Here is a 72,089-nt window from a genome sequence, read left to right as displayed (position 1 = left end):
AATTTGCTAGTGTTTTTTTGTCTCTTACTGTTTTCATGTCTTAAAGTCTGCCTTTCTGGTTGAAGTATAGCTATTCAGGTTTGCTGTGGTTTTAGTTTTCTTGGAAATTTTACTTCTTCGAATTTATGTGTTCTGATTTGTGAAATGACTTTCTTTTGTTTGTTTCTGGATTTGAAATGCACCATCCCATTCTCTTCTGGCATTTATCATTTATGAGTGTAGTCTGCATGTGGTTTAGAGGTTGACACTTAAATAAGACTTAGTTCGTGTCTCTGAAGGCTGTGAAGAGTCTTTGACCAGTGCTTTTGACAACTTTTAGAGAATGCACCATTTTAAAGATCTCTTCTAGTCATGTGTGTTTGCTGTCCTGTAAACCTCCTGCATATGGACAGATGCCCATTGCTTTCTCAAGGTAACACTTCTGCTAGATTTTTATTGACTACTTTCCTATGCCATCAGCTTTGGTTGCCTTCCCTTGCCCTTGTGTGTTACTGCAATACAGATGTTTACTCAGTGATGACACAGGATTTTGATTGCTCCCTTCTTTCTTAAGGTGATGCTTTAAAAGACAAATATGCGTGGTCTAACATCATTTCTCCTCCTTGACCCAGTGAGATTTTCAAGTAAATTTTTTTTTTCTGAGACAGGGTCTCTCTGTGAAGTCTTGGCTGACATGGAACTTGCTCTGTAGACCAGGCTGTTCTCAAACTCACAGAGATTTACCTGCCTCTGCCTCCTGAGTACTGGGATTAAAGGCATACTCCACCAATGCCTGGCTCAAGTGATTTTTAATAGTGTGACTTACTGAACTATTTATTCTCAAGATTTCTACTTGCTTCTTTTTTTAAAAATTTTTTTTGGAATTTATCTTATATATTCTGTTTTTCTAATCTTGTTGAATTATTTTTCTGCATTCTTTCAGAGCATTTTAAAGAGATTGAGCTAGTTAGAAATTGGTCCTTAAATTTTATTTGTTTTGTTATTGTTTGGCATTTTTTGGGTGGGGGGCAGGGTCTTTGCATGTAGCCCTGGCAGAAACTTGTTATGTAGACCAAGTTGACCTGCTGACCTGGCCACAAACTCACAAGAGCTCTACCTTTCTCTGCCTTCTTGTATAGTCTGTCTAGTGCTAAGATTCAAGGCAGTATCACCATGCCCAGCCCTAGAATTCTTAACCAGACAATTCATCCATTTCTCTTTGGAATCTACTAGGACATATTATTTGTTTATAGTTCATGTACATATTCACTTGTGTTTCTATATCTAGTACATCAAATAACTATTGCTATATTGGGTTGGCCTTCTTAGTGAGTGGCATTTTTTTAAAGATACATCTTGGGGTATCAGTTTGTTGGAATGTTTTTATTTTCATTTAGGTACCATGTTGTATTCCCCCCTGCAGCTCTTTTGGCTACAGGTAATGAGTCTGAGCTCAGTTTCTCCATGCAAGATTAAAAATAAACCATTGCTTCTGTTGTTTATGCTGGAGTGGGGGCACTCTGAGAAGTGTGTTATAGACAGTAGAATGTACATGGGGGTGTGCCTCATGTGCTTATTCCCACAGTGAGAGTGGTGGTCCATACTGCTCCTGCTGACATTAGTACTGTTACTTACAGGGCTTTTACAAGCCACCATTAGTATTAAGTAGTGAGGAAGCAGAAACAAATGGTCCTTGACCAGACAGTGGTGCTGGCTCAGATACTTCTCTAGGAAAAGTATACACGGAAATCCCAACACTCCCTCTGGGCACTCAATCTTGTCAGCAATGCATGGTCAGACAAAATGTGGGAGAGGCAGATGGTAGGAGTCATATAACTATGATGGCAGAGCTGTGGTGGGAAATGTGGGTGGGCTTGCCCTGGAATATGACTTAGTCATCCCCTAGCCATGTGTGCCTGGAGGTGGGCATTTCCTGGGGTTTTCTCTCCCATATTCATTTAGTCATAGTGTCTGCCAGGGAGAGAACTGGAGTGGGTTATGTCTTAAAACAGACACATTTCCTCCTGGGTGCTCTTTTGAATGAGTGCACCCGGGGATAAAGCTGTAGAGACATATTTTCTACCCCAGACTCTTCCAGATGTAGTTCCTGCTTGGAAACGCATAGAGTTGATTGAATTGAGAGCTTGGAAAATTCCTTCTCTAGGGTATTCAGAATGCACTAGGCACTATTCAGTTTATTTTCAGACCACTCTAGGTTGTGTGCTGTAAGGGTGAGGCGATATTTGGATGCTTGGCAACATTGCAGAGTTGCATAAGACCACATAAGCATACTCATGTATATAGGGCAACAATGGATCCGCAGGTACTTCCTCTGCTCTGCTAGTGCCAGGTTTCTCTGTACACACAAGAGCAAGAGGTGGCTGGAACAGTGTGAATAACAGCTTTCAGTACTGGCACCATTATGATTTTCCATGAGACTGGCTGTGTCCTTGATCTAGGAGGATGAACTCTGCAATCCTTTAATCCTTGAATGTATCATCTTGAAGTTTTGTCTGTGCCACATTACCTCTTCTTATACAGTGAAGAGCACCCAGTAAGTTTGAGGGAGACTTACTCTGTAGGGCCAGCTTTGGTTTACAGGAGAGCCACCTGCTATGAGGCATTGCTGTTTAATGTCTTCGGGACTCCACATATAGGACTATTTAAGGGTTTGTGACTCTCTAGAGTAGAGGGAATTCAGACAGTAGGTCCTATCCAAAGTGGCTTCCGGCTCCTGGCTTCTACATTCTATGACATCCTTTTTTGAGACAGTGCTCCTGTACAGATTTCAGTTACTTACCTAGTTAGGCTACAAGTCTGTGAGGACAGTGAAACACATTGATAGCTAGGAATCCTGCTATCCATGCTGATTAAGTTTACTGGGACTGTATCCTTCACCCTTATCATACAGAAGGGGACTAACCCTCTCCTGGCTGTGGTGTGATGATGACAAATACTGAGACATTTGATTTCTCTACGTTACTCTTCCAGTTTCTGACTCTTACAAGTGTTCTGTTTTTCTACTATTGACTCCCAGTGTTCTCCCACAATGCCTCACTTCAGAATACAGCCATACAGCTGTCGCTTTTGGTCCTTTGTGTAGAGAGCAGGTGCGTGCTGGGCACCTCTCAGCCATTTTCCTTCACCTCTTCTTGGTGTTTTCTGACTCAGTGATTATCATCACAGTTATTTAGCCCAGTCTGATTAAGATTGTTAGCCAGGGTACAATTTTGTGCTAAATGCATCAGGGCTGTAAGGAAACAGCTACGATTCACAAGTGCTCTTACTGCAGGTGAACTTTAGACACACCAGTCACCCTGTTCCCAGCTAAGTGGGACGCTCTGCTACCTTCAGATCCTCCCAGAGCAGATATTTCCTCATGGGAGCATTCTGTGAAATCCTCCACTTGCCCTCTAATTAAACCCATCTTGCCTCTCCAAATTGTTTTGGTCACTTTGGCTGTGGACCTGATTGATTGCCTACAACCTGCAAAGAATTTCTAATAATGTAGGCTCTTTTCTGAGTTGCTCTTGTGGGACTCAGATGTCAAATTCCTCATGTGACTTTCCTTACCAGAAGGAGGTGTCACACCTACTAGAGATGTATTCTTACACCCTCTTGTTAAATGCCTCCTTTCCTTAATAATGTCCTGTGTTCTTAAATCTTGATTTTTCTGGGAGGCATAAATGTATTTTCTCTAACACCAATAAAGCTGACTGGAAAAGACAAATCTTTCTTATTTGCCTTTAATCTTATTTGCACTGGTCCCTAGATTTTAGTCTTGAAGAAATTATCAAATTAAGGTTGATGTTCAATATTTAGGGGAAAATTCTGTTTGCTTTTCTTCTATTCACCTTAAGTCTGCTTTGAGACATAATCTAGGTACAGAATTTAAAACTACACACACACACACACACAGGAGACTTTGAATTTCTTAGTTTTGTTAACATCTTTGCTTCTTCCTCAGTGTTCCTGGTTTCCTGGGTCAGAGTTGAATTTGTTGTCTCATTATTGTGAGAAATGACAAGGGAGGGCAGTGTAAGATGGGCAGGTTGGCAGAGTTCCTTGAGAAGGGAAGGAAACAGCTTTCTGTATCTAGAAAGGAACTTGAAAATCAGTTGCCGAGTAATGTTTTGGAGTGGAGTTATATGTACTGGAAAGAAGCCAATTTGGGTCTATACATATGTAAATTATGCCTGGAGCAAGGATGAATCTGGCTGGTTAATCTGAGTGTATGTGGGGAATTCTGATTGGTTGGTGATTTGGGCAGAATAACACAGGCTCAGGAAAATCCTCCAGTGGGAAAACAGTTACCCAAAGGTTCTGGATGTGAGTGTGGGGTCCTGCAGGTAAAGGTGGGCAGAGAACCAGGAAGTTGAAAGGGCAAAGGCTGGTGGTAAAATTAGTGAGATCTTGATGAGTTGGGGCTTTAGGCTTTGAGTTCCTGAGTGTACCCATTGTATAAAGTTCATTATAAAATCTCCATGTCCTAGGATCAGACTACCAATTCTTCCAGGGCATGTGGACATTGGTGTTTTCCTTGGGCCTGTAACACTAATTGCCTATAGGACAGGGCTGCCTTGCTCCTAATTCTGATTCATACAGATTTGATTTCCCTTGGTTGACTAATGAACTGATACAATGCCTATTGTACAGTAAAATTAGTTATTCAGCAAAAATTATTTTTTAAGGATAAACTGACACGATTTATCAGGTATATGCCAGTCACTGAGCTTCCTTCTGGAAAACTCAAAAGGTGGATATCTTGCCTTTGTTGAGTAGACCCCTGAGGCTTACAGTAGTTAGAATTTGAAACTAGGCAACACTGTCTTTCAAGCTCATACTCTTTAGTTCATGTTATACTATGTTGCTTACTTGGTGTTCTATCTATAAGAGACTGCACATTTTAATTTAGCTGTCTAATTCTGGAAGCTAAACTGAGGGTAGGTAAGAACTGAAAACCCTGCTGGTCTCAGTTACAATAGAACAAGCTGGGGAGGAAGTCACCATTCCCATCTCTACAAGAGAGAAAAACCCAGGCTTCCTGAAAATAAAGTCACCATCTTTCCGTAGATGATTCAGAACAGTGAGATTGCAAAGCAGAGCATGGCTGTGAAATCCAGAGAGACAGGTGAGTATGAGTGAGAACTGAGCTCTGCTGATCTGGAGCAAAGGAAGCTGGGACAACAAACTGGCAAAAATGCTTACATGGTGATTTTGGCAAGCTGCTGGAGGCTGAGTGTGGATGAGCAAGAGAGTGAGGCAATCCTGGGGACCAAGGTCTTGAGTCTCTATGCTGTGATCAGACTTGGTCTCAGCATCCTCAGTAGACTCTTGCAATGAAGATCCTTTGAAGCAATTGCAGAGCAGGGGAGGGAGGGTCTTCTGAGTAACCAAAGACTAGAAGCTTTTCCACTCCAGGCAGTTCTGGTCTTCCAGTGTCTTCAAGGGGCCAGAGAGGGAAAACCAGAGTACCGTAGCTAGAAAAGGCATTATGGGTATGGATGGAGAAAGAAGCCAAAGGTTGTACTGCTCTGCTGTGAAACTGGTGATGCAGAAACAGGGGCTCAGTGGAAGAGTGTGATTTAGCTGATTACAAAATGCTGCACTCAGCCAGCATGTTGCTAGGTCTCTAGTCCAAAGAGGGCGGGTGTCTTTTGAAAGAGCTGTAAAATGCAGATAATCCAAGGACCAATACTTAAAGAAGCTCTAAATTTAATGTAGAGAAAAATGTATCCTGACACCTGTAGCCACAACAAACTAAAGTTATGGCTCTAGTTCTAGCAGATTAACATAAATTCTCACATTCAAGGCCTGTGTATCTCAGTCCTTGTTATATAATGTCACATATCCAGACTTCAACAAAACATGATTATGCCAAAAACTAGGAAAAAACTCAGTTTGAGGACAGCAATCAGGCATCAGAATCAGATGCAGAAGACTTGTGGAGAATAATAAGATAAGGATTTGAGAACAGTTGATGCATAGAGGGTAACAGAGCAGAGAAATCAAAAGTCAGGTAACCAAGGGGAATACTAGAAATTGGAAATGAAGAACTGTTTTGATTGGCTCATTAGTAGTCTTAACTTGGATTGGTGAAAGACTCCATGAGCATAAAATGGGTTAGCAGATTGTCCAAGACAGTATCAAAATGTATAAAATGTTTGTTTAATATGGAGACCAAAAGAGAGAGATGGAGAGAGAGAGAGAGGGACACACATGCACACACACATATACACACACACACATACACACACACACACACACACACACACACACACACACACACACACACACAGACACACACACGGGGGCGGGGGAGAGGGAAAGAAGCAGAAAAGCAGTATTGAGAGATTGAGAGGAATGGTTAGATAATAATGTCCCCGAACTAATAACAGACACTGTCTTAGTTTTCCACTGCTATAAAAAGACTCCATGACCAACTTACAGGACAAAGAGTTTGTTGGGGCTTTATTACAGTTCAGAGGTGGGTCTATGCCCATCATGGCAGAGAGCACGATAGCAAATAGCCAGGCATGGCACTGGAGAGATAGCAAAGAGCTTATCCACAAACACAAGGCAGAAAGAACTACCAGGGAATTTCATTGGCATTTGAAACCACAAACTCCAGTGAAGGACCTCCTCCAAGACAACCACATCTCTTCCAACAAGGCCATACCTTTTATTCCTTCTCAAACAGTTCCACCAACTGAGGACCAAGCATTCAACTGTATGAGCCTATGTGGGCCTGTCTTAGTCATTGCTCTATTGCTATGAAGAGATACTCTGACCAAGGCAACACTATTAAAAGAAAGCATTTAATTGGGGCTTGCTTACAGTTTCAGAGTTTTAGTCCCATGGTGTGGAGCATGGTGGCACACAGGCAAACATAGTACTGAAAAAATGATGAGAGTTCTACCTTCAGATAGGCAGGCAGCAGAAAAGAGAGCCACTGAGCCTGGATTGGGCTTTTGAAACCTCAAAGCCCACCCCAGTGACTCATTTCCTTTAACACAGCCACACCTCCTCCAACAAGGACACAACTTTTACTCCTTCCCAAATAGTTCCACTGACTGAGGACCCAAGTATTCAACTATATGAGCTTGTGGAGTTTACATAAGTCATCCTTATTCAAGCAACCATACACACTAAACCATGGATTAAGTGTTCAACTATCTGAGATTATGGAGTTTACATAAGTCATTCTTATTCAAACAACTATATACACTAAACCGTGGATTAAGTATTCAACTATATGAGCTTATGGAGTTTACATAAGTCATTCCTACTCAAACAACCATACACACTAAACCATGGATTAAGAAGCTCAGAAAAGATCTTAAACACCACGGCATTCTGTGTGAAACTAAAGAAAACCAAAGACAGGAACATCTTGGAAGAAAACCAAAGTGGGAAAACACTTTGCACCGGAGGAGCAAGGACTGGGATCAGAGAACTCCTGACTATTGCCAACTCTTCAAGTAGAAAGTGCAGAGAAATAGCTGCAAATTTATATAAATATTTAATTTATGCTAAACCTAGACTGCTATAACCAGGAAAATGATGCTTTAAAGTCACAGGAGAAAGGAAGCCTTATTTTCTTCTTCAGAGGAACAAAAATGGAGGGAGCTCCAGAAACATTCCCCACAAGAAGTGTTTAAAGACACTCTTCAGTCAGATGCAAATGATACAGACCATATTCTTGAATCAATGTAAAGAAAGAGAGGGCATACAAGAAATAATAAACTAAGGGAAAGGTTTGCCATTTTATTCACTTTCTTTAAAACTGATCTAAGTTATAACTGTTGGAGCAGTAATGATAATAGTTGACACAAGAACCCAGCCTTTACCTTAAAGGAAATAGAAAATAGTTTTGAGTGACCATGGCCCATTTTGAGTGACCATGGCCCAGAAACACAGATTGGGGCTATCTCAAAGTTCATTTCCAACTTGAAAGCTCTTTCATGAAGTTTTATAGTTTTAAGTGTGAACAGAACAAAGAAAGTCATAAATTAGTGCAAATTTAAAATACATTGGCAGGTACGTCAGATAGGTGGTTAAAAGATTGAGGAAGCTTTTCTGTAGGCCTCACATGCTATTGATAACATTCTTAACTTTTGGGTGAGTGGAAGCTAGTGGTCTGCCAAGTTAGTAGATTTCAGAAAGGTTTTTATCTACTAGTGTTCTTGCACAGAGGTGGGCAAGAAATAAAATTATTACATTAAATGAGGAGGCAGAATGGAATCTTGTGTTGAAGGCAGAGAATTCATGAAAAGAAGAAGGGAGACAAAGGATGCACATGGAAAGGAGTTACAAATGTGGCAGATGCCCATCTTATTAACCATATTAAATGCAAATGGCCTAAACACATCCACAAAAATAGCAATGCTTCATTCTCACACTATTTATTTTTATATTTATTTATTATTTTTAATTCATTCTTCACTCATATATTATATTTTGACTTCAGTTCCCTCTCTCTCCTCTCTTCCAAGTCCCTCCTCACCACCTCTTCTCTCCCCCAGATCTACTCCTCCTTCATTTCCCTTCAGAAAAGGGCAGGCCTCCCACAGATATCAATCAGATATGGCATATCAAGTTGCAATAAGACTAGGCACCTTCTCGCCTATTAAGGCTGGATGAGGCTACCCAGTAAGAGGAAAAGGGTCTCAAAAGCAGGCAAAAGAGTCAGAGGAAGCCCCACTCTCACTGTTAGGTGTCCCACAAGAGGACCAAGCTACACAATTGTCACATATATACAGAGGACCTAGGTCAGACCCATATAAGCTCCCTGATTGTCGGTTTAGTCTCTGTGAGCCTCTATGAGCCTTGGTTAGTTGATTCTGTGGGCTGTTTCTTATGGTGTCCTTGACTCCTCTGTTTCCTACAATCTTTCTTCCCCTCTTCTGCAGGGTTCCCTGAGCTCCACCTATGTTTGGCTATCAGTCTCTGTATCTGCTCCCATCAGTTGCTGGATGGAGCCTCTCTGATGTCGATTATGATAGGTTCCTGTCTACAAGTATAGCATGTCATTGGGAATAATTTTATTTACTTTTTTTTCCAGTCGTGTTGGTTCTATCCTAGATCTCTGGGCTAGCCAGCCCCTGACTCCTGACCCTCTAGGTAGTGTCTGTGGTGGGCTCCCTCTTGTGGCTTGGGTCTCAAGTTGGGGCTGTCATTGGTTGGTCACTCTCACAAGTTCTGCACCACCTTTATCCTAGTACATCTTGCAGGCAGGAAAAATTGTAGGTCAAAGGTTTTGTGGCTGGATTGGTGTCCTAATACCTCTGCTGGAAGCCTTGCCTGGTTATAGAAGAGGGCTGGTTCAGGCTCTGGGTCCCCCATTACTAGGAGTCTTCACTAGGGTTACCCTCATAAATTCCTGGGAGTTTCCATTGCACTAGGTTTCTACCTCACCCAAATATGTCTCCCAATTCCAGTTGTCCCTCCAAGTATTCTCTCCCTCCATCCTCCTACCTGATCCCTTCTGTTTCCATCCCCATCCCATTCCCCAGTCTACCCTTGAAATATCTTCTATTTCCTCTTCCCAAAGAGATCCACATGTTTCCCCTTGATCTCTCCTTGTTACTTAGCCTTTCTGTGTCTGTGAATTGTAGCATGATTATCTTTTACTTACAGATAATTTTTTAAAAAAAAAATTCAAAGATAACTTATAAGTGAGTGCATTTCGTGTTTGTCTTTCTGGGTCTTGGTTACCTAACCCAGGATGATTTTTTTCTAGTCACATCCATTTTCCTTTAAATTTCATGATGTCATTTTTTAACAGTGAGTAATACTCCATTGTGTAAATACATTATATATATTTTTAATCCATTCGTCAGTTGAGGGATGTCTAGGTTGTTTCCAGTTTCTGGTTATTATGAATAAAGCTGCTATTAGCATAGGTGAGCAGGTGTATTTGTGTTAGGATGGAGTGTCCTTTGGGTATATGCCCAAGGGTGCTATAGCTGAGGCTTGAAGTAGATTGATTTCCAATTTTCTGAAAATTGCCATATTGATTTCCAAAGTAGCTGTACAAGTTTGCACTCCCACCAACAATGGAGGAGTGTTACCCTTGCTCCATATCCTTGCCAGCATGAACTGTTATTGTGTTTTTAATCTTAGCCATTCTGACAGGTGTAAGATGGAATCTTAGAGACATTTTGGTTTGCATTTTCCTGATGGCTAAGGATGCTGAACATTTCTTTCTTTTTTTTTAAATTTAAATTTTTTTATTTTACATCCCAATCACAGTTTCCCATTCCTCCTCTCCTGCCAGTTCTTCCCCTCCACCTCCCTGCTGTCCACCTCCATCCATTTATCTTTCCTTTCTGTTTAGGAAAGGGCACATCTCCCATGAGTATCAAGAAAACATGGCATATCAAGTTGCAGTAAGTCAAAGCACCCCCCGCGTTTGTTTTAAGACTGGACAACCCAGTATGAGGAATAGGGTCCCAAAAGGCAATGAAAGAGTCAGAGACAGTCCCTGCTCTCACTGTTGTGAGTCGCACAAGAAGACCAAGCTACATAACTGTCACATATATGCAGAGGGCCTAGGTCCCATGCAGGCTCCCTGGTTGTTGGTTCCGACTCTGTGAGTGCCCATGAAGCTAGGTTAATTGATTCTGTGGGTTTTCTTGTGATGTTCTTGAACTCCCTGTCTCCTATAATCCTTCCTCCCCCTTTCAACAGGATTCCTCAAGCTCAGCCTGATGTTTGGCTGTGGGTCTCTGCATCTGTTTCCATCAGTCCCTGGATGAAGCCTCTCTGATAACTATTGGGCTAGGCACCAATCTATGAGTATAGTAGAATATTGTTAGGAATTATTACATCGCCTTTTTTTGTTTCTTCAGTCTTGTTTGGTTCTAATCTTGGTCTCTGAGCCATCCAGCCTTTGGATCCTAACACTCGCACCACTACCACTCAAATTTCTAAAAATGTTTCTCAGCCATCTGAGGTTCCTCTGTTGAGAATTCTGTTTAGATCTGTGCCCCATTTTCAATTGGATTATTTGGTTTATTGATGTGTAGTTTCTTGAGTTCTTTATATATTTTGGATATTAACCTTTTGTCAGATGTGGAGTTGGTGAAAGTCTTTTGTCCTTTTGATGGCATTCTTTGCCTTACAGCAGCCTTTCAGTTTCATGAGGTCCCATTTATTAATTGTTGATCTTTGTGCCTGCACTGTTGGTGTTCTGTTGAGGAAGTTGTATCCTGTGCCAATGCATTCAAGGCTATTCCCCACTTTCTCTTCTATTAGGTTCAGTGTATCTGATTTTATTCCAAGGTCTTTGATCCACTTGGACTTGAGTTTTGTGCAGGGCAATAAATACGGATCCATTTGCATTCTTCTACATATTCACATCCAGTTATACCAGCTCCATTTGTTGAAAATGTCTTTTTCCCCATTTCTGGCTTCTTTATCAAAAATCAGGTGTCCATAGGTGTATGGATCTTTGATTCATTTCCATCCATCAGCCTATCTATATGTCAATATTTCCCTTACTTGGTTTATGTCAAAACCATGCAGTTTTTATTACTATAGACCTGTAGCACAGCTTGAAATCAGGGATGGTGATACCCCTAGAAGTTTTTTTGTTGTTCAGGATTGTTTCAGCTATCCTGTACTTTTTGTTTTTCCATATGAAGTTTAGTATTGTTCTTTCGAGGTCTGTAAAGAATTGTGTTGGAATTTTGGTGGGGATTGCATTGACTTTGTAGATATCTTTTGATAGGATGGCCATCTTACTATGTTAATCCTGCTGACCCATGAACATGGGAGATACTTCCATCTCCTGATATATTCTTCAATTTCTTTCTTTAAAGACTTGCATTTTTTTTAATCATGCAAGTCTTTCACTTAGTTGATTAGAGTTATCCCAAGATATTTTATATGATATGTGGCTATTGTTATGGATGTTGTTTCCCTGATTTCTTTTTCAGCCTGTTTGTTGTTTATACATAGAAGGGCTACTGATATTTGTGTGTTAATTTTGTATTCTGCCACCTTGCTGAAGGTGTTTATGAGCTGTAGGAGTCCTCTGGTAGATTTTTTTGGGGTCACTTATTTATATTATCATATTATATGCAAATAATGATACTTTGAATTCTTTCTAATTTGTATCCCTTTGATCTTTGTTTCATTGCTATAGCTAGAATTCAAGTAGTATATTGAATAGATATGGAGAAAGTGAACAGCCTTGTCTTGTTCCTGATTTTAGTGGAATTCATTTGAGTATCTTTCTATTTAATTTGCTATTGGCTATAGGCTTGCTGTAAATTACCTTTATTAAGTTTAGGTATGTCCCTGTATCCCTGATTTCCCTAAGACTTTTATCGTAAAAGGGTGTTGGATTCTGTCAAAGGCTTTTTCAGCATCTAATGAGATAATCATGTAGTTGTTTTCTTTCAGTTTGGTTATATGGGGGATTACGTTGACAGATTTTGTATGTTCAACTATCCCTGCATCTCTGGGATAAAGCCTACTTGATCATGTGGACAATCTTTTTGATCAGTTCTTAGATTCAGTTTGCAAGTATTTTAACACCAATGTTCATGAGGAAATTGATGTATAATTTTCTTTTTTTTGTTTAATCTTTGTGTGGTTTGCATATCAGGGTGACTCTGGCCCCATAAAATGAATTTTGCAATGTTTCTTCATTTGTATTTAGTGGAATAATTTGGTGAGTATTGGTATTAGCTCTTATTTGAAAGTCTGATAGAATTCCACACTAAAATCATCTGGTCCTGGGCTTTGTTGGTTGGGACACTTTTAATAACTACTTCTTTTCATTATGGGTTATAGGTTTATTTAAATTGTTTGTCTGATCTTGATTTAATTTTGGTAAGTGGCATTTATCAAGAAAATTGTCTATTTCTTTTTTTTTTTTTTTTTTTGGTTTTTTGAGACAGCGTTTCTCTGTGTAACTTTGTGCCTTTCCTCAAACTCACTCTGTAGCCCAGGCTGGCCTTGAACTCACAGATATCCGCCTACCTGTGCCTCCCAAGTGCTGGGATTAAAGGCGTGCACCACCACTGCCCCGCCTTCATTTCTTTTAGATTTCCAATTTTGTGGAGTACAGGTTTTTGAAATATGATGTAATAATTCTCTGGGTTTTCTCAGTGCTTGCTGTATGTCCCCCTTTTCATTTATGGTTTTGTTGATTTGGATACTCTCTGCTTTTAGTTAGTTTGGATAAGAATTTGTCTATCTTACTGATTTTCTCAAAGAACCAACTCTTTGTTTCATTGATTCTTTGTATTGTTCTCTTTGTTTCTATTTTATTGATGTCAGTCATCAGTTTGATTATTTCCTCCCATCTACTCCTCTTTTGTGTGTTTGCTTTTTTTTTTGTTCTAGAGTTTTCAGGTGTTTTGTTCAGTCACTAGTAAGAGATTCTTCTAATTTCTTTATGTAAGTACTTAGTGCTATGAAATTTCCTATTAGCACTGCTTTCATAGTGTCCCATAAGTTTATGTATGTTATACATTCATTTTCATTGAATTCTAGGAAGCCTTTAATTTCTATTTTTTTCCTTGACCCAGTAGTAATTCAGTAGAGAGTTATTCAGTTTCCATGAGGTTTTTGGCTTTCTGTTGTTACTGATGTTGTTGATATACAGTTTTAATCTATGGTGGTCTGATAGGATGCAGAGAGTTATTTCAATTTTCTTGTATCTGTTGAAACTTGATTCATAACTGAGTATATGGTCAATTTTGGAGAAGGTTTCATGAGGTGCTGAGAAGAAGGTATATTCTTTTGTGTTTGGGTAAAATGTTCTGTCGATATCTGTTAGGTCCATGTGATTCATAACATTTGTTAGTTTCATTATTTCTCTGTTTAGTTTTGTCTGTATTATCTGTCCATTGGTAAGAATGGGATACTGAAGTCTTCCACTATTGATGTGTAAGGTGTGATAATAAATAATATGATAAATAATGCGATTTAAGGTTAAGTAATGTTTCTTTTACAAATGTGGGTACCCTTGAGTTTGCAGTACAAATGTTAAGAATTGCAATGTCCTCTTGGTAGACATTTTATTTGAGTACTAAGTGTCCTATTTCCCACCTATTTTGACTAATTTTGGTTGAAAGTCTGTTTTGTTAGGTATTAGAATGGCTACATCAGCTTGCTTAAGTCCATTTGCTTGGAAAATATTTTTCCGACCCTTTACTCTGAGGTAATGTCTATCTTTGATGTTGAGGTGTGTTTCTTATATGCAACAGAACCATGTGTCCTGTTTTCACATCCATTCTGTTAGTCTATGACTTTTTATTGGGGAAGGGAGTCCATTGGTATTGAGAGATAGCAATGACCAATGATTGTTACTTCCTGTTATTTTGTTGCTGCTGCTAGTGTGTGCATGCATGTGTGTGGTATGGAGCACTCATGCTTCCTTCTTTTGATTTTGCTGATATGAGATTATTTATTACCTGTGTTTTCATTGGTGTATTTAACCTTCTTGGGTTGGAGTTTTTCTTTTAGTATTTTCTGTAGTGCTGGATTTGTGGATAGATACTGTTTAAATTTGACTTTGTTGGGAAATATCTTGTTTTCTCCATTTGTGTGATTGAAAGTTTTGCTGGGTATAATAGTCTGGGTTGGCGTCTGTGGTCTCTTGGAATTTGCAAGACATCAGTCTAGGCCCTTCTGGATTTTAGGCTCTCCACTGAGGTCAGGTGTAATTCTAATAGGCCTACCTTTATATGTTACTTGGCCTTTTCCTCTTGCAGCTTTTAATATTCTTTCTTTGTTCTATATGTTTAGTGTTTTGATTATTATGTGGCAGAGGGATTTTCTTTTCTGGTCCAATCTATTTGATAGTCTGTAAAGTTCTTTAACTTCTATAGGCATGTCCTTCTTAAAGTTAAGAAAATTTTCTTCTGTGATTTTGTTAAAAATATTTCTGGGCCTTTGAGCTGGGATTCTTCTCCTTCTATTCCTATTATTCTTAGGTTTGATCTTTTCATATTGTCCAATATTTTCTGGATGTTTTATGTCAGGAATTTTTTAGATTTAGTATTTTCTTTGATGAATGTATTAAATTCTTCTATCAATCCTCTATGCCTAAGATTCTCTCTTCCATCTCTTGTATTCTGTTGATGATGCTTGTGTCTGTAGTTCCTATTTGCTTTCCTAGATTTTTCCATCACCAGGATTCCCTCAGTTTGTTTTCTTCATTGCTTGGATTTCCATTTTCAGGTTTTGAACAGTTTTATTCACTTTCTTTACCTGTTTGTTTGCTTTTATTCTTGGCTTTCTTTTAGGGATTTATTCATTTGCTCCCATTGCTTATTTGTGTTTTCCTGAGTATCTTTAAGAAACTTATTCATTTCCCAAAATTGTTTGTGTTTTCCTGGATTTTTTAAGGGGTTTATTCATTTCCTCTTTAAGGATCTCTTCTATCATCTTTATAAAGTTTGTTTTAAAGTCATTTTCTTGTGCTTCAGCTGTGTTGGAAAAGTCAAGGGTTGCTATAGTAAGACAGCTGGGCTCTGGTGGTGCCATATTGTCTTTCCTATTGCTGATTATGTTCTTTCACTGCAGTATAGGCATCTGGGTTTAGGATGAATATAGGTCTAGCTGCCAATTTCTGAGTTTTTTTTTGTTGTTAGATGGGTGTTTTGTTCCTTGGTTCCTGTTTCTTCTTTGGTCTTCTGGTCTTTGTGGTCTTTATTTCTGGCTATGGGCACAGCCTCTGGTCCAGCAGGGACTCTCAGAGTTGGGGTCTGGACTTCTTGAAGCAAGCATGACCTTTCGTTCAGCAGGGGGTCTCTGTTCTTCTGACTGGTGCAGCCTGTACCTAAGCAGCTGATATCTGCCTGAGGTGGGGGTGAGGTGGGTCAGGAAGGGGTGTCAGTGTCTTTGGGCTCCAAACAGAGGGTGTGCAAGGACTCTGAGGGTAGGTTGGGTTGTTACCTGTTCTGACAGTCCTGGCCTGCATCTGAGTCCCTCACACTAATATTTAAATATATCAAAATGTAAGAAGTAAAATTGATAAAGCAGAAAGAAGAGTAGAGAAATCCTCTATTAAAATAGACCAGTTCCTGTCTCTAAGTGATAAATCAAGGAGAAAGAAATAAAGGATATACATGCCTCAAATAGAAGTATTAACAAAAGTTAGTATGGCAGCAATGTAGAATGTACTTTTTTTTTCCCTCAAGCTCCCCATGGAGTATCTACCTTTACCAAGACCCCATGCTGGTCACTAAAATGTGTGTTAGGAAATGACAATGAGGCTGTGAGGTAACTTAGGTAATGGCACATTCTGCCAAGCCTGATGACTCAACCCCTGGAAAGAGCATAGTGGAAAGAGAGGACTGACTTCTGCAAGTTGGTCTCTGAATTTTCCATGTGCCCATGGCCTATGCATCCCACCCCCACCCCCTGATAAAATAAATATGATGTAAAAAATGTTGTAGGTTTTCATACTAGAAAATCAAACTAGCAGTTAATAACAGAATCATAACTGGAAAACCTTAAGAATTTGGAAATTAGCACACCTATAAGACCACAAATAAAGCGGGAAGTATAAAAGAAACATATTTTGAACCCAATGTAAACACAAATTATTGAAAGTTGTGGAGTGTAGCAAAAGTATTGTTTAAAGGAAGTAGTTTCAAATGTGAATATATATATATATATATATATATATATATATATATATATATATGTTTTAGATCATTCTTTTTATCTACTTGGGTAAAGAAATGTAGGATAACAAAGTAAATTAGGGACCATAAAAATGAAAGAAGATAAAAAACCTTCAATAAGGAAGCAATAAAATTGAAAACTAGAAAGCTGGATAGATCAATAGGTTGAAATCTTGATTTTATAGAAATTTCAATAATATTGATAAAATTTTGGCCAGATTAACCAAATAAAGAAAACACAAATAACCAATATCGGAAATTAAGACACTGATACTATTGATCTTCTGGAACTTAAAAAGCACAACAACAACAAAAAAATACCTTGAGCAAGTCTGTCCTCACAAATCTGATAGACTAGGTTAAATGGACTGAGCCTGTGAAAGACATGATGTGTCAAAACTTACATAAGAAAGACACAGTTTGAACAGGCCAATATCGATTGAAAGAAAATTGAGTCAAGAAATTGAATCAGTTGTTAAAAACCTTTGAGAAGAGAAAGCACTAGGCCCAGATGTTTGGCAAATTGTAGCTCTTGAGAATTAATAGAATTTTCTTTCCACATAGCAAAGGAATGGTTCTGATTCATGTGTCAGCACAGCTCTGCTGCAGTGCTCAAATGAGATAGATCTTACTGGACAGGAGAAGAAAACTAAACTGCGAAGGCTGACATTCACCAGCAGTGAGTGGTGAGGAAGCCAGAGCATGAAGAGATTCCATGATTAACTTGGTATCCCGATAACATCTCGAAACAGCAAAAGAAAGTTACAACAAATCAGGAAATCTGAATGAAGTCTGGGCTGAGTTGTGACCCACTGATGACAACAGAAATGGAGCAGGTGGATGTGGAGTGTTGATGCCCCTATCTTCAAAACTTCTGTGTAATTTAGGCTATAAAAAGTAAAAACAAAACAAAACAAATCAACAATAACAAGAAACCTACAAATCTTTCAGATTTATGGAAATACAGGTTATACACATACCAAACCATTTTAATTATCTTAATTATGATGTTATTTAAATATCCACATTGAGTTGAAATGTTATTACATTGTTATAACATTGTGTTACATGTATTTACGATTTATTTAATCTCAGAAATGAGGGAGAACAGCAATCAGCCATGGTCTTTGAGAAAAATTTTTCCCTTAATGTTGTATTTTAGGCTTTTCCAGTTCTCATGGGTTTTTCTAGAGACCCTTTAATTACATAGAGTTTGATGCTACTATCTGTAATCCACTGTCACTACACAGAAGCCTTACTGATTTGGCAGTGGTGTGGGGAAGTGCTAATAAATGGGTAGAAGCCTTTGGTGGGCTTGAGTTTTGCCCTGCCCCCTGCCCCCGCAACTGAAGTTGATGGAGGAGTTGAGGGAGATACTTGTTGTGCCAGTGGAAAGGAAGAAAGGGGACTCGGGTTTCCCCCTCTCCTGGGTTAGTTGAGCTCTGGTAAAATAGTCTCCCTTGAGGGCAGGCCCTGTGAAGAAGAGAAAGCTGTTGTATTGTGAAATTGTGGGTTTTCCCCCCTTTTCTGGTAGATGGACGATAGGAATTTTATCTTTACAGTGTGACTATGAGAGACTATGGACAACACAGGGAACCCTGTCTCATGTGTCTCTGTTGGTTCTGGGTAGTCCTCTGCTCTACACTGTTGTTTGTGTAAGCGCAGTTTTCTGTTCTTCCAGTCTTTTGAAAAATAGTTGGCCCTTGCCATGAGTTTTCTGTTGTATCTCAGAATAGCACTGATTTTTCAGGCTTTTTTTATCCTTCAGTTTTCCCTTGTGAGGAATAGTGATGGTGATGTCTAACCTTTCTATATTTTAGATGAGAAGCCATAAATCTTATTTCTTTTATGTAGTCATAGGCTTTCTTTTCTAACTATGCTTAAAACTAAGTTCTCAGGACTAAAACGTAACATGTGAAAAATGTATGTGAAAATTTGAGCATTTCTGATTCACCCTAGTTTTCAGTCCAATGGGATGGAATTTTTATGATGGTTGCCATAGTATCTTCTGGTCTTTATGAATGTGAAATGAAAGAACTCAACATGAGGAAGGTCACTCACCTAAGCAAAATACTTGACTTTTTAAGTAGGCTTTAAATATTAAATGAACTGCTATATATAGCAGCCATACCTGAATAACATCTAAAGTAATTGCCATCTTACCAAGAAAGTAAATTTGCAATTGTTTAATGAATTCAGTAACAAAATATAACAGCAGTTGTCAGATAGTTTGAGCCATGAATTAATAGGAAAATTTTAATTTGCATCAGACATCTTTTGCCCCACAGTTTGCATTTGACAGATTAGGCTTGGGAAACAGAATGGCCAGCATCCTATGCAATTTAGGATATTCTGCCTACAAAGGAGGCATGAACGAACCTTGCTAACCCACATGGAACATAGACAAAAGGACTGAGATTTGCTATAATATATATATCATGTGAGTGTTAAACCAAGGGAGTACTTCATGGTAATTTAAAAATGCATGATGAGAATTTTACTTGTCAATTATATAATTGTAGCAAATTACTTTGTCTCTGAGGGAATCATAAGGTTTTGTGCCTTCGACTCTGCGCATCTCCCAGAGTCAATGACGCAGATGTGACTCTGGGCTATCTTTCTTTCTGATGTTACTAATTCAGGGCACAATTATTCCTGTCTTGAAATAGAAATTATCTTTTAATGAATTCCATTTAAATTTCCTCCTGTGTTTTTTTTCTAATGTTCATCTCCTTGAATAACATAATATGAGAGAAGATTAACTTGTATTATTTTACCGCGGCATCTCCAAAAACGATCTTAATGTAATCTCTCCATATTTTCCTGCTATTCATTGTTTTGCTGTATTATTCTTTTGAAGCCCTCTTGTGCAGGTGTGATGAAAAGACTCTATTTACTTGCTTTTCCAGATCATTAATAAAATGTTAAGAATTGGCTGAACACCAGTCCCTGGGCACTGCACCGGATACCTTCCTCATTGTGTGACAAGCTGTCATTTGTCATTCACAGCCCACTGTTTGTTCCTCCTGACAGTTTGCAGTCCTCTCAGGAGTCATCCCATCAAAGTCATTTTGCATGAATTTTTAAATGAAGGTTTTGGGAGGTACTGCATCAAGTACCTTGCTGAAATCTGACACCTGTGATATCTGTTTCATAAATGATCATCATTAATTTTTAAAAAGTGGTAACTAATCACATCTGTCCAAAATGACTTAACATTGCTCTTGCTTTTTTGAATATTGGTGGGAGGTAACACTTTGGTATATATTAAGGTTGTTTGTTATAAATGATGCTACAAGATAACAAATATTGTTGATGTGGAAACTCTTGGGTGATTAGTTATAGTAAAGATAGTAAATGTTAAGAAAAATATTTTCTTTACCGTCTGGTGAGTTTTGAGAAATGTGGGTGTTTGGTTCTTTCAGCTTTGTATTTTTGAGTTTGTCCATGTTATAATATACATATACAATAAAATATGATTTGAGAAATTAATGAATTTAAATATTTCATGTTAAATATTACCATACCCAATATATTTATGTATCTATTTTAATCATTCTTTTGTAATTTCTTTTATGAAAACATTACTGTAGCCATTCTATTTTTATAGCCATCAGTTAATATCTACTATCAGGCTGCTACACCTAAGGGTTTCTTTGTCACAGGCCAGATTGCACTTTTTCTTTGGCAAAACTAATAATCTTAGACTTACTCCTACATTTATTGACAAGATAGGCTCTAACCACATTACCCATAAAAAAAAAAAAGGAAACCAGTGCAATTCAAGGAATAACTAATGGGACTTAGTCAATGAAAAAGTCTTTGGAGGACAGAGCAAAAATTCTAGAATCAATGCTAAAACAAAACAAACAAACCAAACTGAAACACACAGACAAGCAAACAAAAACAACACATGTGCATTAGCTATCTCTCTCATTGCTATGACCAAATATATGAACAAATAATGAAACAACAACAACACAGTAAACGATATAAGGAAGAAAGTTTCATTTAGCTCACAGTTTGAGGGACAGAGGCAGGAGAAATTACTGAGTGATGAGTGCTTGGGCATAATTGTTTTCTTTTTTTTTTTTTTTGTTTTGATTTTAGGTAATTAAAAAGCCAGCCCATGGAATGGTGGCATCCACATTTGAGATAAGACTTTACATTTTAATTAACATAGCATAAGCAATATCTTACAGACATACCCAGAATTTTATCTCCAAGGTGATTCCAGATCCTAACAAGCCAACAATCACTATAGTGTCATACAACGGGTTTCAATCTGGGCCATATTGTAGACTTGTAAGATTTAAATCTTAAGAAGAGGGAACTGCATTTTGCTTGAAGATTAGCCATAGGGATGGTTCAGGGACTAGGAAAATGGGTGGGGGCCAAGTCCATGGTTTATTGTGTTTATCTCCTCCACTGGAAATGGTGACTTGGCAGGAGGTGGAAGATGATGGTTAAGATTGGGCATGAGGATTCTGAGAGTATTTCTGTTTTAATGCTTGATGAGACTGTTTATCCAATAAGTGTTTTGTTGTGGTTCGTTTGGAATTATATACCCATGTCTGTTGCTTTATCTTTGCTGTGACCAGTGTCTGAGAGGAACGCGTTACAGGAAGAAAGACTTATTTTGGTGTAAGAGTTTGAAGTTTCACTTGGCCCTGTGTCTCTGGGCCTGTGGGGAGGCAGAGCACTGTGGTGGAATGTAACAGGAGAGCTGCTACTTCCTGGTAGCCACAAAACAGAGACAAGTGCAAGGAACTAGCAACAAGATAACACCTTCCAAGTTTTGCCCTTAATAACCCACTTCCTTGAGTTGGGCCCCACCTCACAAAGTTCCTAGCACCTTCTAAAACAGGTCTACCAGTGAGGGAACACGCCTTCAACATGTGAGCTTGGGAGGTACATTTCAGAGTGAAGGCATAATAATAGCTATCTGAGTGTATTTTCAAGAACAAATGACTACAGAATTTACTCTAGGTAAGTCAGAAAGAGTCAGACTTCAGGAAGAGAAAGGATTGTCACTAAGGCAGAAAATACAATGGCAGACAGAGAACATAATGTTAAAAAAATTTAGTATATTTGTCAAATAAAAAGGTAGTTTTATTAGTGTATATGTGACATTTCAGTAGATACAGGTTTCACCTGAGATTCAATGTGTTACTTACTGTTTGCATGAGTTTCATGACTTGATTAATCTGTAGTTTTTCAGTATGCAAGGGTAAAGCTATCTTTACAAGTAAGAACATGGTCATTGACAATAATCTGTGAAACTGGAGTTTTATAAAGAGGGTTACACAATTACTGAAATTATTTTCTTTTGCTTTTATCCAAAAATAATTACCATTTTCATGTATATTTTAAGTAAATCTTGTATGATGGAAACTTTTTTTTTTTTTGCCAAGAAGGTTGCAATTCTATGAGGTTTTTTTACATTTTAATTTGTTTTATTTTCTTTTACAGAAAAAGTTTTTTTTTCATACAATATATTCTGATTAAGTTTCTTTTCCCTCACTCCTCCCAGTTTCTCCTAATCTCCCCTGACATCTGGATCCACACCCCTTCTGTCTCATTAGAAAACTGTTGTGTAATAATCTTTTTGAACACTGTGAAGATTTGTCACTCTGATTGGTTTAATATAAAGCTGAATGGCCAATAGCTAGGCAGGATTTCTAGGCACAGAGGACACTGGGATGAAGAAGTGGGAGAGGCCAGGACCAGAGAAAGCAGCATGGACATTAAAAAGTAAAGGTAACCAAGCTACATAAAAGAATGTAGATTAAAAGATATGGGCTAATTTAAGTTAGAGCTAGTTGGAAACAAGCCTAAGTTACTGGCCAAGGTTTCATAATTAATGATAAGTCTCCACGTCACTTTTTGACAGCCCAAAGAAAAATCTCTCTACAGAAAACAAACAGGAATCTAATGAATAATAATAAAATAAAATGGGATAAAACAAAAACAAACAAATCAGATAGAGCACAAGAAATACATATAGACACAGATACACACACATTTGCACACACAAGAATCCCATAAAAACATGGAACAGAAAGCCGCAATCTATATGCAAAGAGACATGTAAAACAAAAACAAAAACAAAACCTCTGACTTTATGAGAAAAATGAACTGCCAAAGATGCCATTGAGTTCATCTTCTGTTGGTCGTTTACTGCTGGGCATGCAGCCTGCTCTGTTTTTTTTCAGTGTTGTTTTTCCAGTGAGACTCCTTGAAAAAAAAAACAAAAAACAGCCAAAACAACAACTAGCTTTTCATTTGAAAGTGGCTATTAATTGAAGTTTGCTTCTTAATTAATAGACTTGAATTAGGGATGGGGGCATGTGTCCACTTCTCTCTTTAGCTCTCAAATCCTATCTGCTCTAGACCCAAGTAGGCCTTGAGTATGCTGTCACCATCTCTGTGAGGTCACATGTGCATTGGTCCTGCTGTAGGTAGAAGGCCTGATTCCTTGGTGTCCTCTATACCCCCTGCCTCTTATACTCTTTCTGCCTCCTCTTCTGCAGGGCTTTCTGAGACCTGAGAGGAGGCATTTGATTGAAACTTCCAATTTAGGACTGAAAATTTTGCATATATATTTGTAAGGGAAATTGGTCTGTAAGTTTCTTTTCTGTGTCTTTATGTGGTTTATATATTGGAGTAACTATGGCCTCATAAAAAGAATTTGTTAATGTTTCTTCTCTTTCTATTTTGTAGAATAATTTGAGGAGTATTGGGGTTAACTCTTCTTTAAAAATTCTTTAAAAAGTGTGGTAGAATTCTCCAGTAAAACCATCTGGCCCTGAGCTTTTCTTTTTTCTTTTCTTTTTTTCCCCGGTTGGTAGACTTTTAATGACTGCTTCTGTTTCACTAGGGGCTATACGTCTGTCTAAATTGCTTATCTGGTACTTATTTAACTTTGGTAGGTGGTATATATTGAGAAAATTATCTTTTTCTTTTAGGTTTTCCAATTTAGTTAAATAGAGATTTTTAAAGTATGTCCTTATGATGCGCTGGGTTTCCTCGTTATTTGTTGCTATATTCCCTGTTTCATCTTTAATTTTGTTAATTTGGATCTCCTTTCTAACTTTTAGACAATTTGAATAAGGGCTTTTCAATCTTACTAATGTTTCTCAAAGAGTCAACTCTTTCTTTCACTTATTCTTTATATTGTTTTTCTTTGTTTCTATTTTGTTAATTGCAGCTCTGGGTTTATGTCTTATCATCTACTCATTTTGGGTTTCCCTTCTTCCTTCCTTCCTCCCTCCCTCCCTCCCTCCCTCCCTTCCTTCCTTCCTTCTTTCCTTCCCTCCTTCCTTCCTCCCTTTCTTGTTCTAGAACTTTCAGCTGTTCTGTTAAGTTACTAATACAAGATTGCTTCAAACTTTTTATGTTGGCACTTAGTTCTATTAATTTACCTCTTACAACTGCATTCATTGTATCTCATACACTTGGGTATGTTGTGGGTTTTATTTTCATTCAATTCTAAAACGTCTTGAATTTCTTTCTTGAAACATTTTTTGTTCAGTGGAAAGTTGTTCAGTTTCCATGAGTTTGTGAGCTTTCTGTTGTTTCTGTTGTTGATATACAGCTTTAGTTTGTGGTGGTCAGATAGTATGCAGGGTACTATTTCATTTTTTTTATATTTGTTGAGACTTGCTTTGTGTTTGAATATATTGGTTAGTTTTGGAGAAAGTTCCATGAGATGCTGAAAAGAAGGTATATTCTTTTATGTCTGAGTGACATGTTTTAAAGATATCTCTTAGGTTCATTTGTTTTATGATGTCATTTAGCTCCAGCATTTCTCTGTTTAGTTTTTGTCTGGATGGCCTGTTTAATGGTGAGAGTTTGGTATTAAAGTCTCCTACTATCAATGTGCGAAGATCAATGTGTAATTTAAGCTGTAGTAGTGTTTCTCTTATGAATTTGGGTGCCATAGTGTTTGGGGCATAGTGTTAAAAATCAAAAAATCCTCTTGTAGGATTTTTCCTTTGAATTTGTAATATCTTTCCCTATCTCATCTGATTAATTTCATTTGAAGTCTATTTTGTGAAATCTTAAAATGGCTATACCTGCTTGCTTCTTAGATCTATTTGTTTAGAAAATCTTTTTCCATACTTTACCCTGAGGGGATATCTATCTTTGATGTTAAAGTGTGTTTCTTGGATGAAGCAGAAGTATTGATCCTGTTTTGGAATTCATCCTGTTAATCTGTGACTTTTTATTTGGGAATTCAAGACACTATGTAGAGTTATTAATGAGTAGTATTTGTTGATTCCCATTTTTTTTTGTTGTTGTTGCTATAATGTGGAAAGATTTCTCCCAGAGTCCTGGGAAAGACTCAACAGCTGGCAATGGGGGCAATCTGAAGGAAAAGAATCTAAGTACACCAGGCTCTTTTGTCTGTCCGCTTTATTTCTCTGAGACAGAATTCTATCTACATAGCTTCAGTTTTGTTCTGAACTCAGTTCCTCTTGTTCCCTTCTTTTTCCATCCTCTCATAGCCCTAGTAATAACTAAGCTCTTTTGCTCTAGACCTCATCCTCATTCTCCATTCCTCTGTCCTCCATTTTTCCTTCCTTTTCTCCTGAGCTGACCCAATCCCTACTAATCCAAAAGCGTTGCCCTATTCTCCCTCTCTGGCCACATGACTCTGCCTGGATTAGGACTTCTGCCCCAGCCTTCATTCCACCTGGATATGCAAAATAATCTTTTGTTCTGAGTCAATTGCTTTGGAATGCCATTTTTCCTGTCTGGGGAAGGAAGATATGAGCTTCATTTGTGCAAGAAACAAAGCTATGCATCTACAATCCACCTGTCTCCTAGGCTCTGTAGGGGTGTTACCTAGTTTGGATCAGCAGTAGGTCTGAGAAACTTATACTGCTTGCTGTTAAGGCCTTGTAGTGTATGAACACACAAGACAGCTAATATATTAAAAGCCAAATAACATCAAATATTCCTTGATATTGACTTTCCTCTAGAAGAATTCCTTGACTCTTCTAGGTATGGCTTTATTATATAATAAAGCTGAATCTCTATTTCATATATACTTGTGGCCCACAGCAATAATGTGTGATTTCCTCCCCCCTTCTTTTGATTTACTGTGTTGATATTTATTCCTTGTATTTTCTTGCATGTGGTTAAACTTTTTAGGTTAAAGTTTTCCATCTAGTGCCTTCTAGGGGCTAGGTTTTTAGATATTTACTGCTTAAATTTATTTTTATCATGGAATGTCTTGATTTTTCCATGTGTTGGATCAAAAGTTTTTCTGGGTATAGTAGTCTGGGCTTGCCTCTATGGTCTTTCATAGTTTGTAGACTATCTATACAGATCCTTCTGACTTTTAGAGTATCCATTGAAATGTCAGGTGTTACTCTGCCTTTATATGCTATTTTGGTCTTTTTCCCTTGCAGCTTTTAATATTTTTTCTTGTTCTGTGCTTTTAGTCTTTTGATTATTATGTGCTTCTGGGTCTTTCTTATCTGGTCCAGTCTATTTGGTGTTCTCTATGCTTGATACACATTTTATACTCTAGGTTAAGGAAATTTTTTTTTTCTGATTGTGCTGAAAGTATTTTCTTTGCCTTTAGTTTGGGTTTCTTCTCCTTTTTCTAATTCTATTATTCATTGATTTGGTCTTTTCATAGTGTCCCAGATATCCTGGATGTTTTTTGCTTGGATTTATTATTATTTTTTTTGATTTAACAGTTTAATTCATTGAAGTGTTCATTTCTTCTACTGTGTCTTCAAAGCTTGAGATTCTCTCTTTGTCTCTTGTATTTTATTAGTGAGGCTTGCCTCTGAGGTTTCAGTTCCTAAATTTTTAATTTCCAGATTCTTTCATTTTGTGTTTTGTTTATTGATTGTATTTCCACTTGCAATTCTTTTTTTTAAAAATTATTTTATTTAATTAACTTTTTTTATTTATTTTACATACTGACCACAGTTTCCTCTCCCTCCTCTCCTCCAGTTCCCTCCTTCCTCTTCCTGCCCACTCCCATCTACCCACTTCCGCATACACTCCTCCTCCATTCAGAAAGGGGCAGGCCTTCCACGGGCTTGAACAAAGCATGGCTCATCAAGTTTAAGAAGGACCAAGCTCCTCCTCCTGTATCAAGACTGGGCTAGGTAATCTAGCATGGGGAACAGGTTCCCAAAAGCCAGATAAGTGCCAGGAACAGGTCATGATCTCACTGCTAGGAACCTGATAAACAAACCAAGCTGCACAACTGTCACACACATGCAGAGGGCCTAGGTTGGTCCCATATAGACTCTCTGTTGGTCCAGAGTCCATGTGCTCCCACAAGCTCAGGTCAGTTGCCACTTGTAACTCTTAACTGTTTTCTTCATTTCATTCCATGGATTGTGTTTTCATAGATTTCTTTAATGGATTTATTCATTTATGCTTTAAGGACCTCTATCATATCCATTATGGCTATTTTGAAGTACTTGTCTTGTGCTTCAGCTATATTGCATTTCTCAGAGTCTGTTGTTGTAGGTTTGCTGGGCTTTGCTGGAGCCATACTATACTAGTGGATATTTATTGGGTTTTTATACTGGCATCTGTGTATCTGTATTTGTGATGACTGAAAGTCTAGGTGCTGATATCTGGTCTTGTTGTTGTTGGGTAGATGTTCTATTCCTTGGTTTCTGTTGCCTGTGTGTTGCTTGGTAGGAAATACTTTTGGGATCCTGCCAGGTATGGACACTGGGGGTTCTGGATAGATTGTGTTTCTTGTTGTTTAGAGATGAAGATGGGCTAAAGGGGAAGGGCCACATGTGACCCAGAACAGAGAGGAAAGCATACTCCTGGGAATGGTGGTAGAGAGGGAGGAGAGGCTATACCACAGGTGATCTTCCACAGAGCTGGGGATGAGATTAGGGAATTGTTTTTGGAGGCAAGGAAGGAAAATAAAGATCTGAAGATAGCCTACCTGCTTTGCTGTCTATCTGCTTCCCTGGACATATGGGCTTGTAGGTCAATATGAGAATATTTGGGAGTATTGATGACTGAGACAAAGGAATGGGGTGATGAGGGAGGCTGGGGGAGGATATCTGCATGATCTCCTGGACATGGGGATAGAGAGGAAGGAGATGTCATAGCAGGTGATCTGCCACAGAGCTTGGGATGTGTGCCATTTTTAATTAAAGTTTAATTTACACCACTTCTCTTTCCAGTCCTCTCCTCAGGCTCTCCTCTCACGTCTCCCCACTTTGCTGTTAGTCGGTGATGTCATGTTAGCATCCCTTCACCTTTGTTTCCCCATCCTTAATCAGAGTGTGAGTTTTAGTAAGGGCCCAGCTTACATTACTGCTAATATACCTCCCGACTTCAGTGCCTATACCATCGACATGGTTTCTCCTGTTTAAACTGCATAACAAAGGAGTACAAACTGGATGGCCTATGCTCAGAAACTTACTTTGAGTAGTTGTAGAGTTATGGAGGTCCAAAATCAAGGTGTGAATTTGGTATCTAGTGAAAATCCTTTCCATTGCTCTTACCGATGGGCATCTTTGCTGTTTCTTCACATTGTGAAAGACTGTTAGCTCTCTAGCATCTCTTACACAAGTCACCGAATTACAGTTGTTGAAGGTATGGCCTTTAGGATTTGTTATCTTTCAAAGATTCCTCCTAAAGGAGTCTCTTTCTGGGATTAGGATTTCAGTGTACAGTTCATTGTCTTTTTAGCAGACATAAACATTCAAACCGCAGAACATGGTATTGAATTTTCTCATGGTGGATGATTTTCCAGGAGAAATGGTTTACAGAAAGGTGAACAAACCAAGTTAAATACCAAAACTGACTCCTCTCATGAAAAGTGGCGTGACTTCAGGTATCATACACACATGCACGTAGTGACAACCATAGGCAATGACTTCTAGGAAAACTTCTTTTATTTGCTTGTGATTTAAAATCACAAATCATCATGAATTCTCAAGAAGTCTCATAACTTCTGGCATATATTCATGTTGAAATTCACAATCCTAATGGATGGGTTTTCATTTCAATTTACAAATGAGAATTCAAAGTAGTAAAGGACTGTGTTTTCAGCCTAGCCAGTATGCATGAATACGGGAAGCAACATAGCTTTTAACTATATATGCTTTCTTCCTGTTTCCTCACTTAGGTGAGGAAACCCTGTTTTCTATCATCCTTAGAGCACAAAAGCAAGGAATATGTCCATGATAAAGATACCATTTAAACATACCAGAATTGCCTGTGTGTGGGTGATTTGAAGATTATTGTCACTAGGTTTCTCACATGTGTGTAGCAATGTCTGTGGATTTGGGCTGTGACTCTTCCTCTGTCCTTTGTAGAAGAGAAAGGATGAGATATTGTGGTATCAATGGGATGTAAATAGTGTGGGGTTGAAGGATATAATATTAAGTACAAGGTTAAGATTCATGGATAAATGTTCAGAGAAGGTGTTTAAGAACCTATACTGTGTTTATGTGTGTGTGTTAAATCCTTGCCTTCATAGCTTTGTCTACTATGTTCCTAATTCACATGGGTCTTTAAAATCATGATTCCCCTAATATGATATATATTTATCCTTTTTATAGAAACAAGGGTACTGCAGTTTTTATATATGAATTTGAAGAAAGTGTCAAGAAAAATGTGTTCAATGAAACTTGATACCAAGGACATTTCTTCTTTCTCTTCTTCTTCTTCTTCTTCTTCTTCTTCTTCTTCTTCTTCTTCTTATTATTATTATTATTATTATTTTGTGTGTGTGTGTGTGTGTGTGTGTGTGTGTGTGTGTGTGTGTGTGTGTGTGAATGCAGGTGCAGTTCAGGGGACAACATTCACAAGTTGCTCTCTCTTTCCATTGTGGTTTCTGAAGTTCAAACTCAAGTCTTGAAGTCTGTGTGGGCAAGTTCCGTCTTGAAGACCCAATTTTTCTGATTTTAAAAGAAAGTTAGAAATGGATAGAGATGTTAATAAATGGAATACTAAAAAGCAATTCTTTTGCTAATTCGTATTTTTCTATAAATTAAAGTACCAGAAAGATTAAAGGGGGAGTTATACAAGCAAGTTACATAGTTCAAATGAAGAAACATGTGAGTTTCAGGACAGAGATGAGTGAATATCAATAACAGAGGCTGAATAAGTTCTGTGCTGCACTGTAAGATCAGCACAGTGCTTAGACATGCACATGTCTATTCTGGAGGTGGCCTGTCTAGATCATGTCCTGTCTTAGTCACATTATAGCTCTAGCACTTTAAAGAAATTATATAATATTTCTGACTTTGTCTTTTTTTTATCTAGATGTTAAAATAGTGTCCCTCTGATGAAGTCATGTGAAGATTAAATGGACTAACACATATAATGCAATTAAGCAGCTTGAGTTAGCATCAGAGAATGACTGCCTCTATCTTTGTCATTACCAAGAGACTAGAGGACAGAGTCCAGAAATAGACCCAAACACATATGTGGATTCTCTTTGTAATGCAGGTGTATTGTAAAACACTGAGGAAAGTGTCAGTCTAGAAACAGTGTTCAGAAGACTGGCCATCTGGAAAAATTGCAGAAATTCCTTGAAGCTACACAAAAAATGCTCATTGGGTGATTTAAATATTTACAAAGGTAAGACATAGTTTCTTCAAAGTTAAATATTTACCTATGATTAAACAACTCAACCCAAATTCTACATATTTACCAAGATGTATAAAAATGTACATCTACACAAGATTTTCTACATAAATATTCATAGATGCTTTATGACAGCCCAGACAAGAAACCCCACAAAAATCTAGCTACAGGTGAATGGAAAAACTGCTTGTGATGTATTTGTTTAAAAATATGTATGCTTATTTGTGGGATGTGTGTGTGTGTGTGTGTGTGTGTGTGTGTGTGTGTGTGTGTGTGTGTGTTTATGTTCACATGCGTATATACCACAGCACATATGTAGAGATTGGAGGACAATCTGGGATAGTGGATTCTTTCCTCCCTCTATGTGGGTCCTGAGGACTGAACTCAATCAGCAAGCACCTATATTTACTGAGGTATCTCACTGGCCATGATGATATATTCTTTTAATGGAATGCAGGACACTAACAGGATTAATAGGAATGAACTAAAGAACACTCAATAGCTTGAATCTTAAAAACACTATTCTGGGTGAAAGAAGCTGGACATCTAACATGATTTCATTTTTATGAACATCTAGAAATGGCTAAGTTGTCATCAGTGAGTCAATATAACTGTATGCATATTAAATAACTATAAAGTTGGTTATATTTTATAATTAAAGAGCTATTTTTAAAGTATGTTGCTAATACTTTTAGGTCTCATGCACTCAAAGGCTGAATACATGTCCTGTTCCTCCATCTGGCCTATGACTGTTTGATGAAGAGAATGCCATTAAGAAACTAAATGTTTCTTGTCAGATACTTGATCATAGTGACGACAAAAGCAATTCGCACTATGTTTTGGGGTGATTTTTTATGTCACATCTGCTATATAGAACCAAAGATCTGTGAAAAAAGGATGTAGGATTCTTTATTTTATAATTATATAATTTGTAATTTATAATTATAGAATAATTTATAATTATGAGATTTCTCTATGTATGGCAGAAAATGTATAAGCTGTGGAAGACCAGGGTGATAAATGCATTTGGAAAAAATACAAATATTTACTTGGCAAAAATTACCCTAAAATTTATTTTTGCAGAGTGAACAAATTCACTCACCCTTCTGGAAAGATACTTAATCACAAATTAAAATTCAGTAACTGTGTATTAGAAAAATAATAGTAGTTTCACTAAAGTTTGATTTTTTAAACCAAATCATATGTATGTATCAAGACTGACTTGATTTGCCTATGACAGAAAGCACATATTATCTGCCTTCCTGAACTTATTTCATTTAACATGATTTTTATTTCAACCTTTTTTCAATTTTTTGTCTTCTTTTGGTTGAATAGAACTAGATTGTGTGTCTGTACTATAGGTTCTTGTCAGGTTCATAAACTGGTTCCATATCCTGGCTATTATGAATAGTGAAGCAATAAACATGAATATAGAACTATCTTTGTGTTATGTTGGCTTAGAATCCCTCAAGTATATGCCCAGGAGCACAATCATGTGGTAGTTCAGTTTTAAATTGTCTGAGAAACTCTATAATGATTTCTAAAATTGCTGCAGCAGCTCATATTCTCACTAGCCAAATATACAGATGTAGAAATACATATATATGATATCTGTATATATATCTCTATACATCACATACATATGTGTATATGTATGAATGAGACATGAAAGTAGAAGCTTTAATGTGAGGAGAGAAGCGGGAATCTAAATGGTGGTGGGAGGTGAGAGAACAAGAGAAAGTAAAAAGTAGGAGGCAAAATCCAATATGTAGATTTAACTGTACATGCTTGTATGTATGGCACAGAAGTTGCAGCTTGGTTGTAACAAAAATGGAGAGGAGGAGAGGGAGAGAGGAGAGTGATGGGAGGAGCAAGCATGAGCTAAGTACTGTGATTTACATGAATGAAAACTAGAATAATAAAACAGTGACTTGAGATTCATACCACGCAAGCATTTGATTAGCAAGATCTCCTCTGGTGTAGAACTTTGTAGCACATAGAATTTCAGTGCTATGATTTGTCTGTTTACAGCAGCTGAAGAAGAGAGAGAGATGGTGTCAGTGTGCATGCATGGTGCTGCTCATTAGGTAGACTGTATCAGCTACTGCATGTCTGGGAGCTGGATTTATTTTGGTTTCAGTATTATATGAATGTTTTCACTCCTTTCAACATACTCTCTCTAGATTTTTTTTTTATTCTGTCTAAGTAACATAAAAAAAGAGGTCCTTAGCTTAAAAATGTTCTGGCTTTGACTATTTCTTCAATTCAGAGGTTTTCAATTTTTAAATAAAAAGGCACAGTGTAAGATATTACTCTCATTTGTATTAGAGAGTAAGAAGGAAAAAAAGTCACAAATAATTTAAGAATATGCATTAATATTTCAGGCCAACATCGTTCATGGAATGAGAACTACTTCTATATTTCTGATTCTTCATGCTTCTCAACAAATAATATGCATGGAGAATGTACATGAAGATTTCATCTATTTCCATAATTGATTTTTGGATCATTGTTATTACAGTGTATTTTGGTCTATGCCTCTTAAGAATTCCCTTAATAAGAGACACAAGGGCACACATTTGATATTTGTCTGCATTTATTTGAAACAGAGGCTAAAATTGGTAACATGTCAGGTTTAAAAATTACATCTTCCCAATTATATTAAAGAAGGCAATCAACGAAAGCAGATCTGAAGCATCCTTAGTCAGACATAATTAGTTGCATGGGTACAAAGTCTATGATGCTCTCCTCAGTATTACCTGAGCCGTAGAGAGTTTTCACAGCCAGTTTCACCCTCTGCACCTGCTCTCACCTTTGAGGTCTGAATCGGAGCGTTACCAGATTTAGCATCAAAATAGAAGAGCTCTTAGCAGTGGACAGGTCAACTATGGTTTCCTTTGGTAAATTGATTTCCTTAACACAGATTGTTTTTTTAGGGGGAAGTTAGAAAAATTCCCACAAAATTTAAGTAGAAAGTTGGATTTATCCTGAGGATTTACAAATTATTATTATTATTTTATTATTATTTTGGTTTTCTGAGACAAAGTTTCTCTGTATAACAGTCCTGACTCTCCTGGAACTTGCTCTGTAGACCAGGCTGGCCTCAGACTCACAGAGATCCGCCTGCCTCTGCCTCCCTGGATTTAAAGGCGTGCGCTACCACTGCCAGACTACAAATTATTCAAATTGTGTGTATGGGTGTGTGTGTGTGTGTGTGTGTGTGTGTGTGTGTGTGTGTGTGTGTGTGTGTGTGAGAGAGAGAGAGAGAGAGAGAGAGAGAGAGAGAGAGAGAGAATGGTAACCAGCTAGTGATTGTGGAGAGAGGGAGGAGAGTGAATGAGTGAATGAGCATGCACACAATGGGATGGATGTGCACACCAGAGGACAACTTTGGGGAGTTAGAGCTCTCTTTCTGCTGTTGGCTTCTAAGGTAGAACCGAGGTCATGAGCCTTACCTGGGTAATGTTTTTCCCATTGATCCATCTTGTTGGCCCAGGTTTTACTAATGTGATAAAAGTTCTGAAAGACCATTCATTTTTGTTTCCTGCTCAGTAATAAAGCTGTGTGTGTCACCTCCTTTTAGGTCTTGTGACTTGGTGATAGCTCCCAAGAGGCTAGATGAATCACTCTCTCCTTGCCTAGTCTGCCTTGCTTTCTAAGGCTGTCCTCATTCTCTGATAATTTGGGTTAAGGCAAAATATGCAACTTGATTGAAAAGTTTCTCTAATCTCAGAACTACTAACAAGCAAACCTTTACTCATACTACATACAATTAGGAAACAGTGATTCCTTACAAAAGCAATGTTAAGAACTACACATTCTGGCATACCAGGGCATAAGATCCAGGAAGTTAAGGCAGAATTGAGGTGGTAAATTCACCATGAACAAAGACTGAAAAGAATCTGTGTCTATAGACTCACTGCTGATCAGAATTCCAGGACTGTGGAGAGATTGGAATGTTGCAGGCCCAAAAGCCTGGCTATCTTATCTTGGGCTAATGCTAGCCTTCTAGATCAGCCATTCCGTGCTCACCTCCGGTGTTAAAAAGAACATCAGTGACTAATAGGTAAAAACCTGCTAGAATTTATTAACTTAGCATCCGGGGCCTATAGAAAACTTCCCCTGTGCCACTATACCCACTTCTCTGATGTATTCACGGATGTATTTTGAACTTGCCTTGATCTGTGACTTCTTTGTTCTGGAAAACTATAAAAACTTCATGAAACCGCTTCCATGTCAGACCATGGAATCTGGGATAACCTAAATCTGTATTCCCAGGCCATGGCTCCAGCATAAATGATCTCATATTCCCTTTAAGATGAGATCTATGGTTTTTGTATTGACAAAAAAAAAAAAAAAACATGAAAAGAAGGACTGTAAGAGGCAGAGCAAGTTACAAACTTTTATGTTTATAAGATTAGCTGCTGGAATGATAGGACCACAGAGGGTGGCCGCATAATTTATCACCAAACTGAGGATACTTGTAGTGGTGAAGAGGGATACTATTAATAAACACTTCAGGATCATAGGTATAAATCAGAATGGACAGGCACAGAAGTCCTGGTTGAACACACAGTGGAGATAAATTAGGTAGATGATAAACTAGCCAATTGCCAGTATGTCTGATCAGATTACAGAGGGCCCACTTAACCTTAGGCCAAAGGTCATGAGAACATTTTTAGGGCATAATTAGGAAGAGAAAAAGGTAATCCTCTGCTTGTTGATGACTTCGTGAGGGTTTGAGAGGGGTAAAAATCCCCAGGCATAGAGCCACAGATGTTGGAAGTAGGTGTCTTTGGTGGTGTGGTGAGGCTGGAAAAGAGCAGGTGTGTGTTTGTGTGACTGTGCTCTGAGATTGTGTCCTGGAAGGCTAGTTTTGATTTGGAAAAGCTGAGCAAAACTGTTTTCTTCTTGTTCTTGATGCATCTGTTTCCTAGAGATGAAGAGCTTGGTGCCTGTCACATAGTCTCCCCTGAGAAATTGCTCCCAGTTTTCAGAGAGTTTAAAATAGATTGTCAGACATTTAAAAGGATTTTTTAAAAAAATTAAAAATTGGACTAACAATTTTATAATGTAATGAGGTGAATTTTAGCTGATGCTTTAGAGTTTTAGCAAAATTTCTTATGTAGAATGGGTGGGGGTCATGTTGTCAGGACATAACCACACCTTGAAGGGAATATGTGAAAAGCTTTGCAGGAAACTTCATTATTTCCTAACACAGTTTATTCTGTGAATACTCTGAAGCTCTAGTATGAATAGTAGACATTGTTTTTATTGCAGCAAAGGGTTTTAAGCAACATGGTCCTCTTCAGAGTGGTATAATTGTTGTCATCAGACTTTGACATCACTATTTTTCCAGGGTGACTTTTCAATGAAGACATCTAGTTGAAAGTATTAACTGAAGGTGTTATTGTATTGGTGTGCTTACTAGTGTTCCTTTTTTCAAATTTATCTTTTTAGTGGAGAACAAGGCCATGAGTCTTGAAGAATATAGGACTGACCTGATCAGGTAAAACTGAGGTTGGCGTCTGAGATGGCCCTTGATATAATGAGCAATGTGGGCCTGAGTATTGCAACAAGCCAGTACAAGATAGAAATAAGACTATGGGAGAGGCTAATAGGGATGTGGAACTCCAGTGGGAAAAGGTTGGTACCATGGGTATGTTGCAAGAGTAGAGCTATTGGTAGTGTCAGCAGGTAGGGTTTCAGCTTTGGAGCTTGAATTTAGAGTTTGCTTCCTGGTTCCAGTACTTAGAGTTTAATAGAAGAGGTAAAAGCAAGTTATGGCTCCAGATATACAGCTAACTTTCAGATCTCGGTGCAGGACAACGTGCTGGGAAAACTTTCACAGAACAGGACTTTAGCTGTGTTCTTTTGCCCATGCTCAGTGACCAGGGTTGGAACACAGGAAATATCTAGTAGAGCAGAGACATGAGTTGATGTTGCTTCATCTCAGCTTTGTTAATATCTAGAGCTAAGGCTAGTGTTAAGTTTGCCTTTGTGGAATAGACATTCCAGCAGAATGTGAAAAGGAAATATAATTGGGGGTCAGGGTGTGGGCATCCCAGTATGTTTGGTTTTAGAATAATTATTTAGAACAGCATTTCACTAAATATGTTTCATGGGTGTTCCTATAAGGTGCTCTGTGAAATGAGAAGTCTATACAATCAGACTTTGAAATGTTACTTTCCTTTTTCCCTCTTGAAGAGTTATGCTGCATATAAATATGTTAAACATGCTGAGAATTCCTATAGTGAGGAATTGGTGACTTCCCCCACCCTATCCAACCTCTGGGAAATTACCATCCCATGACACCAAACTTTAATGGAATACACATTGAGAAGCTGGATCAACAGGCCTTGTTTACATCAAAGTCAAAGGTAGTATCTTTGTAACGTTTTATAAAGACCTAAGTTGGTAAAGGCTAGAAAGACTTTATCAACTGCATCTCAAAGACAGAGAGATTTGGTGAGAGTTTCTTAAGAGAAGAAAACAAAACCTAGTTCAGAAGAGCTTTAGAGGTTGTCATTAAGATAAAGGTTGTCAAGAGATACAGGACTGGAGCACCTCTGCTTTATCCATTTGCTGACAGAACACAGGAAACAGAACACACCAGGTTGATTGTACTACTGTGATTGAAACTAGTAGGTAAGTGGGGTGGAGAGAGTCGAGTGTCTCAGCAGCTCCATTTTCAGAATCTCATCACGATCCTGTGCAAAGACAATCCTCCGATAGGCTGAGTTAAACACTACTTAGGTTGACAGTAATTGAATTTGTGTGGGCTAGGGATGGGGCACAGATGGGCAGGGATGATCCCTGTTAGTGACATTCACAAGACATGATTAAACCTGCAAAATTTTCACATACTCAATAGTGTCATTAGCAATAATGTGATATTAAACTTATAGGTAGGTTTTCTTCACCTACTTTAAAAAATAACTTAGAAGCATAAAACTAAAAGGGTTGCTGCTTCTCATTTATACTGCCCTTGATATACCACATGAGCCATAAACCATCTTTCTGTTGTTTGAATTTGTTTTTCCTTTCCTTAATGTAAGCCATATTATTTTCAGGATTCATGTTGCATATGTGAGTGTGTTTATACATATATATATATATATATATATATATATATGTATATGTATATATATAAACTTATATAAGTTTTTACACATACACACATATAAACATATATAAAGAATGAAAATACACATTCCCCAAATTTTATACTTTATAAGGAAGTACTCTATAAGTACTGATTTCATTTGTGTATACAGCAATTTAACATTTAGATTTGCAACAACATCTGAAAACTTCTATGTTTACAAAATGACTTATTACTACTTTTTTTCTGGTGTGGAGTATTTATATTTAGAGTCAGTGAAAATGATTTTTTCTATTTCTGTAATAATATCTCTAAAATTATATGTACATGTGTGTGTTTGTGTGTGTGTATAAACATTTAACTGTTTACAGTTTCAGAGGGTTACTCTATGTTCATCAGTTTAGGAAGCAGAAAGGCATGGGGCCATAGCTGAAAGGTTTATATTTTCAATTGTAGACAGCAGGCAGAGAGAGAGAGAGACAGAGACAGAGACAGACAGAGAGAGACAGAGAGAGACAGAGAGACAGAGACCATAGAGAGACAGAGAAAGAGACAGAGACAGAAACACTGGGCCTTGTGTGGGCTTTTGAAACCTCGAAGTCCATTCCTGGTGACACACCCACATGGCCTCAGACCACCTTTTCTAACAATGCCACACCTCCTAATCCTTTCTGAATAGTTCAATTAACTGGTGGAATGGTCACAGTAAATACACCAGAATACTCGTTTTATTGGGAATAAAATTGAACAAACACTTGGAAGAAAACAAACTGAGTACCTCACTTCCCTGGCTGTGGATATTTTCACATATGTATAGGATGCAATTTTGTTTAATTAATGCAATGAACTCCAAGTCTGTACTCCTTTTTGCATGAATTAAGCTGTTTATATAATAGATTAAACTTTAAAATTTAAATTTTATTTAAAAATTTGTGTGGGAGTCCTTTTATAAGTAAAGAGAATCTATTTAACAATGTGGAGGCCATGGAGCTCCCTATCAGTTCCTTCCTTCAAACAGATCATAGCCTGAGAGAGAGGATGGAGGTAGCAGTGGGTAGGATAATAAATACAGTAGTAGGTTTGTAAATATGGAAAAAATTGAATTCATAGGCAGTCAGATTATCAGATGAATATGTATCAGAGGAAGCTGCATTCTTATGAGGAAGGTCATATGTTAACCGTGGCAATCTTTGAAGGTATTCTGGTATGAGAGGAGAAGTATGGAAAGAGTCAGGTATGGTAACACTGGTTTTAAATTCTTTTATTACATTCATTTATTTGTTCAGTATGTATGTGTGTATGTATGTATATATGTATGTATGTATGTATGTATGTATGTATGTATGTATGTATGTATATGTATGTAAGTGGGCACACAAGTGCCATATGGAGCAAATGGAGATCAGAGGACAACTTGTGGGAGTTGTTCTCTACTTCTGCCATGTGAATTCTAGGATTGAACTAAGGTCATAATGGCAATCGCCATTATCGGATGCACCAACTTATTGGTCTACCACTAGTTTTAAAGTACAAAAGTTAGAACAAGGGAAGAAGTGATTTGGAAGGAAAGGGAAAATTATGGGGGAGAGAGAATGCCACATGGCACTAACTTCTCGAGCCAGGGTTTTAGAATACGTAATATGTATTGTGTTACGTAAGTCCATTACCACTCTGATATGGAAAGTAAGAACACTGGATGTGTTCCTACTGAAATTTCATATGACCTTCAAGAAACCTTAAGACACAATAAATTTTTTTTCTTTTGTTGTTGTCGATGATGTGTTTTATATGATGACATCTGTATATATGTAGGCTTTGACAAAGCAGTCATGAGTGGTTTAAGAATTGGTATGCTTATAAGGCCAAAGAAAACTTATAGTTGGAGGGAAGAGTCCCAGTTATGAAGTTTGTGCCTTTTGGTAGGTAGGCGGATGCAGCTTTGGGCCAATTAAACAAAAATTATAGCACTCGATAGATGTTTTACTATATAGGAAATGAAACAGATTTGGGTTGAATATAATATAGATAGAATGGAGGCAAAAAATACTTTTGTTAGACTACTACAATGGAATATAATGAAATATAATGAAGGGAAATTTCAGAATTGGAGAACACCAAGATTATAGTACAAGTCTCTGGTGTCCTTCACTGTGAATTTATGACTTCAAAGGCACAGCTTTCAGTAAGTGGCTGTTGGCCCCTAAATCTTAGCCCAGCAACACAGAACATTGACTGGGAATTCAGTAATGGATAAAGGTGGAGTTGAGAACTGGAAAGTGGTATTAAAGCCATAAGCATACTATAGTGAGCAGCAATAGGCAGGCTTTTCTTGCCTTAGTTCAGGACTCCATAGCCTCAGGTTTGGCTTCCATCTGTGGTTATTGATCCAGGAGGTGAGAAAGAATGGGAGAGGGTGGTACACAAATGAACTCAGAGGTGACTGTTGGCAGTGAACATCATGAATGAGGATAATGGTGTCACAGTTAGAAAACATGGACGACAGGAAGGCATATTGAAGGTGTTGCTTTTCAAATTTCAGTTGGACAAATGGAATATAAAACAAACAGCACTTACTTGATAAAATTTTGCTTAGTGTGATGAGGTCCCCTCTCCTGGCCAGAGATAGTAGTCAAAGAATTCCTTTTTAAAATGTAGAGGTTTTAGAGAAAGAGAAATAAAACAGTCTTAATTCACAGAACATGATTACATCCGTGGGAAGATTACAACAGCTTACAAATTCTTACAATTAATAGAGACATTTGGTTAAGTTTCTGGAAAGATCAGTACACCAAAATTATTTCTATTTTTATAATAACAGAAAATAATTATAAATGCAAAATCATTTATAGTAGTAACATAGTTCAAATACCTAGCAATAAAAAACTAAGTGAATCTAAAACACTGTTAAAAGAAATTAAAGGAGGCCTTACCAAATGGGAAGAGATGTGTTTATAGATGGGAACACTGTAATGTTGCTAATGTTTTCCTGCCTGGCCCACAGTCAAGATAAATCTCTGCCACCCGCCAGTCCCACAACTGCTCAAACCTGACCAAGTAAACACAGAGACTTATATTGGTTTCAAACTGTATGGCCATGGCAGGCTTCTTGCTAACTGTTCTTACAGCTTAAATTAATCCATTTCTATTAATCTATACCTTGCCACGTGGCTTGTGGCTTACCGGTACTTTACATCTTCCTTGTCCTGATGGCAGCTGGCTGTGTCTCCCCCACCCAGCTTCCTGTTCTCTCAGTTTTCCTCTCTGTTAGTCCCGCCTATACTTCCTGCCTGGCCACTGCCAATCAGTGATTTATTCATTGACCAATCAGCAACACATTTGACATACAGACCATCCCACAGTACTGTAATATACATGCCACTTGCTCATAATTTGATGATTTAATGTAATCATACCAAAGATGTCTGATAAAATGTTTTTGCACATAAAAATGAATAGAATTCTATGGAAGGCAAGGATTCGGCGAATGTCAGCAGATCCAAACCACTTCTGAGTGTGTTGTCTGTCTGTCATTCGCCGAATCCTTGTGTTCCCGACTACCCAAGCCCTGGTTCTCCTATGGTCATGTTATCCCCGATGGCCTAGTCCATGGCAGTTTTCTGAAAATTGAAAGTATAAAAGTAGCCAATCTGTCTTCTAAAGAAAAATGATCATTTTAAATAGGTATCAAGATATATTTCTTTAGTCTTACAACATGGAGAAATCAAGTTGATACCAACCAGGAAGCTTCTCCCTGCTGTCTAGTCTTCATAGCCCCAGAATGTAGACTGCTAGTGGTGTTGGGGGAAAACAACAATAACGACCACTGATGAAATATGTCTGGGTGCAATAGGTCAACTGCTTTGTGATAAGATTCAAGGACCACTCCATAAAAGGAAATAAATGTCTGGTACTATAAATCTGGTCAAAATTTCAAGATAAGGGAGATCACAGTTGCAGAGGTAAACCTGCCACTATTACTCTGCATTTGGATATAGTATCAAACTCTTCTCTAAATTCATATCTCTGTAAATAAATGAAGCTGGCCAGAGAGGACCAGAGTGAAACTGTGTCATCAAATGTGAAGGAATGCTGTATTCATGAACTCTCAGCATTCCAAACAGACTGAGGATCTATGCGAGACAAAACAGTAAGGGAGAGAGTCAGCATCAAAGAGTATTGTTTTTAACCTTGTTATTAGCAAGATAATTTTAAGAGGAGTTTAAAATTTTATAAATAACAATAAATTGGAGAGTATTAAAATGCAAAGCTTCCATTTATCTAAGTACAGCACCACGATTTTAAGGACAAGCTAAAGAAGAGATATTTGGGTCAAACATAACTCATGAAAGATTCTTGTGTTAATATTTTATTTTTATGTGCATGGGTGATTTTCCTGCATGTATTTTTATGTTTTCATATAGTGCATACAAAGACCCAGAAGATATCAGATCCCCTGGGACTGGATTTATACATGGTTATGAAATACCGTGTGGGTGTTGGGATTTGAACCTTGGTGATACAGTGATGTCTTGATCCAATGATGTCTCTTCAGCCCCTCATGAAAGATCCTTCTATAGAATCCTCCTATAGGCAACTATTCCCTGAGACAGAGCCTGCTAGCAACCGACTGGACTAAGAGGTGAGTCTTTATCCTCATACCCGAACAACCCAGCTCCTAGGCTTTGGGCCCAGGGGCACAACCCTGTACCCCTACACCACCACCCATTGCAGTCCCAGCTTCAGGCAAGTTGGCAGGCAGACCTCCTTCACACAGGCCAGACTACCACCATCCCCCATCAGACCCTGTTACCCAAGCACCACCTCCCCCAAATCCCACCCACCCTCAGAGACTGTAACTGTTCCCTGAGACAGAGCCTGCCAGTACCTGACTGGACTAAGAGGCCAGTTGGCAGGCAGACCTCCTGCAGACAGGTCAGACTGCCACTGTCTACCACACACTATGACTGCAGCCACTCCCTGAGACACAGCCCACTAGTGCCAGCTGGACTAAGAGCTGCTAACTGAGACAAAAAGTCCATCAGCATTTACTAGACCAAGAGCTCCCACTGGATCAAGAGTATCAATCAGACCAAGAAAGGCTCCCTCAGACACGACACTGCTTGCAACAAGTAGAGAAAGAGACGGGTAGACACCATTGCAAAAATACAGCCAACAACATAAAAACCAATATGGCTCCATCAGAACCTATATCAGCAAGACCTGAACATCCCAACACAGAAGAAATAGAAGATATCTACCATAAAAATGACTTTAAGAAGATATTAGAGATCTTAAAAGAGGAAATGAAAAATTCCCTTAAAGAAATTGAGGAAAAGTCAAAAAGAAAATGGGAAGAAATCAGTAAGTCCCTTGAAAGCTGAGAGAAAGCAATTAAACAAGTGAGGGAAACAGTTCAAGATTTTAAAACTGAAATGGAGACAATAAAGAAGACACAAACTGAGGTAATGCTGGAAGTGGAAAATCTGAGTAAACAAACAGGAACTACAGATGCATGTATAACTAACAGAATGCAAGAGATGGAAGAGCAGATCTCTGGCATTGAAGATATGGTAGAGGAAATAGATTCATCAGGCAAAGAAAACACTAAAGCCAACAAAACCATGATCCAAAATGTCCAGGAAATTTGGGACACCATGAAAAGACCAAACCTAAGGATAATAGGGATAGAAGGAGAAGAATACCAACTCAAAGGCACAGAAAATATATTCAACAAAATCATAGAAGAAAACTTTCCCAACCTAAAGAAGGAAATGCCTATAAAAATACAAGAAGGTTGCAGAACACCAAATAGACTGGATCCAAAAAAAAAAAAAAATCCCCTCGCCACATAATAATCAAACCACTAAACATACAGAATAAAGAAAAAATATTAAGAGCTGCAAAAGAAAAAGGCCAAGTAACATATAAAGGCAAACCCATCAGAATATCACCTGACTTCTCAATGGAGACTCTAAAAGCCAGAAGGTCCTGGAAAGACATTATGCAGATACTAAGAGACCATGGATGCCAACCCAGACTATTATACCCAGCAAAACTCTCAATCAACATAAATGAAGTAAACATAATATTCCATGATAAAACCAGATTTAAACAATATCTCTCCACAAATCCAGTCCTACAGAAAGAACTTGAAGGAAAAATCCAACCTAAGGAAGTTAGATACACCCATGAAAACACAGGCAATAGATAGTCCCATACCAACAAATACCAAAGAAGGGAAACATACAACACTACTACCAATAAATAACAAGAATTAACAATAACTGGTCATTAATATTCATCAATATCAATGGTCTCAATTCACCTATAAAAAGACACAGGCTAACAAATGGATACAAAAACAAGATCCATCCATTTGCTGCACACAAGAAATACACCTCAACTTCAAAGACAGACATCACCTCAGAATAAAAGGCTGGGAAAATACTTTCCAATCAAATGGATTTAAGAAGCAAGCTGGTGTAGCTATCCTAATAGCTAATAAAATAGACTTCAAACTCAAATCAATCAAAAGAAATCAGGAAGGATACTACATATTCATCACAGGGAAAATCCGACAAGATGAAGTCTCAATTCTGAATATTTATGCCCCAAATACAAGGGTACCAACATTCCTAAAAGAAACATTACTGAAGCTGAAATCACACATCAAACCCCATACACTAGTAGTGGAAGACTTCAACCCCCCACTCTCACCAATGGACAGGTCTGCCAGAGAAATAAGGGAACTTACCAGAGAAATAAGGGAACTAACAGGCATTATGACTCAAATAGACTTAATAGATATCTCTAGAATATTCCACCCTAGCACAAAAGAATATACCTTCTTTTCAGCACTCCATGGAACCTTCTCCAAAATTGACCATATGCTTGGTCACAAAGCAAATCTCAAGAGATACAAAAAAATTAAAATAACCTCCTGTGTCTTATCAGGTCACCATGGCTTAAAGTTAGATTTCAACAACAATAAAAATTACAGAAAGCCTACAATCTCATGGAAACTGAATAATGCCCAATTGAATCATCAATGGATCAAAGAAAAAATAAATAAATGAAAGATTTCCTAGAATTCAATGAAAATGAATGTACACCATACCCAAACTTATGTGACACCATGAAAGCAGTGCTATGAGGAAAATTCATAGCTCTAAATGCCCACATAAAGAAGTTGGAGAAATCTCACACTAGTGACTTAACAGCAAAACTGAAAGCTGTAGAACAAGAAGAAGCAAACTCACCCAGGAGAAACAGACTCCAGGAAATAATCAAATTGAGGGCTGAAATCGATAAAATAGAAAGAGAAAAATACAAAGAATCAATGAAACCAAGAGTTGGTTCTTTGAGAAAATCAACAAGATAGATAAGCAATCTATAGATTCAATGCAATTCCCATCAAAATCCCAACACAATTCTTCACAGACTTGGAAAGAACAATACTTAACTTTATATGGAAAAACAAAAAAACCTAGGATAGCTAAAATAATTCTGTATAATAAAGCAACCTCTGGAGGCATCACAATCCCTGTCTTCAAGCTCTACTATAGAGCTATAGTAATAAAAACAGCTTGGTACTGGCATAAAAACCGACCTGTGGACCAATGGAATCGAATTAAAGACCCTGAAATTAATCCACACACCTATGAACATTTGATTTTTGTCAAAGAAGCCAAAACTGTAGCAAGGAAAAAAAGAAAGCATCTTCAACAAATGGTGCTGGCATAACTGGATGTCAACATGCAGAAGATTGCAAATAGATCCATATCTGTCACCATGCACAAAACTCAAGTCCAAGTGGATCAAAGACCTCAACATAAATTCAGTTACACTGAACTTGATAGAAGAGAAAGTAGGAAGTAGTCTGGAATGAATTGACACAGGAGACCACTTCTTAAATATAACACCAGTAGCATAGACACTGAGAGCGACAATTAGTAAATGGGACCTCCTGAAACTGAGAAGCTTTTGTAGAGCAAAGGACATGGTCAATAAGACAAAATGACAGCATACAGAATGGGTAAAGATCTTCACCAACTCCACATCTGACAGAGGGCTGATCTCCAAAATACATAAAGAACTCAAAAAGCTATACTTCAAAATACTGAATAATCTGATTAAAAAATGAGCTACAGAGCTTAACAGAGAATTCTCAACAGAAGAATTTCAAATGGCTGAATGACATTTAAGGAATTGCTCAACATCCTTAGTCATCAGGGAAATGCAAATCAAAACAACTCTGAGATACCATCATACACCTGTCAGAATGGCTAAGATCAAAAACACTGAAGACAGTTTATGTTGGAGAGGATGTGGAGCAAGGGGAACACTCCTCCACTGTTGGTGTGAATGCAAACTTATACAGCCACTCTGGAAATCAGTATGGCAGTTTCTCAGAAAATTGGAAATAAGACTTCCTCAAGACCCAGTTATACCACTCCTGGGCATACACCCAAGGAATGCTCAATCTCACCACAAGGACACATGCTCAACTATGTTCATATCAGCATTATTCGTAATAGCAAGAACCTGGAAACAACCTAGATGCCCCTCAACTGAAAATTGGATAAAGAAAATGTGGCACATATATATAATGGAGTACTACTCAGCAGTACAATGATATCATGAAATTTGCAGGCAAATGGATGGAACGAGAAAATATCATCTTGAGTCAGAAGGACAGACTCAGAAGGACAAACATAGTATGTACTCACTCATAAGTGGATACTAAATGGGAGGGAAGGGATGGCCAGACTGCAGCCCACAACTCCAGAGAGGCTAGCTAACAGGGCAAGACCCTAGGAGGGACACATGGGTGGCCCTGCAAAGGAGAAGTAGATGAGATCTACATGAGCAGAATGGGTGTAGGGGGTAGGAGAGGGCAAGTAGTGGGGGATGAGAACATAGGGAAATGGGAGGGTCAAGCTGGAACAGGGACAGAGTGGGAGGGCAGAGAGGAAGATACCTTGATATGAGGGCATCATGGGAGTAGGAAGAGGCAGGGTACTAGGGAGGCTCTCAGGAATCCACAAGGTTGATCCCAACTTGGTCTGCTGGCAGTGATCCAGAGGGTGCCTGGACCAGTCTATTCTGGTGACCGGCCTAGCAAATAACCTAGCTATCATCATAGAGCCTTTTTGTCCAGTGACTGATGGAGACAGATGCAGAGATTCACAGCCAGGCACCAGGCTGAGCTCTGGGAATCCAACTGATGAGAGAGAGGAGAGATTCTGCAGGTGAAGGATGTCGAGATCATGATGGGAGGATGTGCAGAGATGACCGGTCACACTAGTGGAAGCCCATGAACTGTGGATTGGTGGCTGTGGAGTCCCCATGGGACTGGACTAGGCCCTCTGGATACGGAAGACAGTTGTTTGGCTCGAACTGTTTGGGGGGGCACCCAGGCAGGGGAATTGGGATCTGTCCCTGGTCTATGGGCAGGCTTCTGGGAATCTGGTGCCTAAGGTGTAATGCCTTGCACAGTCTTGGTGCAGTGGGAAGGGGCTTGGACCTGCCTAGGCTCAGTATGCTGGGCTCTGCTGACTCCCCATGGGATACCTCGATTTGGGGGATGTGGGGATGCGGGGTGGCTTGGGAAAGAGGGTTGGGGTGTGGGAGGAGGGAGGAGGGAGGATCTGTGGATAGTATGTGGAGTGAGTAGAAAATTTCTTAATCAAGAAAAATAAAAAAAGAAAATCTCAAAGAATAAAAAAAATTAAATAGAATCCTCCTATAATCAATGAGAAAAGTCAATGAACCCAATAGAAAAAGGGCAGAAGCAGTCAGTGTTTTAAGAGCCTCATGTTCTACCAACTGAGCAAGTGAGGCAATCTATTATTTAGTATTTTATTACAGATTATCTGGATGGTCATTGTAACAGGAGAAGGTAGACAGTTGCATTAGTCAGTAGGAAAATACAGGCTAAAACTGCAGTCACACTAGAATGGGGAAACAAAGGACCCATCATAGCAAGTTTACAGTGTGGGAAGGCAGAACTCAAGTAGTGCCATCCTCTGATGGAAGAACCCCTCATATTGGATGTGCTAAAGAAATAGCTGTGTTCACCCAAATGTATTATTTACTGCTGAAAATTGACTTGTTCAACCCCAAAACTATTCAAATCTCATGAGCAATGAACGGAATAAATTTTGGTATGTTGATGTGATGAAACGACTGTGTAGCACTGAACAGACACGTAAATGTGTCTTAGAAATGTAGCATTAAGGTAAAGAAACCAGGCCACCAGGAGCCTATACTGCGTGATTCTTTTTAGTTCAATGTAGAAATAAACACAATGACTCTTTGGTCCCAGACAGGATCGGTGCTGACAGCTCTGGAAAGGCAGACTCACAGAATTCAGGAACTGTGGAGAGAGGTGGGTTGTTGTTCTGTTTTATCTTGTGAACCTGGGTTCTGGCGACTTCAGTAGGTTTTCAAAATCTTTTGAGCTCTGCTCTATGCTTGCTGTAATTTTCTTCCTGTATGTTTTCATCTCAATAGAAAGCTACTTTGTGACTCTCAGCAGGATAGATGTTGTGTAAGTAGGAAACTGCATTGGAAAACAATCCTGATTTCCTTCTTTCAGTGGTAGCAGGACATATGAATTCATGTCATGGTAATCATTGCCTTGATAAAGAAATGATGAGTGTGGCATTGCCTTTTTAGCCCCACCAACTATGAGACTATTCAGTAAAACTTATATGCAAATATCTCAACACAAAAACAGAGATGTTGGTACTAGATAATGTGACTCAAAATTTACTCTGGGTATATTTTATTTTAAGCCTCTAGTTGGATAAATACTTTACTAAAGGATTTAAGTGGGATATTAGATAATGTCATAGAGATAGAATCTTAATCTATAAAATGTTTGTGGACAGTACATCTGAATGAAAAACTTGCCTCAATTTACTCACCTGGGCAGAGGCATGTTGCTAGACACAGGCAATTTTCTATGAAGTAGTAAGTTTGACATTATTAGTGTCTTGTAATACTTTTGGTATAGAAATTACACTTTTGCTTTAGAATTTGTGATATTTCTAGATTTGTCTCCAGAAACCCACTGTGTACAGGTTCCAGCTGTCATCAGCATAGCCATGGAGGTACCTGTGAAAATGGATGTAGGTTGACACTATGTTCTTTGGGACTCTGAACTCAGATGGTAGCAGGACAGTTACTGCTTTCAGTCTATATCATTGTGTCTTTTTGAGACTGTTTTCAGAGCTAGAACATTCTGTTCACCAGGCTCCTTCCTTGGAATCACAAAAGGTTTGACAATAAGACATCCATACTGTCTACTCCTTGAGTAAGACTTTACAAGGGACGAGAGTTCTTTAAACTAGGGATGCCTGGAAGGGCATTAGGTTTTACAGGACTCTTAATAATTATCAGAAGTTCAACTGTGAATTTCTCTGTGGAAATGCAAGTTGCCTGGGGCATCAATTGCTGATTGGGTTGCAAGCTGTTTGCACTTGTAGAAGATTAATAATAAAGTTATCAAGCAAACCTGACCATGTCTGCTGACACTGGACATTGTCCAGAGCTCTGCACCATTCCCTAGTTTCATCATACAAGGCAGAGGCACCTAACAAACTTTTGCTTGCTTAACTCTGGCCCTCTCAGAATCCGTTCATGGGAGTTATCTTCTAGAAGGATGTTTGGAATTAGCCATCCTCATTTTCTAGCACCACTAATTGGGAATATTTTGCTACTCTCCCATTACACTTTTCATTGAAGAGGGGCAACAGCATTCTCATGAGAATCCATGTAGTATTGGGATTTTATGGGGTATTATAGTTAGCAATATGGCAGTAATAGTCACTAACTCTTTAACACTGCATAGCAGACAGTAGATGCTTAAAATCTTAGGAAATTCTAACAGTTATTAGGAGCTTTCCAATTTTGTAGATGAGAGACCAGAAACAGGCTCATGTAGTGTGGGCAGCCTGATGCAGTCCAACATTGACTAAACTAGGGTATACACCCCAGTGTTATGTTTGGCTGTGGCGCCACAGCCCTTGCACTCACAGATGACCCAAAGTAAAGAATATAATAGAGACACATTCTACCTTTCAGCCACTAGTTAGGTGATAGGTGTTTTAATGTTTGAGAATGATATTTAGAAGAAAACAAGGTCCAGTTTCACAAGTGGGGCATTCTTTGCATAAAATGGCCCAGATCTGTCTTTTATATATGTACATTTTTATCATAACTTTTGTATTTTTTAAGATTATGTAATTATATGATTTTCCTCTTATATCATTTTCTTTCCAACTCCCAACCCTTCCCATGTACCTCCCTTGCACACACATACCACATATATGCATAAATTCCTATATGCGTATGCATATGTTCCTAAATATAGAAATATAACCCACTCAACCAATATAATGCTATTTGTATGAATGCACTCAGGATGTCCATTTACTATTAGATAACCAGTTGGTATGCTCTTCCAGAAAACCACAACTGAAAAAATACAGAGTTGTGATGTCTAGCCCCAAGTGACATGTCTACAACACAATTCCCTCATCCAAGGCTCAGGGATCACTGTGGAAGAGGGGATGGAAAGATTCTAAGAACCAGAGGACCAGGGAGTATACTGCGAGATTGTTAAAGGAACATCTTATATATGTCCTCAGTCACAGGCCTGTGGCAAGCTTTAGGACTGAGATTTTAAAATTCAGCTGTTTGTAAGAATTATGTTTTATCATTTGGCTTAACTATGGGATCTGTGGTACACTACAAGAAAAGTGGAGTATTGGTTAAAGTAATAATCATTTCTTAACAGTCTTCCTTTAAGGAAATGCTCTTTATAGTTGCAGAAAGTAGCTTTGAACAAGTAGCTGACCTTTTCTCGGTTTTGTCCTCACCAGTGGCTTTGCTATGAAGTAAGTCATCTGTTGGCTTTGCTTCCTACTGAGTGTTGTTTGCTATGTCTGCTCCTTGACTGTATCTTGGACTCCACAGCCTCATTAGGTCACGGTGGTCTGCATTCTCAAATGTGGCTATTATCAGGGTCCTACTGAGATTTAAGCCATGTTTCATCCCTCAGAATTGGTTTGTTATGTGCATATTCTCTTACAGAGTACTCTGATTCCTACCAAGTTAGTTGCCTGTAGAAATGGCTCCAACCATGGTTAACATGGCTCTTGTGATTCTGGGCAATGCTTTCTTCCTTCTCTCCCTCCCTCTCGCTAAGTGTGATATCCATAGGTACTTATATAGTCTCGTAGTAAATTATAATTATCTAACATTTGCTTCCCTGTGGCAACATAGCAACAGACGAGTCTCGCTGATTTTTTTTTTCACTGTGAGTGCAAGAACAACATTCATACATCCCCGTTACCTCCTTCAAAGCAGAACTTGGATGACCTTCCTGTGTTTTCTTTTTTCCACACATGTCAGAGAGAAATTCTGTCTCTACCTCTTCTAGTTGGGTACTTTTGGGTTCAGGGAACCCATTACAGTCCCACTTTCCTTGCCAAGGATTATTTTAAGCACTTGCTTATCACATCAGGAAGAGCCTTCTGTGAACTTTTTTCATTATTGGGAACTGCTCCTTCTCCTTTTGGTTGTTCCTACATATTAATGTTTGCACTGTGTCTGCTGAAGGTGTATTTGGCTTGTGTTGAGCCTTAGCACCAATCTGGTCCATTCAAAAAGCAGAGTGGTGAGGTGGCTTGAACAGCTTTCTGGTGGCAGATTCAACAACGACTGAACCAGTCTTGCAGTAACTGGGCTTCTGGATTCTGAGTTAAGGTATTCATATTATCCTTTGAACTCCACTGAGTTGTATTTCTATCACTTTCTGGGAAAGCCTGGCTGAGTGTGTGCCCGCCCTGTATCAGTTAGAAGGATCACACAGTTTCTTAAAGCTCTGTTTTCTTGCCAAGTATATCAGGGAGATTAAATAGTACAGTAAACAAACATTTATGAACCTATTATTTTCAACATTTTGCTAAATGCTTCATAATCAGATGCCCCCATTGTTGCTGACATCCAGTCAGAGAAGAAGGCCATTTTTTCACCTAATCCTGATTTTACAATGTATTTGGTGTCAAGAAAAAAAAAATCATGCGACAGGGCCTTCTTTTAGAGGAGAATGTTGGTAGAAAAAGTCTTTGCAATTCTGTTTGGCTTGTGATAAGGCATAGGAAAGTACTATTTTTAATTTTTAAATTATTTTAGAAAGGCTTCCTGACCAGGGTGACAGAGTATGATATGATGGTGATTGAAGAGAAAGGTTGGAATGTGTAGATGCTCAACCTTGAAGGTCTTGAAAAATATGCTAATTAGATATGACCTGATAGAAGTTAAGCTAGGAAACCATTGAGTTTTTGTTCCATTTCCTTGCTAAGAATGGTGTCTTACAAGCTGTGTTGAAAGAAGGTAAATGAGGGAGAAGAGAAAGACCAAACGTCCATGCCTTGATTAGGAAGCTCTTGTGGTGAAAACTGAAGAGAAGGTCTAAATTAAAATTGCAATTAATTCCTACACATTCAAATATTAAGAAGCAGGAAGTCCCAATTAGAAATATATTGTCTATTTTATGGATGGCAATGATGATGATGGTTTTATGTGTGCATATGTGCAGGCATATACATGCCATAATGCTCATTGGGAACTCAGAATCAACTTTCGGGAGTCAGCTCTCCATTTCTGAAGTGGGTTATTGGCAAGTGCTTTGACCACTTGGCCACCTAGCTGGCCCTGTTGTGTGCGTTATGACAAAGACTGATGAAGTTCACAGAAATTCCTGAAGAGCTCTGGGTATTTAGTGACTTGTGGGTCATAGAGATGGCCAATCTATGTCTAATCCTATTTTAATGTTTGTTGCTTTTTGAAAAACAGGCTTAAAATATACAAATCTCAACTCAGAATTTGTCTCCATTGTCCATTAAATAACTCATCAAAGTAGAAATAAGCCCAGTCTCTGTACTGTGGGCACATGTGGGCTACTTTAAGTATATTCAGAAGTGGAATGGTCTACATATCTTCCAATTTGAAGATCTTGCAGGTGACTTACAGAACATTTTCATACTTTTATACATCAAGAATTTTTTACAGGGGGTATATCTATTTAATTTATCTCACTGCAAAACTCTTTTTTAATATCAGAAAAGAAAACCAAGCCACATATTTTAGGTGACATTTTCTCTAACTTTAGAAAGTTGAATTGTTCGGGAAAAATGCCCAGCAAAAGGCTATCTGTGTGAGATAACAACAGAGCAGTTTAAAAGAACAAGTTGTACCAAATAATAGACTGAAATAAAGAAAGAGATAATGACATGCCACAGACCAGAGGGGACTGCGACTGAGGCTGGGTACCTCGTTATGAGTGCAGGCGCAACATCTCCAGTGAGTACAAGGTCAAAGCTAGAACTGTCACTTAGGACCTCAATTTCAGGAAACAAATCATATGTGGCCTAGGTGTTGTCATAAAAGGTTGTCTCCTGCTCTAATTTTTTTTAAAAATTGTGTTCTTTGATTGATTGTCAAGAGTGCACCAAACAAGAATAAACCAAGCAAAAGTTGTTGGACTATCTTTAGATGTGAATCTGAATCTAGCATCTTCAATAGTTTAATCAAAAAATTGAAGACTTGGAAAATTGTCAGAGACTCTTCTCCATGAAAATCACTGGCTAGTGTAAGCAATTTTAGAAAGAAGACATTACCTGAGACTGGGCATGTCCTTTCCTTTCTCTCCTTTTGTCTTTTACGGTTAAATGTTAGGCCGTTTGCAAAGATGAGCTCTTCAAATTTCTAAGATTGCTTTGAAGCTAGAAACCCTAGCTATGTAACCCACATATAGCTAGAATGCGTTAACATTTGAAATGTAGATCATCTGTCAGATGATATGTGACTCCTTAAAATGAATGTGCCAATGATAAAACCTTCAAATTTATGTCCCAAATTAGCCAGAATAGGTTAACACTTTTAAAAAAAGTAGTGCCGAAGTAGTTTGTACCTGTACTCCTAATGTTTGCACCTTTAGAATGACTGGACACAGACTCATAAGCATGTCTTTTCTCTAAGCGTTGACTCTGAGACTCTGCCTACCCCCCATCAGTGGCTCTGTTCTCTGAGATCCTTAGCAACAAATAGCACAGAAAATTCTGTGTGGGTCCACTACAGTCCAGACCTACCAGGAACTCATATTCTTCTTACAGCTCATTCACCAGCACTCAGTCACATGCCTTCAATCTAAGTCTAAGGAAAACTGAAATGTAATCAGGCTATGCCAAGCAGAAAGAAATTGTTTAGAGAACAAATAATTAGTATGCTCCTGGGAACTGTGCAGAGTAATCACAGAACAACAGTTTACTTACCTTCTATGGTAGGTCATAATTCCTCTTAACATTTATTTCCCCCTTCTCTCTGAAAGATCAGGCATTTTCCTCAATTCCACATAAATTGGTGTCTCCAAACAGTAGAAGGAATGTACTTCCTCTCTCCCTAGAAATTGAATGTAGCTTTCATATTTGCTTTGGACAGTGGGATGCAAATTTTACCACCTTTTGGCAGAAGCTTAAAGAGCTATTGAGGTTTTTGCACTTGCTCCTTTCTCTGTGCTATGAGAACAACTTGTTCCAAACAGTCTGGTCCTTCAACCTGTGTCCTTGAATACGACACACAGAGCAGAGCCAAGTTGGGCTGAGTAGACGGATTCAACTGGAAGCAATAATAGCCAAACAACTTCCATCATGTAATAAGAGCAAGAAGTTGATGCAATTTACATGTGGCTTACATCAACAGACTGATTAAAGTCTTCATTTTGTAATAGAAGTAGTTTACCAGATAATTGTATCAGAACTGATGAGTGAGAGATATATGGAATCTTTATTTCCTGCAACAGACTAAAAACTGACAATTAGTATGATTTGAGATATTCACACCCCTCCCTCCACAGTGTTAGTACTTAGTAATCTTAGTCCTATTGTTTTCCTTCTGTTCCTGATGATTATATTTTCTATCAGTAACATCACTAAATTGTTAGGAAAGGAACACACTGCTGTCATGTACTAATAGAGAAGAGCAAAAGGACTGATTAGAGTCAGTTTTCCAAGTTTGCATTTACTGAAAATGGTGTACGATTTTGATAAGTTGGTATCTGACACCAAAATTATGAGCGAATAGAACCCAAAGTAGTTATATTTAAAAATACTGCATTTGCTTGTTTACTTTGTGTGTACATGGATATGTAAGTGCTATGGTACAAAGGAGGAGGTCAGAGGATAACTTGAGGGATTTGGTTTTTTCCTTGTGAAAGTTGGTTTTCTTTCTACCAAGTGCATCCTAGGGACTGAATTCAGGTAATGAAGCTTGATGACAAGCACCTTTATCTGATGAGTAATAGAGGATGAGGAGTAGACCAAATCAGGGCGCTGCATAGTACTAGGGAACATGTATGAGTATTGAGGGCTGCTGCATGGAATGAGCCATGCACAGTTGATTGGGTCAGTAGTTAAAAATGCTATACAGAATACCCAAAGAGTTCCTTATCAAAAGTTTCCCTAGTCAGTGTTGTTGACAGACTTCTGAAAGATATTTGAGCTGTTTAAAATGTATGGAGGTATGATAAATATACTGCCTATAGTTTATATAAATGGAATCATTTTTAAAAGATAAACATGTGATTTATCAGTATTAACAGGTTTCCAGCAAATTGACATTTTGCTAGTGAAGGATTAATGACCTAAAAGCCTCAGGTGAACTGAGAAGTTCTGTATGAGAAGGTTGACTTAACTGATTTCATATGCTTCTGATAAGAGCATCAGCTTACTCCTTTGGGTGGTATCTACCACTTTGAGGTTGCAGGGGAATTGATATGCAGGTGGAATCATCTAACAGCATTCTTTGCATCCTATGAAGTCTCAAAACATATCTCCCCTCACATTCCACATGTGCACAGTTTCTATTTCCAAGAACAGACCAGTTTTTCTGATTAAAAGAACAATAAACCGCAGTGAATGCTTCTTAGTGCTCAGTGTAGAATCTATTGTCTAGGAGACAGTTCTGCCAATAGTGGGCACATCTACTTGTATTAAATAATAAGGTAGTATCTGATAGGCATGGCCAGAGGCCCATCACCTATGTGATTCTGTATTGTATCTAGTTTTCAAATAACACTTTCCATCATAGTAGATTCTCAAGTAAGAAATAGGATTATTTTAGTGGTTATAAATAACAGAGAATCCAACTTTAAGTGACTTAAATCATGAGTCAAAGTTGCTGTTTGCATTACCATGGTTATTGGAGTTTGGTCAGGTGTTATTTTCACTTAATACAGAGGCTTTAGCTCAATGGCTCAGTGATTGTCTCATCTCTCCCTTCTTTAATTACAGGTGGGTATCCCTGTTGCTTACAGTGCAATGCCAGTCAAAATGAGGATATGTTCTCCTTCTTTAGCATTTAGAGAAATCAATGCTTGTGCATTCCCACATTATCTAAAAGAAATTCTTGAACTTCTATTACTTTACCTTGCACCTGTCCATGCCTATGATATGTAACTAAAAAAAAAAAAATCTCAACCACTGTAGCATAATCTACCTTACTTGGTGCTGAATGAATTGTTTGGATAAGGGGTTGCCATCTCAGATTCTGTTTAGTTTTTCACTGTTATAGGCTTTCTCTGTACTAATAATTCCATGTTTCCATGATTAAAATATGTGGATCAGATTGGATGATGTCTAGCACTTCTTCCCCCAATTTCAGAGCTGTGTATATTGCTACTGATCTACATTCCTAGTGCTAACTTGAATTTCATCATCATCTGAGATTTAGGGGACATTTAAGATGATTTAGGATGCTTGGCAACTGGGTGAGTTGCTTTCTCCTTCTAATTCATGCCATATTGGCCCACAGATCTATGAAAGCCAAGGTCTTCTCTGTTTAATTTGCAACATTGCCTGCACCAAGCAGTTTACCTTTTAAGAAACCATAGTGGAAAACTTCCAGGACATCTGTCACTCTAATTTATACTTTAGAGGATAAGGCTGCCTAGAAAGGCCATGGAAGTGACCAAATTTATTCTCATTTGTTCAATTTTAATATTTCTTTCAGCAAAGTAGGCTTGCTGCTAAGGATTTTGAGGATTCATCCTCTTTCTTGGAGTTTTAAGTGCTGCCCTTAAAAACAGCAACTTGAAAAGAGCACTTGAAAAGGATCTATATCCCCCAAACCTTTTTTCCCCTAGAAAAATAAGTCAAAGGACTGCAAAGATGCTGTGCTGAAGAATTGGTCTTCCCTGCATATCAGCAACTCTTAAAGAGAAAGATGGGAAGCTGTCCACTGGTTTTTGAAATTTTCCTAATCCAGCCTATGCTTTTTAAGGTGATAGCCATCTTGTTTCTAAAAGCAAGTGATTATTTCTCAACCTCCTTTGTACTTGTGAACCTTGCTTTCCAAGCCCATGAAACTGGAGTAAGTTAGTCCCTGTAGAGAGTAGAATTAATATCTTCAGGCCAATTATCTCTTAATAAATGTAATCAAGAACCAATTTAACAAAGATTAAATTTGGCTGCCTTCCTAAGTATACCAGTAGAGCCTGAAGAGTTAATTCTTTAGTAAAGAGAGAGGGAAGAAAATAAATTTATTTGTTGATGATGTCTGCTACAAATTCCTTGACAGGAGATTTCACAAGAACGTTAATGTGTTACTTGCACAACAATACTATAATATATGTGGAATTATTCCTATTTCTATCCAAACAAATGGAATTTCAGATGAAATTATGAAACTCAATGCCAATATATTAAAAAATAATTGTAAGTATGCATATTGAGCTATGAAATCGATCTTTCTTCCTAATGTGCTGTGATAATCTGAAGTTTTATCTTGTGAAATTCTGAGTCAATCTTTATAATAACATTTATTGAATATTTACACTGAATCAGGCTTTATGCCAAACATTCATCATAACTATTTTATTTGATTTTCATAACAAACAACATTTGTTTCTGAGATGAAGAAATAGAACCTCAACAAGAGGTACAGTCTCTAGCTTTTATTTATCCGATGCTCAAAGAATATTAAAAAGTAAAATGTAAATCTGATCATGCCTTTGTCTTGAGAAAAAAATATTCTTTTCAGGGGCTTCCCCTCCAACAAAGCCCTGCATAGCTGAAGTGCACAATTCCCCAACCTGCCTCATAGCTCATACTACTGGACCTACTAAATAATCTTGTCTTATTGGAGCTCCTTTCATTGAGTTCTTACATTTTCTTCTCTATCACCCCCATCACCATGTTACTTCCTATTCCTTCCTCAATTGCTATAATATTATTATGGAAATATCCCAGATCCAGCACAGTACAAGGGGCATCTGCTTGCATTTTGTAGTATTCCCTGCATTGAATAATGCTTTATTGTTGTGATATTCTTGAATAGTATAAGATCTATGAAGACAGCTACTGGTGGTCTCATACCTAGTGCCAAGCACTTCCTGCAACATTTAGTGATAGTATGGTATTCTGTTCGTTGAATGAATGCACGACTAAATGGAAAGACTAGACTGAAAGTGTCTATGTGTCTTTATGGATTTTTTCAAAAAGAGACAATGAGAGAGAAAACATCAACACAGCAGGATGGTGTATAAAGTATTTACATACTTATTTTCTTTTTCCTAAATTTAGTTGATTTTATTCATTTAAATAACAAAGTTAAGGCCATCAGTGTCTTAGTTGGGAAGACTGGAAAAGATTCTTTGGAGAAAGTACCTATGATATTATAATTTTGTTTTTCTTTTGTGGCCTAAACTCATGTGTGATAAAGGAAAGATGAGCAGGTAAATAGATTGATATAAATGACTTGGAAGAAGACCTTGAGTGGAATTTGGTACTCAAATGAGAGTGAACTTTTGGATGTTTATCTCTATACTATTAGGAAAGATAATTGGTGTCTTTAGGTTATGAGAACTGTGAAAAAGGAGGAATATATGCAGTTTCTATCAATTGCCCTGGAAACTAAATTCTGGTAGAAAATGTGTGCTGTTATAGGTAAAGAGATTAGGGTAGAGATGATTACTTGGGGTGACTGGATAAATGGGGCTTGGAAGGGAGTTTCCTGGTGTGGGCAAAGAGCTCTTTCCCCTACATGTCCCAGAGAGGCTCAGCTGTAATGCTGAGAGGTGGTCTGAAGAAGCGTCATAGCATGATGTAAAGGAAGCAAGTGTACATAGAAGCATGTGTTGTGCAAGCTGGCGTCTGAGTGACAGACAGAATTCTAGCTTAGGTATGTGTTGGCAATTTAGATGAGCATTGTTTGATGGACCGTTCTGTGATGGTCAGGAAGCTGTGGAATTTCAGCAATGGCAGGCTCCCTGACAGATAAAAACCCAGAAATATAGTACCCCATCTGCCTCAATTATTCCTGGAACAACAAAAGGGAGACATTCTGAAGTGCAGGGACCCTCAAGGTAGGCCACAACACAGCCAGGATCATCTGGAATTGACTGGGGAAACTTTTATTCTCTCAGGGAAAATGAAGACTAGAGGAAGAACTTAAGCTCATTTACAACAACACACAGTTTTCACCCCTGGATTTGTGGCATGTATGAAATTGTACCTTTGATTGTCATTTTGTATTTTTCTTCTTCACATGTATCTTGTGAAGATGAGATGGAATGCATTTTAGATTGTGTGAAATCAGTAGCTAAACTATACTCTGTCCTCTTGTAAATTCCAAGGGAAATACTTTACATTTTGTTCACATGCTCAGTAAGTCATGGGGTTGGAATTACTTTCTCCCATTTTGCCAATAAGACAATAGGAACTGCATAATTCATTGGTTGCACATAATTTAGGCTTCAAAAGTAAATTGCCCACCGAAAAGGAGAAATACCACTTTTTATCATTTTTCCATAAAACTTGGTATTACTACATTGAAGATAAACTGCCTCAAATTCCAATTTACCAAACCAGAATACTCTAATAAAAGTAAGATCTGTCAGGTGGCCGGATTTAGCCTTTTCATTCCTCTGAATCACTGGTAAATACAGAAATTTCCTCCCACAGTAGTGTTTTCACTTCACATTCTGTTCTAAACTGTAACTGACCTGAGATTCAATTTTCCCATTTGGAGTGTTTTACTTCTTAAATGTTTCTTCAAAACATGAATGACCTTTTGTGAGCAAAGTCTGAAGTTCTGACGTTTTATTGAATGTTCTCTAAACGCATCTCTGCCTCAAGGAGTAATACGCTGTTGTAGGTTGTTTGGCAAAGTAGTTACATTGTTTTTCATGTCAGATCATAATACTTGATTACCTACTTTATATAATGAACACATAATCTTAAAGGAAAATAATTCTGCCCCAGTTTTTACCTTCCTTCCTTCATTATTGGGAATCAATCTCACTTTGCATTTAAGAGTGATTTAGGATTGTTTCTTGTTCTGCCCTACTTTTTATAAGAGGATGGGGCATTAGTCTGAGGTAGTTTTAATGAGTATTGGAGCTTTTGCTCTGTGCTTTTATTTTATTTTAAATTGGGTAGATTCTCTCGTGTAGCCAGCAATGAGGACAACGCATTGCAATACATCAAAACATAAAATAAAAGTTCAAAATACAGCAACTGTTCTTTAATACAACAAAGATATAGCTCATTTGGTCCTTTACTTTGAGAGTCTACACCTATCACGCTAACAGGAACCATTTCCATATACTATTGTACAGATTCATGGTCAAATTGGGAGTATTGGCTCTTAAAGATAGATCTAGATTTTCATTCTATATAAACAACTGCAGTGACCAATGGCATAAAATTAGAATTACTCATACTAGTTCATTTTGCCTGGTTTTGGCTCTGATGAATGAAATTCATAACCAAACTTAATGAGGATAAACTTACAGGGCTTTTATTTTTAATGCTTTCATTATTATTGATAGAAATCTTGCTGATTTTTTGTTTAAAATGAGTATAGCAAGTAAGCTTAATGCAAGCTCTAATATTTACATTTAATATAATGATATATCTGAAAAGAAATATTTTACTGGTTATACAAAGCTTAAGAGAGAAATGTCTTATGTGGGACTATATGTCAGCTACACATGAAAGATATATTCAAGATTGTCTTTGAAAATCCTTTAAACCTGGTTTATGTCTGTCTAGACAGCTTTCTTATACCCTGTTCCTGTAGTCAGATGCCTGCATGTCTATTTAGATGTATATTGTTCTAAACTAAATTCCCTCTCTTTCCCTTCCTGATACTGTTGCACTTTGCCAAACTCAGCGATGACAGATTTATCTTTTTCACTTGTTCCACTCAGGAATTCTACATCATTGTCTGTCTCTCAAACATCATGATGATTAATCAAATGACCCCGGTGGCTCGACATTCAAAAATGTATTAGAGTTTGACATGTTTACTATCTCTATGCTCTCAGCAGCATGCTCTTTCTGACTTGGTTATAACAGTGGTTTCCACCCTTGTTTCTGCCCTCGTACCCTAGAGCACCTTTCTATTGTTGGTGTCTCTCATTGAGTCTCTCCCAGGAATTTTCTTCCTGCTTTTCTTGCTTCTGGTTTCTTTTTTTTTTTTTTAAGAGTGGGTCTCAGGGAGCCAGAGGAGACTGGTTGGTCTGGAACACACTGTGTAGGCCAGGTTGGCCTAGAATACATTTTTTGTAGAGTAGGCTAGAGTAGAGCTCACAGAGATCCTCCTGCCTCTGCCTCCTCAGTACTGGGATGAGTCACAACACCTATTTCAGTATGTTCTCATCACCACCCCCATAGTAGTCCTCTAAAAACAGATAATAACTCACCATTTTCCCTTCAAAATTCTAGAAAGTTTTCTTGACTCAATTCAGAGTAAATGAAGTCTTACTTTTGTACCCTACAAGACTTGCTTTGTTCAGCAGTCACATTAACATAATAAGCTGACCTTGCTCTCCCTCATTTGAGTCTTCATGAAGTGATCTCTTTGACATCACGTAAGTGGTTTGTGTTTAGAGGTTTTGTATTAGCAGTTTGTAAATGTCTAAAAAGTTCTTTCAAACAGTGATATATGGAACTTCTTCACAGCCCTCAAGTCTGCTGAAAAACTGTACAATGAATTATACCTTTTTTTGTCATTTTGAAGCTTCAGTCTAGTCATTTCTCCCAGCCCTGTAACTCTGCTTTATCTGGGCTTTTATATCCTCATAGTACCCACAACTTTGTAATATACTAGATGATTTATTTACTGTTTTCTGCCTGTGTTTTGATGTGAGACTAAAAGATCCATGAACATGGGTATTTTGTTTAGTTTAATTGGACGCATTTAATATGGTATTAAAACTATGTGTTCAATATTTCATTAGCATTTCTTAGAATTAAGTCATTGGAACAGTAAAGGCTCAGAACTAAATTATCCTCCCCCTTAGGCTTGGGCTTTGTTTTTTCTTGAACAGTGGTTATGAGATTTAGAGTCTCCTTGATGACTCATTCTTTGTAATTCCACCTGGAAATCCATGGCTTAATTTTCTAGTTGATCTATTGGGTTTGTATCTAGCTAGATTTCATGTATCCATTGTAATGGTAGGATGGAAGACTGTACATTGACATTCTTTATGTTACAGTGGAAAGTACTTGGGATGGGGATCAAAGCGATATGGAAAAAGATATACTGTCATGAAATAGATAAATTAAATCAGAGTAAATGAAGTCTTACTATTTAAAGAGCATTGACTATATGGACCAAGGTTGTCTTTGCCATCAAATTCTGAGAAATGTGATATGTTGGGAAAGAAACAGGTTCTATTTAAAGAAAAAGATGTACAGATGAGGGACAAACTTCAGCTAGGACAAGAAGATCTAGAAATTGTATCCATCTTGCCACGGAATAGCAGCTAATGCCAAAATGGAGAGTGTGAAAAACAAGTATTAAGTTGAAAGAGATAATATTTTTTAACTAAAATAAAATGCTATCATGTTTAGATTTTACTGTGGCTCAGTTCCTGGTTTATCTTGGCTTACTGATTATAGATTGTACAGAAAGCCAGAAGATTACATTCTTTAGAGGTGGCTGTTCTTGACCCCTGGAGTCCATATACTGCATGACCTTTGACTGATAGACTTTTGTTTCTTATTTGGGTTTCCTAAAATATTTCTAGGAGCTTCATGAAGCCTAACCTCTGTCCCCTTTATCATAATGTATGTACTTGGAACTCAGGAGAGAACAAATTAAATCCCTTTATAATCTCAAAGCTGTGAAAAATGCCATTTCAGTAATAGCTGTAAAAAAAAAGCTCTTTTTGTAAAATCTTTAGGGGTGTGTGTGTGTGTGTGTGTGTGTGTGTGTGTGTGTGTGTGTGTGTGTGTATGTGAGAGAGGGGGGAGGAGAATATGAGCCAAAGCATGTTTGTGGAGGTAGATTCTTCTACCATGACACAGGTTCTGGAGATCAGCCTCAGGTCACCAGGCTTGCTTGACAAGTGATTTTACCTGCTGAGCCGTCTTGCCAGCTCAAAGCTGCAATAAAGTTCTAAGGTGTATTTTTGTATTCAGACTTTTGAAAGAAAGGATATATTCAAGAGATTAATAAAGTAAAATTAGACTCCAATGATAAGAAGTGGGCTGAATAGCCTCCATTGAACATTCACATTAGTGCTTGTGAAAGGTTTTCTTTTCATGTCCTGGTGTTCTTGTGCATTAAAAACCCACTCCTTCATTTTCCTTTCCTCATCTAACAATGTAGGAATGCATTAAACATGGATTCCTATTTTATGGGCATATTTTAGAATGAGAGATTTCATTTTTTGCTTTTAGTGTACTTTTCTTGCTATCAAAAATATCTCAAACTGGTAAACAAAGGGTAACTAATGGAATAAATTTGTTTGGGAGTCCTTAAAACATATTGACAAGAAAAAACTGCACCAGGGACATAAATGTTCTGGTAAATAGAAATTACTCATCATAGTGTATATATTTTGAGTTGTCACGTGATAGTATTGGAAGATTTATAATGACACAGGTAAGTCCTTCCGTTCTTGGCAGATACTAACTAGTTAGGATCTACATGAGCTGGGTTTAGTAGTATAGTATGTGAAGCTACTGTCTGAAAGGCTCTCTTAAAGTAATATGTTCTCTACAAATAAATTCAGAATTGCATAAATGAGTGCTAATTTTTAGAGGATGATTGCCCCAAATGATACATCTCTTTTAGTATTTAGAATTATGGTTCATAGAGTGTAGTAGATGAGTTACTGATCTACCTAACAGCAAATATTGTCTGGCTTTCTAATTATGGTCCATCAAATGCATGCCAAATGGCTTCCTTCATCTTGGAAGGGTATCATTTATTAATCATATGGTCAGGTTCAGTTGGATAAACGACTTAGTCTGTTTTTCAGATCTTATCTAACTCTGTAGACAATCAAGTAAGTGCCAGCTTCCTTTGCTTTCATATTTCTTCGTGTTTCCACACCTATGAACAAACTGTAAACTAGGGATAACATACCTATTAAGTTACTGCTGACTGGAATTTGTTTCTTTTTGAGGCAGGGTCTCACAGTATAGCCCTTGCTAGCCTAGAACTCACTTGTTAGACCAGGCTAGAATCTTTAACTAGCAGATTCTCCTGCCTCTGTTTCCTCAGTACTGGGATTGAAACCATGTACCACTTTAGACCAGTCATTCTTAACCTTGACTATAGCCAAAGTTGGAATCTGTTGCTATAGCGAGGAGACACATGTGATTAATAACAATGACTTATTCATCTTTGATCTGCTTAAAAATTATAGAAGCCATTTGCAATATGCTATGGCTTCTGGTTTTCTGTTTTTATAGAATTTCTGTGTGCATGGACATGAGTGTCTCTGTGTCTATATGATTTTCCTTTGGCTCTTTTTCTTCTGTTTGTTTTGCCCTATTCCAGTCTGTTTCTAGACAAAAAAGGGATGGATTTGGATGGGAGGAAAGGGGAGGTGGCAAGGATATCAGAGGAGCTGGTGGGGGGAACATAATAAGAATATATTGTATAAAAATCTATTTTCAATAAAAGAAAATAGGGGAAAATTGTAGGAGTCAGTATATGATTTTATCCTACATTGACAGGCTCTAGGCATATGTTGCATGTCATTTCTAATGGGCATGTTTCCTGGATGATTTAACTGCCTTTTCATTATGAGTGCTATTTGAGAAGACTAGCAATACCTCTAGGGAAATCTTAGGAATTTTAGTTCTCTGGAATATTTTGAGCACTGGATTAGTGTTTACTCAGGTTTTGATCCATTAATTTACTTCCTTAAGGCCTTAGTCGGACAAGGGAAGTGCCATGTGGGGTCTGACATTCAGATAAAATCACTACATGTGTTTGTTTGAAGGTAATTATTGAAGTAAACACAGTTGACATTATTCCAGTGTGTCAGGTGCAGGATATATGTATGTACAAATGTGTATGTCTTGGGAACAATATATCTTCAGTGTATTAAAAACCTGGTAAATAAAAATACTTGGTATTTATACACAGGAAGAAAAAAAATTCAACGTTTTTTTTGAATTCTTATGAAATCCTTGCAAAGCTTTAATTTGCAGACACAAGTGAGTCTCATCTGTTGCCTTTGAAGAAAAACTAAGTTCATTTTCATATTTGGAGAGTCATGAATGAAATATGTCTATTATAAATAGGTATTTGTGAATATTATATCAGATTCATATTACTGAACAATTTACTAAATATCCCTGAGTATTCTTTTCTCATTCTGAAAGTGGAGATATGACTACTTATGTTCATCTTTTAAATAGGATGGTAGGAGGCATAAATAAGGAAGGTATTATGCTTAATGCTTAGTACAGGGCCTGGAATATGGATTATGCTAAAAAAATGTTGCTATTAATGTGAAATCTAAAACAGATGGCAAGACACCATGCTCTTAATGTACACACAGAACTTTGAGTCTAAAATTCTTTAAGTGGACCACATGTATCTTAGCCTAGAATCTGTAACCCCTGTTTACAGAGTGTGCTTACTTAAGCACAAGCTAGTCAGAAAGCTTCACGTTCTATGATTTTGACCCATGGTTTTGATATACCTGGAAACTCCACTGAATAGTTTGCTCTGATATGCTCCACGGAATCGCTTCTCCTCCTTCTCAGTTTCCTGGTTCTTGATGTTGTGTAGCTTTGGTATTTGCCAGCTGTGGATCTTGGTTAGAATCTGTTGATCCTGGTTGTGTTAATTGTCTTTTATTTACTTGGATGTGTCTGATTATTTGCTGATTTTGTAAAAATTTGAGAGAGAATGGTTACTCACTTAGCAAGAGTTTGGTTAAAGAAATCTGATGCTGCAACATGACACTATTGTCAGGCTCTCTTGGTCACTCCTGTGGACACTTTGCTCTGCTGCTTGAGGTAGGAAATTTTGCTGACGTTCTAGAATAACAATGGCAGTGTTTTGACTTTTAAAATTTTGTATTTCCTAGAATTATTTCAGAAATAAAGAATTTTGAAGCTAACAACAAAGATGCCACAATATGCCCTTGGGAGCAGTTTGGGTAAAACAATCCTATATGGAGACTAGATTAATAAGAAATAATTAAAAAATCATAACCAGTTAATGTTCCATTAGTCTATAGAGTTAACCACTAATTTGTCATTTGATACCAAGAATTAAGGTAATAATGGCAGATTTAACAGAATTATAAGTAGATGTACCATTTGCAAATTGGTATTTATATTAGAACCACATTTAGAATTTTTGTTGATTAGGGTCCCCTTTGCTTTCTGCTCACAGAAATACAAGGAGTGTATTAAACATAGAAATTAATTATGAGTCACAGAGCTTCTTCATATAGCAGAGAATTCCACTGATCATAGGGAGAATGCAGCAAGTTCAGATACTCTTTCCATGATGGACCAGCAAGTCTACTAAAGAGAAAGTGCAGTTGTTTTTAGCTAAAAACAAAACAAAACAAAACAAAAAACAAAAAAATTTATTACTAATTGTTTTTAGATGTCTAATTAAAAATGTGAATGTAGTTAGGAATTATGCTGGTTTAGTAAAGTGGCAGTTGGAAAAGAAATGTGGAGAACAGAAGAAATAGGAAAATTGGATAACCAAGTGGTAATCCAATACCAAATGGTCAGCCTGCAAATATACACACAAGTAAGTCACAGTATATGGACTGAACAGGTTGTACTTATGAATTTAGGAATACATGTACATGTATGTAAATCTTGTATTTAAAAAGTAATGAACTTGAAAGACAAGATACAGGGGAAGGGTTGAAGGGAGGAAAAAGAAGGGGGAAATGCTGTGATTATATTATGATTTCAAGTGGATGTGGGTAGAAGGAGAACTGTATGGGTCCTACCAGCCAGTAGTCTAGTTTAGCTTGCAGCATCCATATTTGCCAATTAGATCCTGTGAAAATTCTCAGTGGAGTCCCTAGTATTACTTTTCATTTAATCAGAACACCAATATATTTTCATCATTCCACAAGTTCCAACACAGGAAAACATTTGTGCATTTACGAATTGCAGGTGTAGTCTTATAAGTTTACCAAATAATTCAATTATTATTTTTGCTACAATTGCTACTAGCTTATTATGTTTAAGTTATTACCAGCTCCCTCAGAGATTATGAACCAAATGATACTATGGAGAGAGAATGTTGCGTAGATCTCTTGAATCGCTGAGTATCTTGAGAGTTGAACACTGACTGCCTTTGCTCAGAGCTGTCAATTGCCTATAGAGATCAAACAGTCTTGGGAGTTGGAGATGATCTCTGGAATTGAGGGAAGGCATGCACACTCCCCAGTGAAATACACATTGTGCTTTCCTCTATAATAGAGGATAGACATTCTTATCGCCCGTTGTAGAGCTTTCCTGCACTACAGTTCCCTATGTGTGTGGGTGTCACTTGTTCTTTTTGTGTCTTTTTTGGAATCAGAGCTTGTAGGGCTAGTTCAAATGCTAACATTCTGACTACTGTTATTGTTCTTATTAACTGTCACTATCTTTGGCCTAGGGGTTCTATTATTCCACTAGTATCAACAAACCTATACCAGACCAACTTGTTAGCCTGAATACAGTAAAATACTGTACCTTTCATAGCTTGAGTGGAGACACAATCCCAGATCTCTCTGTGTAGGTCAGTTCATATTATTATTTGACTATTGTTCTTCTAGTTCTTTAGCTTGAGGTTTGTTGCTATGCAATAGCCTCTTGGAAATTAGTTTGCTCATCTACAAAACGAAGAAGATACTTAGATCATGAGCTGTTTAGAACATTAAATAATATGTATCAGACTGTGCAAGGCAGTCTACTGTTTTAGTAATTTCAATGATTAATGCTCTAGCTTACATTAAGTTTTCTGTTGGAATGTGTGAGTGCTCATTGACATGTTAAAATAATTGTAACAATCTGTCATCAGGACACCAACACATTCTTGTGAAACTAGAAAATAGAGGCAGAATTTGTTTTGTTTTGTTTGAGATCAAAAATGAAGACAAAAGTTACAAGTTTTTTTTTTATTAACTTTTTCTCAGAGTTTCACAAATTTGAAGACACTGGCATGTTAGGAAGTAGGCAGAATCCATAAGTGAAAATTCATGGATGTTTATATCTATGCAACATTTTAAAAATACTCCTTTTGTGAGTAGATTATAAAAATGGGAAGTTGATATTGTTAGATGTTCCTGTACAGAGCTAGTATTGATATATTAAAAGGTCAGTAAATAGGAAAAGTAGAAAGGTAAGTACTGTAATATTATTTAGTAAATTAGCTTCAAATTAGACCCCAAGCCCCTTAACTAACTTCCCTTACAGACTTTCATTGTACTTGCTCTCAATTCTATCATCATACATTGCATATTTCTAATGGTGTAGAGGCAGGTGATGGAGGGTAGGACAGAGGGTCCTGATAGTGTGGATGGTGACTTAGTCCATAGAGTGATTTCTCATAAACACACTGATGAAAGGTTTATTTTTTTTTATAAGCAATCCATAGCTATGTGGATTCTGTTAAGAATGCTAAATAGATAAGATCCTTCCTCATAGCAGATAGCATTCCTGTGTTTGCTCCAAGGTCCAATTATCCTCTTGACAAGAGATTAGATCAGTTGTGTACTTTCCTTCCTCTCCTGCATGACTTCTTTAGTAAACATCGGGAATCTACCTCAAACTAGATGTGTTGTTAACTCTTTGCTCTCCAAGTACTATGGGAAGAAAAATACCACCCAACTTCAGTATCATATTTACAATGAATCCTGATGGCTTCATCAAACTGGGGGAATATTTCGTATATAGTGTTTTATTGACACAATCTGGTAAGACTAGAGATAACAGTTTGTGTTTACAAATGAACTTAAAGAACATAAGTGAGTAATTTATCCAAGAATGCATAGATACAGGCATTGTAATCAAGATATGAATACAGATTTTTCTTAATAAACTATGAACTTCTCATGTACCACACTGATCTCCTCAAACACAAATACTTCAAATGTAATATGTGCCAGGCACAGATGGGAAAGTTTAGCCTCTTGGGTAGTGTCTGAGGTGATTTAATTCCCCCCTAGCACCTGAGCTTTGGCAACTCTGGAAGAGCCTTCTATTATTTTGAGGGAACAGTTGCTGGACCTCTAAAATTTATCACAACTCTTGCTTTGTTGACACTGAAATGTTCAGAAAGAAAGTCTAGCATGATAGGATACTTTAAATTCTGTCCACACACCTTATTTTGTGTACCCCTTCACTCACTTGAAGTAAACTAAAATGAAAGTTACCAAAGAAGCAATGCTAGAATTCTCATGATCAAGGGGAGAGAGAAAAGAATGCCTGGTGAGTATTTAGAGAATAATAGCATTCCACTAGTGTGTTTGGACCAAAGTCCATATTCAAGTAGCAGGCAGGAGTTGAATGAGAGTCTCAAAGGCAAGTGCCTCAACTGGTTGATGTTAAGTGCCTCTTTGTCCTCAAGAATGTGTGCTCTTCTTTTTCCTTCACGTGCTTCCCAGCACAGACTTTTTATAACTTTTGTATTATATGTTAAAACACTTCACCTGTTAAGTTTTGTCTAGCTCACATATTCCCAACAACACAGAAGTTATAGGGCACTGTTTACATTTTGTCTCGACCAATTTTTGAGATAACAGAATGACTTGACTGTCAGAAAGGAAGCAAGAGGTTTGATATCTTTGTATCTGTGTTTAGGCAGTGGTAGGTGGAGGGTAAATAGCAGTTTGCAAATTTTGGAAAATCTGTCTCCTGGTTGGGAGAATGCCTGAACACGTAATTTGAGGCTTCTCATGAGTAAATGCTAATTTTAGCTGTGGGTTGGCAGCATTCCTACATAGTATATGAGCAATTTATTATCTTGGTTTTCTTTTTGTAAGTCACATACATTGAACCATTTATAAAAGAGAAATAAATAACATGTTTATAAAGATTGCACTTATTATGCATTGAAGTAATTAATTGTTTTTCACATATATGCCATTGACAGCAAGAGTTGCCTTCAAGTACTTAGAACACATGCTGTTTCTTGTACTAGAGTGTATTCAGTAGAATTAAAAAGTAAATGGTAAGATTTCAGAAATATAATATTCTAAAATGTTAGTTGTTGACATATTCTGGTTGTTCAAGTTAAGTACGCACAAGTCATGTGTAAGATGATACAATTTTGACACAGTGCTCAGGGGTGATAGTGAGAGTACTTCTCAGTGTTAAGTCTTATGCAAATCCCTTCACAGAAAAGTAAAGGAGTTTAGATGGGTAGACCTAAGGTTGAGAATTGCTAAGAGAATGACTTTAGGTCTCATCGCCGTGAGTTATGCCTTCTGCTTGCTTTTTCTTTGACTAACACATTGTTGGATTTGTTTGTGTAAGTTGTGTTAGCTTCATGATCTTAATTATGGCATGTATCCTCTTCTCTCTCAAGTTGCTATTTTATAAGGTCACATACAGGAATAAATGAGGTGATGTGTAGAATACAGCTCCCTGGCCCTACCTATGGCTAGTTGCTATTCATTGCTCACATCTCAAAGGTATCTTGGTAAGGTCTGCTCCTTCTGTCCCTCATGTCATGTCCCATCCCATTCCCCACACCTCCGTGGTGTGCATTCTCACAGCCTATCACATCACATCATTTGTTTCTTTCATACCATTCTTGCTAATGTATCTCTTCATTGATTTCTTCTTTCCGCATAGAACATGTTTCATAAAGTAAATAAAACTTGTTTCCTCCTATACTCTCTATGACACTATGTAAAACAGCATGTTATATAAAAGCATTAACTACGTGAGGCAAAAAGGGAGCCTAAATACAGGTATCCAGTGTAAAAGGCTGTAGAAGTTGGCTTTTTTCTTTTATAATAAAAAGTATAGTTTAGATGGTTTCCTTACTAAGAGAAAATATCCTCTAGAATATCTTGAGTTTTTTTTTTTTTTAAAGTACTGGCTAAGTGTTGTGTTGAAGATAGAATAAGATGGCTGAAAAAATGGGCTAAGTTTGCAATTTGTGAAAGGAAATAACATTAAGAATGGCCTGTTGTGTCCAGTCCAAGACTTAATTTAGAAATCTGATTACCCATGGGATTGAGCAAGAGCTGATGAGAAGATAAAGCTCCAGTCAAAGAGACTTCATTTCTTCTTTTGTAATGAGACACCTTAAAAATCCACCTACTGTGAATTAAACCAATTAAAGTACATCTTTCATGGCTACTGCTATTTTTTTTTTTTGTGTGTGAAAGCTCACCTATATGTGAGGAAAACTTACTGTTAGTAAATTTATTCAATCCAAGCCCCACGGGGAAGAGCATCTTTGACAGGTGAGGTAATCCCCAGCTACTTAAGCACATAAAAATAGAATACCTTCATTCTTGGATCAATATGTGGATATATTTAGAGAAGGATGGAAGGGAATATCTTTTTGTTTTGTTCTTTTTTTGTGTGTTGATTGAATGCCTTCTCTGAGGAGGCAGCTTTGTTAATAACATCAGCTCTGGAATCTAAGGAACAAATTCAATCCTGGCCAGTCATTAACTATGATTATGACTCTGTAAGCCTTAATTTTCTCTGCCATGAGAAGAAGATGATATGGTAATGTGGTTATTTAGAGGATTGGACAAACATGCACACACACACACACACACACACTGTTCAGCATAAGGCAGTCACATCTAAATAGTGAATAGAGTACTGCTCTCAACTCAAAAGCTTCTATAGTTTGAATGTATTTGTGTTAACCTTTTTCAAAATATGTTTTTTTATTTTTTGAGATAATAAAATTATATAATTTCTCCTTCCCTTTTACAGGGAGATTGCTGTCAGATTGTGTCACAAATTAGACTTTTAGTCCCTAGTGCAATGACATTGACATTTGAGAACTTTTATAATTGATTAGGCCATTGTGGCTTTGGAATTAATGAATTAATACTATAAGCATGTTAATTGATTTCTGATCAAAGATGAGTCCTACTCCAACATTTTGCCTCTAGTTAGACAATGCAGCATGGAGGGCCTCATCTAATATAGGCCTCTTGCTTGTGGTATTCCAGCCTCCAGAACTATAAGAATACGCTCCTGTTCCTTTTAGGCTGCCCAGTCTTAGGGATTCTGTTGTTGTGGCATACAATTGACTGAGTCACTCAGAAATGGAAATCAGAGATGTGATGGAGTGTGTATGTGGTCTCTCAGAGCGTTTGAAGCTGGGGCTCTTTGAAGTAAATGTTTCTGCTGTTTTCCAAGAGCTCTGGAGGAGTTAGAATGAAGATAGGACTTTGATATGCTGGTGAATATGTCAAGTGGCAGCAGAGGTAG

Source organism: Peromyscus californicus, unplaced genomic scaffold, assembly GCF_007827085.1.
Source record: "Peromyscus californicus insignis strain IS unplaced genomic scaffold, ASM782708v3 Scaffold_14__1_contigs__length_90479793_seg_2, whole genome shotgun sequence".
NCBI lineage: Eukaryota > Metazoa > Chordata > Mammalia > Rodentia > Cricetidae > Peromyscus > Peromyscus californicus.
The sequence above is the reverse complement of the archived record's forward strand: the minus strand, read 5'-3'. Positions refer to the sequence as shown.